General features: G+C 37.7%; 1 long non-coding RNA gene across 1 annotated transcript; it reads right to left on the bottom strand.

The window, feature by feature from the left end:
• Positions 1-39,789: 39,789 nt before the first annotated feature.
• LOC143269479 (uncharacterized) lies at positions 39,790-58,815 on the bottom strand. The gene is made up of 2 exons (XR_013045902.1): positions 58,715-58,815; positions 39,790-39,958 (listed from the first exon to the last, which is right to left on the bottom strand). It is a non-coding gene; the product is annotated as an uncharacterized LOC143269479 (long non-coding RNA).
• Positions 58,816-72,089: the final 13,274 nt, after the last annotated feature.

Below are 72,089 nucleotides of genomic sequence, written 5' to 3'. Positions count from 1 at the left end.
TATTTAAAGTGCAGCAAATAACATGTTAGTATGAGTTTGTATTACTTGTATGTATCATGTCTTTGGGTAACATATCTTGGCTTAAATCCACACCAAAAACATCTGTAACTTATTTGATAAAGCACCAGCCTATGTGCCGAAAGGTTCCTCCTTTGTATTAGAGGCCAAATAATTCAGGGAAGTCATGATTTGGCTTCTGCATGCCTCTTGACAAGATGATTTGTTGCTCATGGGTATAATGGAATGTCATCTACAGAGAAAGCAGACACTTTGAATGACAGATGAAGATTTTTCAAACTGAAGTTTTTGGTCTGTGATAAATTACCTTGGAGCTTGAGAAAAGTTTGTGTTCATTTATTTAATTCTAGACAAGTTGGCTCAATAGGAGAGCTCTGAGCCAGAAAGCACATCTCCACCTGGTCCAATATGTCAAGGGCCCTTGGAAAGTCCTTATCTGGAAGAGTAAGGCCATCTGTATTTGCCAAAACACTGTCCCTTCCACTTACCTATGGATGCTCTCAGTAAATGAGTACTTGGCGATCAAGATACTACAAGATTTGTGCCAGTCAACTTGTAACTTAATGCTTTGAGCAAGTTAAAATTTAGTGTGGAAGGAAAATAAACTCTGTGGCTTTGGACTTTAGCCTTGCACAATATTACTAATTCTTTTGGTACCATTTTTGTTAAAATGGGAAGGTAGTTTATTTCTGACTACCCCAAATTCAAAGAGAAATCTATTCAAAATATCATTATTGAAATTATATCATGTTTTTAAATGAATATAGAAGGACTCTTGGCATTCAGAAAATGCTAAGCAAGTCATAGATGTAGCTATTAAAAATGTATAAAACTCTTTTATCCAACACACCTAAATTTGATAGAATTCATTGCTCATATTGTTTAAAAATAAGGAGAGGGACCTCAAAACTTAAAACTGTGTTTAATTTTGACTACTGGCTTAATGTTAAAACAAACATGGTCTTAAAATAATTCATTTATAAAATTTCAACAGTTACAAATATACAGATTACCAAACTGTCACAAAATGAATCATTCATGCAACTATCATTCAGATTAAAATAATAAAACTACCACCAGTTTCTTTCTTTTTCTTATCTGTATTCTACAACCCTCTTTAATGGTAACTATAATTTTTACTCTAAATACTATAAGTTAATTCATTGTAAGTAGAGCCATTATCATTTGTATTCTTTTATGCATGGCTCCTTTATTCAGTATTTTAAAGGACTTAATAATGTTGCTCTACTTTCTAATAGGTCCATTTTAATTGTTTCAGATATAAATCTATTACATCCTATTTATCCATGTTACTGTTTATGAGCAGATAGTCTGTGCTATTATAAATAAGGTCCATGTCCTGAACTGTTATAAAATTTAGTGCCAGAATACTGAGCATAGATGCAGTTTTGAAACCATGTAGTAGTATTTTTGCCAGCATGGTTTCGTTGGAGAACAAGATCCTTCTTTTCACTTAGGGAGCACTTTGAGTCACCCACCAAAAGCCAAATAATGTCTTATAAAGGAGCTTCTGTGTTACCTTTTTGTTTTTGTCTGTTAGCAAAACAGCAAACATGACATCCGGTTTATGAGTAGTTTTACAAATCTGGCCTCATAAAGAGAGGAAAAAATGAACCTATGCTTTTATTCATCATTGTGCAGATGTAGCATTGATCCAAGTTCTGTATTCATTGAATAATGTATGTGTCTTTGTCTAATTTAACTGAGCTACTGTAATGAGGAGTCTGGTGATAACTGATTTTATTTCATGAGACAGGCATAGAATTGACTGTCTTGGAAAGACAACAGACCAAAATGCAGAGAGAGAAAGAGAGCTAGAGAGCAAGAGAGCTAGAGAAAAAGGAAAAACCTTTTTGAATTAGCCTGACATCTGCTGGGATGGGACAGGGTGGAACACCCTGGGTTAGGTATTTTATAAGGCTTCTAGGGCCTTTCATCTTTCATATACTCTCACCTAAGTGTTTATCTCCAATGGCCTTTTCTTCCCTGCTGCCTTCTCAGTAAGAAAGGAAGTATCTACCCGCTAAAGTCTAGCTCTGTTTTCTCTCCCTGCCTATAGTGTCTAACTTCCACGCATTACTACCTAGTACTAAAGTAAAAATCTCAGCAATAACTTGCAATTCCCTATCCCAAGGTGACTGAAACCTGCCCTGCCTATAAGCACATGCCCCCTTAAGTCACATGGTTCTTAGTTTTCTTTTCATTTAATTTACACGTTTGTTTGTTTTTAAAGATTGTTCTATAGTTTTGTAGAAATATATTGTGTATATTTATGTTTAAGAATTTATAATTTATTGACTATTATTGCCATATTCTGCTTGCTTGTTATGATAGAGTAAGCTGTGCTAGGCTTGTCTTTCTGCTCTCAACTTCTAAAACTGTTAAAAACTTAACATATCAGGCACTGGACAACAAACAGGATGATAGTAATTTCCATAAGAAACATGTCTCATCAGGGAAGTTACCCTTTGATCTCATGTTTCTTCCTAGGGACAGTTACTATATACTGCAGAGATGGTAGCACAGAGGCACAGCATGGTGAATTCACTGAGCAGTGATCATTATAGGGAGCAGAGTTATAGTGCCAATACAGCTGAACTAGACAGGAAGAGCCGCACAGAGCTACCCTTGGAAGTTTGGAAATACAAGAGTTCATGCTAATTATTGCAGACATGAAGTGACTGCTCTCACGTTACATGAAGAATGAACACAAAGGAGACAAAGATGTCCAAATAGAGCACATGGGTGTGAGGTTATTAAGGGGAGACATGGAGTTAAGAGGAAGATTGATTGGAGGTCCTGTGGGCAATTGGAGGCAGAAATGAGGGATGGATATAATCAAGATACATTGTATACACATACAAAGATTTCAAATATTAAATACAAATTAAAATAGAAAAAGAAATAACAGATGGAGAGAAATATTACTGGATCTAGGCCATCTCAAATGAGTAGGCATTGTTAACACTCCAGCCATCGCACTAACCTCTCAAAAAGTCTACACATTTAGACAAAAATTAATTGTAGTGTCTATCCTAGGCATATATTGTCACAGGCTAAAGTCAAGCCTCAATAAAAAAAAGCATGGTCATCAGAGCTTGGGTCTTGCCATGAGATGTTGTTGTTGGGAGTTTTTGTTCTATGACTCTTTGGGGGGGGGCACTACACAGCTCCCAAATACATTACACATGAAGGCTATTCTCAACTATGAATGCCCAGCCTTAACTTGGCTTAGTTTCTAGCCAGCTTCTCTTAACTTAACTTACCATGTCTACCTTTTGCCTCTGGACTTTTCCTTTTCTATTCCTGTATATTTTTCTTTGTTTCTTACTCTGTGGCTTGCTGTATAGCTGGGTGGCTGGCCCCTGGAGTCCTTCTTCTCTAGCTCCTAGCTTCTTTCTCCCCTCCTCCATTCCTTTTCTCTCTCTATTTATCCTCTCTGCCTGCCAACCCCACCTATTTTTCTCTCTCCTGCCTTGCTATTGGCTGTTCATTATTTATTAGACCATCAGGTGCTTTGCATAGGCACAGTAACACAGCTTCACAGGGTTAGACAAATGTAACATAGACAAAAGTAACACACCTTAAAATGAGGAGTAATAAGATATGTGTTGAACTGAGCATCTCCTACAGATAATCTGATTAATGGACAGATACTTTGAAAAGATGGTTGGTAATGGATACATTTTACTAATTTTGCATATCTACACATGTATTTCTAGTAGAAGTTGACTGAAATCCTGCTAAGTGAATTAAAAAATGGTTAACTGCAATTTTGCCAGGATTAACCAGTTAAATATCCTGCCAAGTCTTGGAAAAGCACTTAGCATCATGCTTAAGTGAAACTAGTTGGGCTCTTTTTCTTCTGAGACCTTGAAACCCAAGTTATATAAGCTGAGAATACAGTTGTGTAAATGGTGTCATCACTGATGCCCTAGTACATTAGCCCCTCAGTTCCTGTAGCTTGTGCATTCAAGAGAGACATGAACATATTCTTATGTTGTTCATCCTGACTCTGACCGAATAGCTGTAATTTTCACTTTGTTTTATGTTACACTATAAACATAAAGAAAATATATTAACTTGTGGTACTGACTTCCTACCTGTAGTTTATAACTAAAGTAACTCAGTTGACTAAACCACAGGTGTTATCAGAATTCAATGACAAGTAGTCCGCACCATCATTACTTCATTTTTTAAATTTTACTTTATGATGTTATAAAAGTTCATTTTGCAACAGATGTAGAACACTACAGAATCCACAACCAATCAAAATACAGAATTCAGAAGCCCACTCTAGGCAGATACATCTACAAAACAGCTCTTGTACACCAGGCTCAGATATAATTGCAGAAGAGGGTACAGAAAAAATATAAGAGATCAGAGAGTTTGCTGTGAGCATTATTTATTTCTGAATTTGGTGTATTATTGTGTATGCGTGTGTGAGATGTGTATGTGTGTGAGTGCAGTTGAGTATATGAAGTTTACCACTTTCAGGAATCAGTTCTTGTTCACCACCTTGCTGAGTGGGGGGTCTCTTATTTTTGCTGCTGTGTTGTGTACCCTAGGCTAGCTAGCCCCTAGGCTTCTCAGCAATTCTCTTGTTTCCACTTCCTGTCTTAGCACAAGAGCTCCAGGATGACAGATGAGTGCCCTCTCATCCCATTTCTTTAAAAAGCAAACATTGTTTTGTATGTGTTTGTTTTCTGTGTGTGCACATATACACGTGAGTATGGTGGCAATGAGAGGGACAGCCCATGGCACAAAGGTGGCCATCAGAAGACAACCTGTAATTGGTAAAAGGTGGTTCTCTCTGTCTACCATGTGAACCTCAGAGATAAAGTCAGGTTAGCAGGCTTGGCAGAAGATGCCTTTACCTGCGAAACATTCCCACCTTCCGAATCTGTCCCATTACATGGGATCAAGGGATCCAAACACAGGTTGTTATTCTGACATGACAACTGATTTTGCCTACTGAGCCATCTCCCTGGCACTCAGTTCTATTTCTTAAGAATTCAGGAAACTTTAAAATGAATAGAAAAATATTCTTGACTTTAGCTGAACAGGAAGGAGTGGTTATCTGAATTAGATAACCCAAAGGTCTCTTAGCAACTGATTATATGCTCTTTGTGCTTTCTTTGGTTCCAACTGCTTTAGGCTCCTCAGTTTGGCTCAGTCTCAGTATTAAAGTAATGTAACAAGCTTGGGTGGAGACATTGATTTCCCACATCTTCAAAGGTGGATTAACATAGGAACGTAGGCATTCCTCACTCAAAGACTGCAAGTAAGGACTAATTACAATAACCTCTGCATTCAAAGGGCTCAGATTGGAGGCTTTTTTTTTTTTTTTTTACATAAGCCAAATTAAATTTGAGTTGAACAACAAGATGGTAACAGAACCACTTTTAGTTGGCTACTTACTTACAGGTAGGAATTTTTAATGATATGAATAATTATGGATACCAGGTATACAAGTGGAGGTGATCACTAAAGGGTACTTATGTCCTTATGCTGCTATTATGAAATGGAAAGACTGTTCCAGGAAAAATTGAGGGCATATTCCTGCTCTTTGGCTTACTTTCTCAGGACTGAATCTGTCAGTTCTCAGTTTTATATGATAACTGCTTTCTTTCAGCAGTCTCTATTTTATACACGCACACACACACACACACACACACACACACACACACACACACACCTATAACATACATATAGACATATATAAGTAAATTCTCTAAAAGAAGAGGGAGCAAGGAAGCATGATTTTTTTTTTATCCAAGAAACAATCAACATTTCTGAATTACCTCCTGGTCAGAGAGCACTCTCTCTTTTGGGTTTGGTACAATATAAAAACCTACTCCTTTTAGCCTCAGAACAATGAACATAATCTTTTAGTGCTATCTTTTCCTGTAACATGGTAAAATTTCATAGAAGCCATGGGCTCTATTTTAGTGTTTAGCCTCTATATCTTCAAACACTGTAGTTGCCTATAGCAATCGAGTGCTCTAAATATTTTCTCATGGCTTCTTGGCCTTTGGCTAAGATCAAGTATAGAAAATTTTCTCTTGGGTTTTCTTATCTTATATAAGAAAAGAAGACACTATCTTTCTTAGTTAAGGTTTCTATTGCTGTGAAGAGACACCATGACCACAGCAACTCTTACAAAGAAAAATATTTAATTGAAGTAGTGGCTTACTGTTTCAGAGATTCATTCCATTATCATCATGGTGGGGAGGATGTTGGCATGCAGACAGACATGGTGCTGGAGGAGTAGCTAAGAATTCTGCATCTTGCAGGCAACACTAAGTTGACTGAGACACTGTGCAGTATCCTTAGCATAAGAAACCTCAAAGTCCACTCCCCACAGTGACATACTTAATACAAGGCCATACCCACTCCATCAAAGCCATAGTTCCTAATAGTATCATGCCTTATCAGATTATGGGGGCCAATTACATCCAAGCTACTATACTATCTTTTCAAGATTTTATTATTTTTTTTTCTTAGAGTACTAGAGCACAATCCAACTTAAACATTTGGTGTAGGGTGGTCTGATGGTACTTGTTACTGTCCAGTCAATATGGCTAGTGGAATACTGATGTGCTCCTACTGATCCCTTTAATTCAATTCATATAAATCAGGCCAACAAAGGTAAAGAGAAGGCATACTACTGAAGGGAACAGGCTTAGTAATTCACAGGCAGATCCTTTCGTTCATGAAATCCTGCTATGAGTTGGCATCAGCATTTATTAGACAGACTGACAATTGTCTAGTCCATCTGTGTACATCTCTCTATTGACTAAGCAATTATTTTCCATAACTCAACTAGAGTATTTTAGCTAAAAATCTCTCCTGGGTGTTCTTTATCAATTCTGCTCTCTTTGGATTTTTCTGAGAGAATACCCCTGCTTTTCTAAAGCATAAAACCATTACCCTAACAGATTCTCAAACACAAAGAAGTGACTCACTTGCAGCTTTCTCTTTACATTAATGTCACCCATTTGCTTGAGTGGTTTGGCTGAATGGGGATTCATGGATTCATGTTCCTGATCAAGTTGAATTGCTGCATACCCCATACCATATGTCTAATCAATGCTTTCCTGGGTCCTCTTTCAGAAAATTCTCTGCTTTTAATCATGAAAAAATTTTAGCTTCAATAGTAGGAATTTCTTTCCACAAGCTTAAGGTGACTTGCTGGAGGGACCTTGGGGATTTGCTTTCATTGTGATATTTTGTTATCATAGTGTCTTTCATTCAGTAAAAATTTAAAGAGGGGCAATTTCAGATAGACTGTCTAGAGGGCTATGTTGGTTGTTTCATTTCTGATTTTGTGCTTGAAAATAATCCAAAGGTTTTAACATATAATTGGAAAAAGTCATTGAATGGAAAAAGGATCATTGTCTTAATTTGACTCTATTTTTCTGAATAATGCTGATCTATCATAAGGCTAGTATGACTAATAAATTCAGTTGGGCTGATCCAGTCATAAATGAAGCCATCTGAGAGAAAGAGTAATAGGCAAAGCAAAGCAAAGCAATACTATGTGTCAGTGGAGATGGACATTTGCGAAAATAGTACCCAATGTTGTAGCATACATACCATTTGCCACATCATTCCAAGGGCTTTTAATTTAATGTAATCCTTTAAGGATCCTATAAAATAGATACTATGGGAAAAAGAAAGAAAGCATACTGAATGTTCCCAAGGTCCCATCACAAATAAACTGGTAGACTTTTCCAGACTATTCCTCAGAAGTCTGCATTCTTGTGTTCTCCGTGCTGTCCCCACCCTACCCCACTAAGTACCTGCCAACCACAGGACTGCATTCACTCAGCACTTGCCATGAAACTTCAAGGTGAATCTTTAACAGGGAATTAGTAGTACCCAGTCTCACTTTTAACATGATTTTACGTAGAGAAGGTAATCCTTTCAATGCTTTCTATTTAATGTAAATAGTCTAGAAAGCTAAATCCACATATGGTGGAGATATTCTCTCCCATGGGTGACATCTGAGGGTAGGATTAGGATTTGTTTTATCCACACATAGAAAATGTGTGGATTGACTATCTCCCCTTAGCACTCCCAGGGCACCAGCTGCTTTAAGATAACTGCTAACCAACGAGAGAAAACCAAAAAAGAGACCATGGATGTGAATAGAGCAAGGAGGGGTGTGTGGGATGGTCTGGAGGATGAAAAGGGAAGAGGAAAGGCTGCAACTGTATTATAATCTCAAAAAGAAAGGACACCTGATAACCCCCAAAGACTTCCTAGGGCTAAACTAGGGAATAATGATTTCTTTAGTGAATTGTCTCAGTCAGGAAAGGAGAGAATTGGAAAGGAAGAAACATTTTGGGAATTTAAGAGAAAAGAAAATAAACTGTCTCTGGGGTTTCATCACTCCTGAAACCTATCCTTAGTTAAAACTGCAAATTTTAAGAACGAATCAATGTGTGTTGTCTATGCTTGGATTTATATAGCTTCTTAGAAAGTCTCTGTATATTGTGAATTTAGTCTAGTGAAAATATCTTTTTTTTCCTAAATCTTTCCAGTGTTTCTTTCAGGAAGCATTGGATAGAAAGAATCTTACATGACAATGAATTGTACTTGTTGGGGCAACAGAGGTCCTCATACTCACAGAGAAGCTCTAAGAGACCAGTGGTGTTAAACACGTAGAGGTGTCTCCTAAATGGAGGAGATAAAATCAAATGCCTGCATTCCATCCAGAAAGCTGAGAGTGGAGGTTCTTAATAACCTAAAGGTCTTTTTGCTATTTGAAGGATAGCCCTCACCCTAATTCCCCAGGATGATTATCCCAGACTCTTCCCTCCCTAGACCATTAACCACCTTTAGGGGAGATGTCACATGTACTTTATGGCCTGCTAACCTCTATGTTATTGGTCAGAAACCACACTAGATTCTAGGCCTTTTAGCTATAGAACCTACCCTCATGGTCACTTGTACATTGTAAAAGCATCTCTATATAGTTACACTTAAGCTTTATTGTGCACCTGGAATTGGACTGATTGGACTGATTGTTGCCTGGAAACCTTCTCTCAAATTGTATTGTGCTTTAAATATGATGACAATGAACCACCTGGCATTAGACTCCACAAAGTCTGATCCAGGTTGATGAAGTCAATCTGCACTTGGGTTTTCATTCTTATCTATTCACAGGATTTGCTTTCCTATATGATACTTGCAGGGACCCCTTAGCACTCCAAGTGTAAAACTTCCTCTCTTTGTCTCCTTTCCCATCTCTTTGCAATCAATATTATCTCAGACATGAGACACAGCTCATGTCTATTATGTGCATGCCTTGAGTTGAATGTCTAGATTGAGGGAATGTGTATGTGGGGTTGGGTAGGAGAGAGAGAGAGAGAGAGAGAGAGAGAGAGAGAGAGAGAGAGAGAGAGAGAGAGAGAGAGAGAAGAGATGAGAGAACCTAAATACAATACTAACAAGCAAACCATATAGTCACTCATCCAAATGATTTAAAAGAGGCAAGAAATATTAATATCATTTTTGTTTGTTTTTTTTCTGTCTAACCCTAAGCTCCAGATAAGACAGTTCATCTTTTCCGTGCCCTTATTATATACTTCTGAAATACTTCCTCCACTACCAGCAATTATTCCTGACTTTCTCTTGAACAAAAATTTCAATAACAACAGTAAAGTTTTCTTATTTCACTGGAAGAAAAATCGCTAACATTTTAATGCTGTTTTAAAGAAAATTATCTAATGTGAATTGTTTCTTCTCCTTAGCTTTCTATATCTGCTGATCTTTCTGTATGCTTTTACTGTGTTCAATTAAGTTTAATTGAGGCATAAATCTCAGTGAACTTTAAAATGAAATTACACACATACATGAAATATATGTGATTCTGTAAAATGTGTCTCCTGGAACAATTCTTTTCAACCATAAGGGAATAAGTGAAATTTTCTTAAGCATACTTAGTGCATATTTATGAAGGTCTTTAATTAAGATCCAGCTAATTTTTTCTTATCTACTGAAAATATTAATAAATTTTATATACACATTCATTCTCCAATAAGTATTTATCATTATTAATATAAGCATCTGTATAAAATGGTATTAAATATTTTAACAAAGTTTATGAGCATAGTCATGCACCACAGAAAAAATGTTTTCAATTGTTTACTGTTACACTAAAATTGAGTCTTCCAAAATATAAATATAATGGAATTTTCTCTACAGTGATAAAATTTCACTAAGTTGAGAGTGACTTCTTAGTAAGTTTCTCTCGATTTTCCAAATTTCTCTATACATGGACTTAATTCCTTAATGTAATGGACACTCAGATAGCTTGTAGAGTAATCTATGCATTTTGTACAGCATAGATAGTGTTAATGGAACGTTCAATGAGGCGATGATGTTGCTAAGAGGCCCATAAGACACAGTATATGTGGCAATTAAGTGAGAATCATTTACATGCAGGCTTAACTCAGATTTGCCATCACTTGCTCTCCGTGTCTCCAGGCAAGTTGATCAACCTCTGTGATCTTCAGTCTCTTCATCCATAAAATATGAAGGAAAGCAGCACTCAGTTCATAGGGACTTAATGAGGGTCAACTGACACAGTGTTTATGCAATGCTTATCAAATCCTTAGCACACTCAATGTTAATTAATATTGTTTCTAATCATAGTGCTATTATTCTACTATCATTTCATTATCCACCACCATTAATCATCCATCAGATATATTATGGTACTGAATGGCTTAATAATTTCATGACATTGTTAACATTTAATCAGAATTCATACACTACAGTAGTGTTAAAATAATACAACAAATGCTGTTGAACACATTAACAATATTAAAATTGGTCACAAACCCAGATCACTACAATAGAATCTTTAGCTCATATATTTCTGGATATTTTCTATAGAAACACATTTGTACAGTGTCCAAATGTGTGAACACACAAAAAATTTTTAAGGAATGGAGATTATATTATGCATAGTGTTACAGCTTCTATTTTTTAGTCTCTTAATTTTCATATTTTACACCTTGATTATCTATAATAATATTTTTTCTTATTGATCACAAGTATCCTTTATGATGTCTTTAAATTAATATTTAATCTACAACAATAGCACACCTCTGGTTATACCCATAACTACTCTTTTAGGCAAATCTTTTTTTTCTTTTATTAAAAACAGATTTATTTTCATAAATATATTCTGGTTATAGTTTCCTCTTGCCCTATTCCTTCTAGTTCTTCCACATCTCCCTTCCCATTTGGATTCACACCCATTCTGTTTCTCCTTAGAAAACAAACAGGCATCTAAGGAATAACAGTAAAATAAAATGAAATAAGATAAACCAAAGCTGAAGAAATCACAAAATTACAAAGCAACCAAACAAGAAAAAAAAAGACAAAGTAAGAGCACAAAAAATGCACATATATGTAGAACACATGTATTCACATACCCGGGAATCCCACAAAACTCCCAAACTGGAAGCTATAATATATACACAAAGATAGGGAGGGGAAAATAGAGAGAAAAAAGAAACAAAACAAAATAAAACTGCCCTGACTTAACATTATGAGACAAAGACCCCCAAAGATGCCATTGAGTTCATTTTGTTGTTGTCTACTGCTGGTCATGGGGCTTATCCTTCAAAGTGGTTTGTTCCCACAGTGAGACTTCCTTTCCGAAAACTAATTTCTCATTTGCAAGTGGCTATCAGTAGAAGACAGTTTTTGGGTTAAGGATGAGGATGCGTGTCCTCTTCTCCTTTCAGCTCTAGGACTTCATCTGGTGCAAACCATATAAACCCTGTGCACTCTGCTATGTTCTTTATGAGTTCACATGTGCACCAGCCCTGCTGTGTCTAGAAAGTCTTGTTTCCGGAAGCCTTGGTGTCTTGCATCACCACTGGCTTTTACACTCTTCTGCCTCATCTTCTGTAGTTTCCTTAGCCCTGAGAGGAAAGATTTGGTGGAGACATCCTTTTTTTTAAACTTAGTGTTCCAAAGTCTTTCATTCTCTGTATATTTCATGGCTGTGGGTCTCCTATCTTCAGCAGGAGGGTATTTCTCCAATGATGACTGAGTAAGGCACAGATAGATGCATAAAGCAGAATGTCACTGGGAGTCATTTTATTGCTGTGTTTCTTTAGCAGAACAGGGCAGTAGTGTTTGGTTTTCCCCTAGGTCTCTGGCCTATCTAGTCTTAGGTTCTAGGCCACCAAAGGAGTGTCTGGTAAAGGTCCCATCTTATGGAGTGGACCTTAACTCAAATCAAATATTTGTTGGTTACTTTCAAAAGCTTTGTGATGTTATTGTACCAGTGTATCTTATGGGTAGGTCACTCTTGTAGCTTGAAGGGTTTGTAGCTGATGTTTACCTTTTTCCTTTCGTAACGTGAAGAGTGCCTTCCAGTATCGTGCATAGTAGTGTGTAGGGGTGAAGGCTCTTGGTAGGCACCAGCTGGACTTCTCTGCATTCAATGAGTTATATACATTATCAGCAAGAAGACTTTACTGTCCATTTGTGGAGAGCCACCAATAGCCTTAGCAGTAGCCATGGTTATCTGGGGGTTTCCATGGGAACTGATTAGATGTAACCCATTTCTGGTACTGGAAGCTTCACTTGGTGACAAGATATGTCCATTGGGTCTCTGTCTCCCTGACAATTTGGTGATTTCATTTAGATTGCCTTCATGTATGTATAGGAAGCATCTACCGTAATTGGTTTCCATATGAGCCCTCAAATAGCTTTTAGTTTTAGCTAGAGCTGTGGGATGTCTTTCTGTATGCTGTGAATATGTGTTGCTCCCGTTGGCTAATAAATAAAGCTGTTTTGTCCTATGGCAAGGCAGCTTATAGGCAGGCAGGAAATCCAAGCAGAAATACAGAGAAAAGAAAGGAGAGTAGGGAAAAATGCCTAGCCATTGCCCAAGGAGCAGCAAGATGCCAGTAGACAAGTAATGCTTCGGCCACATGGCAAAAGATAGATGAATAGAAATGGGTTAATTTAAGATGAAAGTGCTAGCTATCAAGAAGCCTGTCATAAGTCATACAGTTTGTAAATAATATTAAGACTCTGAGTGATTATTTTATAAGCAGCTGCAGGACCATGGGGTCGGGCAAGACCAGAGAAACATACCATTACAAGCTATCCTTTCCTATACACTCTGCCTTGCCCCCCTTTCCCCTCCCCCTCCATGTTTGATCCTCTCATTCAATTTCCCCACCCTGCCCTCATCAATGTATAACTACCATGTTTAATTCCCCTTCCTAGGGAGATCCATTCCACAATATTTCTTATCACAATAAATATTAGTTTGTTTTTTTTTTTTTTTAGACTTTGATTCTTTATGTAGCCCTGCTTGGATGTAGGGAATTTTATTGATGATAGGAGAAAGAGCAGGGATCCCTAAGTGCTTCTACTTCTTCTGAAGTTCTGGGATTGGAAATTCTGAGGGAGAATGCAAAATGTGTGTGTGTGTGTGTGTGTGTGTGTGTGTGTGTGTGTACATTTTGAATATATGTATATAATATATACACATATGAATGTAAAATGTGTTATCTGCTGAGGTGAGTGTGATCCTCCCCATCACCTCAGGACATTTCTTCCTCTTGCATTCTTTCTGGGTTGGGTGGTTCAGGGATTCTCACTCCTCAAAGATTGAGTGGACTATGAAGTCCACTATCGTGTTGCTATAGCCAAATTCTTTGATAAAGTGTTAATTGAAGCACCAACCATGGAAGAGTGGTTGTTGCTGTTAAAAATCACCTGAAACAACCTGGTCCTCAGTAGAGACCAGGATGCCTTTTAGAGGACTCTCTTTTGGATCATAGATTCCTTGGTGTTACTATATTTGGCAGCTTTCTTCAGGCATAGGACAGATTCCTGATAAACACTTTGGAGGTAAGAATGCAGAAGACTTTGCCAGAGAGCTTTCTGTTCAACTCTGGGATGATCTTGCCCAAAACCTTGAAAGCACCAGGAGATACAGGGATGATGCTCTTGGAACCTTCACTACTGTGATGCCAGTTTCCCAAGTGGTAGTGATGGCATGGACTCTGCTCTTGAGTCTTTCTACAATGCTGAAGTTGACATAAGTGACCTTTACATGCATGTGGCTGGAGCAAGTAGTTCATGGTATAGGAGTCATTACTAATTATCTTAAGTTTTCTTGAGGAAGCTGTCATACTTTCTTTGGTTCATACCCATCACAAACATGGCACCATCAATAGAAAGGGCTAAAATTGAAACTCCTTTGGCTCCACTCTTCAAATATGGCCTTCAATGTTATCCATGGTAGTAAAGTCATCAATAGAATACATAATATACTCAACATCAGAATTACCCTATTAGATATTGGAGGGACCTTACTCCTAGAAGATGGAGATTGTATCCCATTGATCAAAGTTTCCTGTTCAGCCTTATCTCTGACATGGAATTTGCTGTGTGAATTGTAGTAGAATATGTAGAGCATGTTATTAAGATAAATGAAAGAAAGGATCATTGATGGTAACAGTATCCACTTTGCGAATATCCAAGGCAGTCCTGGAAACAAGGTGCTCTATACAGAAAAATTCTTTCATTCTGATATTCACCATCATTTCCTAAGTTTTCAGTAAGCACTGTGTTAGAAAATGTGTTTGTTTCTGGAATGGGGAGGCACATAGACCATTTTCTTCCATTTATATAAAGCATGTGATAGGTAAAACCAATTTATGCTATCAGAAATCAGAACAATTATAATCACTCTTCTGTGGAAAAAAGTTTATAGTTACTGAGATATGATGAATGTTTATGATAATAGATATGCTAATTACCATGATTTGTCATCACACATGTGTTAATATATAAAAACATAATATTGTATCCTATAAACATGTACAATCACTGTATGTCAATCAAAATAAAAACTCAACAAAAAAAAAGACAAGGTACTTTATCCTTGTATGGAGCGGTGAAGGATTTTCAGGGAACACAGAATACTCTGTCACACTGGATCTATTCTGGCCATTGTTCTACATGGTGGCATTATGGGTGTATGAAAGGTTATTATGTTTTTTATGATCTGCTAATTGTTTATATATACATATTAATATTCATATAGATTCATAATGTAAATATACTCGCATATAATACATGGATGAAAAATGAAAAAATATTCATTTATTTTATAACTTCTGTATATCTGTGATTTTTTTCATATGCATAGGCAGCAATCTAATACAGTGGAAAGGAAGCACAATTGAACTCACAGATCAGTATTATTATTTGTGTAACCATGGCCAGATAACCATCCCTGAACTTCAGATTTTGTCCCTAAAATAGAGAAATTATGAAGCTATTATCAAGTTTAAATGAGATGCTTCTTGATAAAGTTCTTGACAACTAATACAATGTCATATAAATAAATTGTGCCATACAGTAAAAGGTTCCCAAGTATTTTAGGTGAATGTAATAGTATTTGACATAATTATAGGCCTAGAGAAAAGATACTGTTCTTTTATTGAATAATTGATCATAGCCACTAAATTGTATAGTACGGCAGAGTGTAGGTACTAACCTCACAGAGGTCATAGACATGAAATTTCAAGTTACTTTTTAATTCATCATTTAACAAACATTTGTTCTGATTCCTTGGCAGGACCTGAACGGGATCACTTGTCTGAGAACAGAAGACCATAAAGTCTGCTGCACTTCTGAATCATTCATTCTGTGGATGAGAAAGATGAGTTACATGTGAAAAATCTCAGCTCAAACTTTGGGCACCTTGATTTTGCTTTCTACATATAAATGCCCTTACCTGAAAAACAGAAATGTTGAGAGTGGAAGTTTCAGAAGCTGTTCTTAGTATCCTTAGAACTGAAGCCTGTGTCATACACCTTTCCATAATATGTAAGTCAGTAAGTGGAGGTTAAAAGTGACTATCAATGTCATGTTGGCCTGATATCTATAGACTCACATGGGGGGAATACTTTGATTGTCTCTGTAAAAATTGCAGGTCCTGTGTTCTTAAGCTGTTCTTAATAAAGCTTGATGTTTATCTTACTTTGGATAGACATAATTAAAATGATTTAATTACAATCCAGAAATTAATTGTATTAACTTTATAACCAACATGAATTTTTCAAAAGTTTTCAGCTCTGTCAATAATTTACTAATTTACTAAATGTGACAGCAAGAGCACATTATATGCATTGTCAATATTCCTTCCCAGCTGTTCTTCCTGCCTCTGTTTTGTTGTCTGCCAATTATTTTCCATACCTTCTTTCATTCAGATAAAACTCAAAAGAAAACTTAGAATGTCACTTTTGTCTCCCACTCTTCAAAATTCCCCCTTTCTGAAATTCAAGATTTCAACCCTTTAGGACAGCTTCTAACACCATTGTCAATCATGATCTAACTGCTACTTGTTTCTCACATTCTTCTTACAATCAATGTTTCAACCCCACACTTGCTGTTTCATCAAGGAAGGACTACCTACAGTCACACAGGCACTCCGTCTCACCCCTCCTAATGAGGTACATGCCAGACACACACACCTGCCCTTCTTCCTTCCCCTAACCCATGGGCTCAGAGATACTTGTATTTTGTCTTTAGAAAAAGAAATTTAATACCAGCCTAATTTGCTCAACGTTAGTCCTTCTACCTTTGCTTTTCCTCAATGTTGATACAAGAAAATCTCATGCAAACTCTAAGACATGATCTGAGTAAGGACAAAAAATGTGAGTTTGATTTGGGGCCTTTCCGTTATGACCCAGGGGCTTCAAAATTACTAGCCAGAATAAGCCATCATTCTATGGTCCCCACATTAGCTGTTTCTCTGCTATTTCAAGGAAATAGCCACAGACAATATGCAAACAATTAGATGTGACTGAGGTCCAATAAAATTTTATTTTTAAAGTTGATTGTAATTAGGACTCAGCTGCTGGTGTCATTTGTCGATCCCCAATCTAGAAAAAATTACAATGATGGTTTTATTGGAATTGAAGCAAGCAACTGAAATGTTCGAGAATCTTCCACTTGGTAGATGTTGTACTGAACATTGTGTAATGCAACACCTAAAACATTATAAGGTAATATCATACACTGCTGTTTTACAGACTGAAAAACCGAATTTCTAAAACTATTAAATATATCCCCTAATGCCTTATAGCTGGAATGTATTGGATTATAACATTTTTAAAATTTGGCTGTCCTTCTTGACTTGAGAACTTCCCATAGTCTTTTTAGTTCTGATACAATATCAATCTCTGACACTACTGAAAAAAAAAGTTTCGATAAATACTCTCTTCAGCCATACTTCAGCTGTTACTTACCCTAATCTCAGGGCTACATTTGACTTAGTGAACATATGGAATCCCATGTGGAGACTCTAGCTCAAATTCCAGAACCTTTGGAGTTTTTGATGCTTGTTTTAGCAGATGTTGAATTGAATTTTAAGTGAGCTTTAAAGTATGATGGAGAAGTTGATGTACTTAGCTGTGTGAAGGAACCATTTTATTCTTGAAAAGATTGAACTTGGTGCTTTTTGTTGTTGTTGTTGTTCAGGATTGTGATCCCTGTAACTCGTGGAGTTCTTTTGAAATCACTCTGGGACTAAAGTGTCAGATATGGGTACGATTCAAAGTCTCCCTGAGTTTTTCTCAATAAGACGAGTAATAAGAGGAGTGTGTAATGACTGTGACACTTCCTGACAAGAACTGATGAAGAGGCCGTTTCCTACTTGGATTTTTCTTCAGTTAACGTCAAGAGCGAATAAAGATAATGATTCCCATGTCTCAGGGCTCACTCAGAGTGATGGGTCCAGCAACTGCAGCTGCATCCAAGGACAGAGCTTCACCACAGCACAGTAACTCAAGGCTACATTGTTACTTTTCTCAGTTGATCTAGTGATGGGGTGGCTTTTGTGGAAAGCATGGAAAATAATCCAGGGGAAACAATGACAAAGAAAAGCAAGGAAAGGAATAATGCCTATGTGTTGTCACCAATAACTGATAGGATATGAGGTAAATTAAGTGTATTTCCAATCAGAAAATTCGGATTATCTAAAAATATAAGTTTTACAGATCTGTGAGAAGTGATGAAATTTACACAGAAGTAATAGGATGAATCCTACAGCATGAAATATTTTAATCTACTTCATAAGACAAAATTCCAAATGGAAGTATTAGAGCCAAAAGAAATCTTTGTTTTCCAAGTAAACACCTCCAACTGGAACTATGAGAGAAGGCATGACTCTTAATTGATTCTAGACTGATTTAGCATCACAATGATTTATTCTTTTCATTGTGATGCTGAAGCCAGTTTGTTTCTGTATCGGCAAGGATATGGAAACAGAAAAAAGCAGCCACATATAAGATGAGCATTTAGATAATAAATTTTGCAAATTATTAATCTTGGATCAGATAACATTGGTGATTACTTCCTGAGCATCAGTACAGCTTACAGGAAGTGTCAGATGTGTAGAATTTTTATACAAAAATATCTTCATAATAGTGGAATCTGAATCCTTAGTATCTGGGTATTCTAGCCTAACCAAATGTCAGTCTCTGTAATTCACATTCCTTGGGTGTGCAATTTAGATAATTCTAATCTGGTTCTCTGGAGGTTGTTATAAGGATGAAAGATTTGCTTGATGATGATGAAGAAGGAAACCTCTTCAATGGAAGGGAAAAGCTCAAGATGGCTTAAATTAAGTTTCATTTCAACTTCAGAATCAATATTTAAGAAAGCAGGCAATTTATTAAAGAAAAATATATGTCATATATGATATGCTTATATCATATTTAAGTTTATATGTTAATTAGCACTCATTATTGAATCACCAGAGAGTCTCTTCTAAAAGTAGAAGTATTTAAGCTTGGATATTTAAATGAGTAAGTATTTGGAATTTTGCTTTAACATTGAGAAAGATAGTATATACTGACTAGGAAACATAAATGTAAATATTTAAAAGGTGAAAAATATGAATTTTAATAATATGAACAAGTTTTACTATGGCAAGAGTGAGGTGCATAAATCCCAGGAAAAGATAAGAGTGATACAATGGAAATATTCTCTCCACAGTTCAGCTATTACTCAATGCTGTGTAAATATATACAGATATATGGATAGATATATGAAGATATGATAGGTAGATAGCAAAGGGAGCTAAGAATATACAATACATATTTAGATAAATTTGTAACTAATTAAGAAGGATATATAGTTAGCTTTTTTCAGGTCCAGGAATATTGACAAGGGACAGTTATTTAGTGACTTGTCTCATATGTGTGGGTCTTATTTCTCCAGGGTCTTTCCACTGTTGAAGATCGTGCCTTGTCATTGTCATGGATTCTACAGAATGCTTAGTGGTAGTATCAATCCATAAAGGCTGGCAGGCGATTTGATTTTAGAAGCACAGGATTTTCACAGTACTAAAGTCAGCATGAACTTAGGTGAATATGCTACTGACTTTCTATACAAAATGAAAGCATTCAAGACTTAGAAAGGGAGAAGAAAAGCTGAGGGGTTTTCTATTATTGGTTTATTGATTTGGCATAAATTCAGACTATAGGGATCCAAGAGAGAGGAAAGGAAAGTCTTTCCCAGAGTGTTTTACCAATTAGTGCACATCGGAAAGACTGCCAAGTGGCAGATTTTTAGGTTGCCATTCTATACATCAAAACCTCCTCAAATAAACAGGGATAACATATATTAGATGGACCAATAGTGATGATAGGCTTAGAAAATTGTTCAATAATTACTAGCTATGGGAGACAAGAGCAATGTGTCTTATTGGCACCTCATTTTTGAGCAACAAAAATCATATTTTGCAGATGTTTCTGAAGCCTTTCTCAATACTCAGAGGTCAAATAAAAAAAACTGGGGAATTGACTCAGAAACTTTATATAGGTTCTGGCTACTTAAGCTGTTATGACAGGAGGAAAGCGAAATACTCAATTGAAAAATGTTTTGAGTGTTAACTAATTTAAAGCATGACAGTGTTCATTATTTTAATAATGTAAAGTCTAATTCTACCTTTATTATAACAGTTTTTGAGCCAAGATATTCATTCAGATTATATAATTAATTAAGTTTTTGTTAAAACAATCATTCTGCCAACTTGGAATTATCTCAAATCATAAATATCCATAGGCATTGTGAGATCATGCAAAGGCACAAACTAGCTCTTCCAAGAGAAACTATAGAATTTTCACAAAGCATGTATTATGGCCCAGTTACTGATAGTATTTACACCACAATCAGAGCTTATCTGACCATCATGGGTGAGATGAATCCTATTTAGGAAGAACCCCCCCCCCATGAAAGAATATTGAGTAGTTCTTTATACATTGATGTATTAATAGTAGATCCCCAGTGACTGTGGTTGCTTATAAAGAAGCACCACAGTCAGATAGAAAATGCCTAAAACACTTATGTAAATGTTCTTTCCAATGATAAACCTGCCAGCACAATCCAATGTTTCTGTTAAAAATAAAGTGAAAGTTTGATATATACAATCTGGTGATAAATTTCATGCAACTATCTGGTGAAATTCAAATATGAGAGAAGTTGCTTTAGACTGTCAGCTAAATACCTTTCAAAAATGTAGTATATGACTGGAGAGATGGCTCAGTGGTTAAAAGCACTAGGTGCTCTTCCAGAAGTCCCAGATCTAATTCTCAGCATCCACGTGGCAGCTCATAACCCTCTGTAATTCCAGTTCCAAAGGATATGACAACCTCTTTAGGCTCCACATGTACCAGGCATCCACATGATGCACAGACATACATACAGGCAAAATAACCCATACATAAAATAAATAAATCTTTAAAACTGTGATACTATATATATGTGAAACTGTGGTATTATATTTGCTTCTTTGAAAATTATATTCCATTTAAATAATATTAATTATTAATGGATGATTTTGAATGAATCCAATTTTCTTTGATTTATATAAGTATTATCAAATGAATAAATAAATAAATGAGCAAATGAATGTGTTCAGAGAAATGTATACATGAGCAATACTCACAGAAAGTAGGTTTGTCTTAATACATATTCTTATGATGACATCACCTTTTACATTTTGTGTGATTAGCAGGATAGAATGTGTGTGTCTATCTCTCGAACAAAGAGAATGAGAGTCACAAAGACAAAAGCTGTTCCTAAATTCACATAGTTAACATGTGGTGAGACTAGGTCTAAAAATGTATCCACTATCAGCCTAATTGCTGCAGGGGGAGAGTCTGCAGAAATAATGCATTTACTCAGGAATAAAGGAAGATTTGCAAACAGAGATACTGATACCCTTATCTTATGGATGTATTCAGGGAGACAAAGAGAAACAGGACTTTAAAAATAAAATGAATACAGATTTTGAGATGGAAACACTGATTGTAGGAACATATTCTAGAAGAATATGTTAGCTCACTAATGGAAGAGATTTTTCTGCATGCAACCAGCAGTCCTTATATCTCATGTAGGTCATTGAAGAAAGTTCTTGATACAAGCACATATGCATGCAAGGCCATCCAAGACTTCAAATAGTTCTTATCCTAGGTATATAAGCATGAAGACTTGTATTCCTTCTCAGTTCTCCAGCTCTATTTTATTTGGGTGGATATTGGTGAAATTATTATGGCCACTCCATGTAGTTAAAAGGAAGATTTATTTAGTGGGTAACTTATAAAAAAGGGAAAGGTAGGTCGCGGGGTCTGGGGGAGGTATATCACAGTCCAGCAGTGTTCTCTGGAGCTCTGCTAGGTCCACCTCCACCATTCAGTGTCCAGGCACAGCGAGAACGCTCACCCATCCAGGTCTTGGGTCTCCAGGCGCCTCCCCTGGCCCCGCCTCGTAGCCGTGACAGTTGCCAGAGTCTCAATGGGGGTTGCAACTTCCAGATCCAAGCTGGAATGGCTTCCCACTACATCTCCCCCTTTTTGTCTAAATAAGAAGGTTCTAAACTAGTACAAGACTATATACAAAGGAATGGTTATTAAATATTGTCCAAGGATAATGAGGGATAATGACCTAGATAAGATGGAACTACAACCAATGCAAACAATATCAATCAAGAAACACATACTAAAATCCAGAGAAGTATAGAGCATAGGTAAATGGCATGTTATAAAGATCATTCCAAAAGGTGTCCTATCCTAAAGAAACTGAATCTAATACTTAATATGTTCTATCTAAGATATTATATATACTAAGTTGTAACTATAACTGCTAGTTTTCATTCCCATCAAAGACCGGAGAAGGAACATTTTTCTTTGCATCCCCATAAGATACAGTGCCCCCCTCCAGCAGGAAGTAGTAAGAGATGCTACGCCCAAATTCCCAAATATACCAAGCTGGCTTTAGAGGTAGAATTGGCTCACTCCCCATCTAAACCCAGACATATTGTTTAAAAAAAAATGGTTAAGAGATTCTTGTGTCCCAAATCAGAAGAGCCCTCTGGTGTGGGACAGAAAAAAACTAATCTTTTTATTTAAAACAGGTTGATTATAAATACGGTCTCTTTCTAAAAAAGAAAAGGGGATATGATGTAGACATATAGGATATAGAGATGATAAGAAAAAGGGTAGATTAATGAGCCTACTTTTAAAGAACAACAACTTGTTTGAAATGTTTTACATTGGTATAGATTTTAGTTTATGTTTAAAATGTTTGACATTGGTATAAATTTTAGTTTATTGATACAAACTTAAAGTTAATTTTGTTATCCTGTATATATATTTCTATTCTTGTTTGAGGCATTATGTTTATGTAACTCATTTAAAATTGTAATGGATAATTAAAAATAGATTAATAATTAGTAATCTATGATAATCATATTTATAGCCATGTTAGATAAGTCTTCTAGGTATACATAGATATATTTCAGATAGATAGGTAGTCTTCAAACACTTCAAAGACCTACAGAATATGGTATTTAAAATGTTTTAAAAATTTAGACATTCTGGACAGTGAGACATGTCTGCTCCTGGCAGCACTGGATTTACTTCGGAGAGGAGGATGGGCATCGAAGACACTCCATATAGAGTTTATCTTCACCTTGTCAAAGATAGCCATTTGGGCAAGAAACTGTTCTTGCCTGGACTGCTTGATCGACTGGACATACAAGACCCATGGAAGGATGACCACTAAACTTTGCTTGACAAGATGGTCCTTCAGGTTCCTGCTTCACAGAAAAAAAACTGCCAGACATTCTACAGGACACTGAAAAAAATGACGGAGAGACTCTAGGCCTGTGAGCTAAAGACAGATACCCCAACTTTACAAAGGAACATTAGATGACTGTCCAGGCTGTCAGCTGTCTTTGTCTACCCTGTAAGACTCCCGAAAGTTGCTTACATCCTTCTCCCATTTCTCAGGTAATATTATATCCTTCTGAGGTCTTTGATGTGATTGAAGACTAGATAGTTGTAATTTCCTCAGTTATGATAAAAGATAAGTTAGATATAAAACCTTAAACTCACAAATATAAGATAGATAGGACATCTTCTTTAATATTGTAACTTCAATTCTTGCTTGATAATTGTTTTGTTATATGTAATTTTACCATGTTAAAACCGTCCTTTTTAAAAAAAGAAGAAAAGAGGAAGTGCTGTGGATATCGCTCTATATAAATAAAACACTGATGGCCAGTGACCAGACAGGAAGTATAGGCGGGACAAGGAGAGAGGAGAATTGGGGAAACAGGATGAAGGAGGGAAAGACACTGCAGCCACTGCCAGGACAAGCAACATGTAAAGACGCCGGAAAGCCACAAGCAATGTGGTAAGGTATAGATTTATAGAAATGGGTTAATTTAAGCCGGGCGTTGGTGGCACACATCTTTAATCCCAGCACTTGGGAGGCAGAGCCAGGTGGATCTCTGCGAGTTCGAGGCCAGCCTGGGCTACCAAGTGAGTTCCAGGAAAGGCGCAAAGCTACACAGAGAAACCCTGTCTCGAAAAAAAAAAGAAAGAAAGAAAGAAATGGGTTAATTTAAGATATAAGAACAGTTAGCAAGAAGCCTGCCATGGCCATACAGTTTATAAGTAATATAAGCATCCGAGTGATTATTTTATATGTGGATTGTGGGACTGCGGGGCTTGGTGGAACCTGGAGAGAAGCCCTCCAGCAACAGGTGGACACAAGTAGTTGCATATTTGATACAAAAACTTTAAAACACCTATATTTTAAGGCACACACACACACACATACACACACACATACACACATATTCATTTATTATTTACAAATGTACTTTTGCAGGGATGTTTCTAATTATTCTCTCATATATTACATCTAGGTCTCAGTTTCCCCCCTCTTCCACTCCTCCCAGTTCCTCCCTCCCCATCTCCTCTCTCCCCTAGTTCCAGTTCCACTCTTCCTCTGTTTTGCTTCACAGAAGAGCAGGTCTTCCAAAGATATCAATCAGCCATACACAGCATAACAAGTTACAATAGACTAGGCTCATATCCTCTTATCAAGACTGAATGAAGAAACTCAGCAGGAAGAAAAGGGTCCCAAGAGTGGGCAAAAGAGTCAGAGACAACCCTACTCTCATTGTTGGGAATTTGACAAGAACACCAAGCTACACAACCATAACATATGCAGAGGACCTAGCTGAGAATCATATAGGCCCCCTAATTCAGACTCTGTGAGCTCCTATGAGCCCCAGTTAGTTGATTCTGTGGGTGGAGTTCTTGTGGTATCCTGGACCCCTCTGGCTTCTACAGTCCTTCCTGACCCCATTCTGTGGAGTTTCCCTGGCTCTGCCTGGTGTTCGGCTGTGGGTCTCTGCATCTGTTCCCATTGGCTGCTGAATGAAGCCTCTCTGATGGTAATTGGGCTAGACTCTGGTCTGTGAATGTAGCAGAATATCATTAGAATTTCATTTTTTTAAAACCAGTCATGTTTGGTTTTATCCTAGGTCTCTGGGCTATCCAGCCTCTGGTTCCTAGCCATCCAGGCAATGCCAGGTGTGGACTCCCTTTCATTGCAATATCCTCAAGTTTGACCACTCATTGGTTGGATACTCTCACAAGTTCTTTGCCACCTTTACCCCAGCACATCTTGCAAGCAAAACAAATTGTAGGTTGAAGGTTTTATGGCTGGGTTGATATCCCAGTCCCACCATTGGAAGCCTTGCCTGGTTACAGAAGATGGCTGATTCAGGCTCCATATCCCCATTACTAGGAGTCTTCACTAAGGTCACCCTCAGAGATTCCAGGGAGCTTCCATTGTACTGGTTTCCATATCACAGCCAAAATGTCCCTCAATTTCCGACACCTCTCCCAGTACTCTCTCCTTTCATCCTCCTCCCACCCCAACTGATACATTTTGTTCCCTTCCCCACCCACCCTCTCAGTCTACCCATGAACTCTATTCTATTTCTCCTCCCCAGGGAGATCCCTGTGTGCCCCTACATGAGTCCTCCTTTTTACTTATTCTGGGTCTGTGGATAGTAGCATGATTATCCTTTATTTAATAGCTAATATCTATTTGTAAGAGCTTACATACCCTGTTTGTTTTTTTGAGGTTTGGATTATCTCACTCAGGATGACTTTTTTATGGTTCCATCCATTTGCCTGCAAATTTCACAATGTCATTGTTTTTAACAGCTGAATAATACTCCATTGTGTAAATGTACATTGTCTTTATCCTTTTTCTTTTATTGAAAATAACCTCTACTAAATGTACCTCCCCATGGGAGGCCTTACCTTCTTGTAGGAAGGAAAGTGGGTGGGTTGGGAGGGGAAGGCTGGAAGTAGGAGGAGGGAATGTAAATCTTTGGTATGTAAAATGAATAAAATTTTTTTCTTAATATAAAAATAAAATAAAAAGAAAACAGACTTTTTCCTGCAATATAATCTGATCATGTTTTCCCCTCCCCAAACCCCTCCCAGATTCACCCTACATTTAAATTTAAATGTTCACTTGCATGGTATTAAGATCTCTATTTGAATTTCATGACAATGCAGTAAAGTATGAAGACAAATGAGAATAATGAACAAAAGTCTAAAAACAGAGCCAAGTCGAAGGAATGGCATCCTGGGTATTCACAGATAGTAGGTATCAGTGAGACTCTTGAGGAACAGTGGCATCAGAGGGTATTGACAGAATAGTGCTATACTGTGATCACATGGAATCTATGCAGGGGGCTTACATAATGTGTTCCTATAGGAATATACATTACTTTCTGAGGCTAGTTTTTTTTTTTTAATAATTATGATTTAGTGCTAGCAGCCTGTTCCAATCTTAGTATTTTTGTAGCATTTGATGGATCTATAGAAGTTTAGAAAAGCAAAGGCTATCTACAAGTGTTTGGGAAGAGGAGATAGAAATTGACACTCAGGGCAGATAATCACTGAATATCCCTAGTGTTCTGAGAAGATTTCCAAGCTAAAGAAGGAATGACTTGGCAATATTTAAAATGAAGCTGAATGCTGAATTCAAGCTAAAACTAATTGTAATAATGAAGGAAGTGATAAAGGGTATTTCAGTAGTATGCTTTCAGATATTTACTGTTTTCCAATTAGTCACCCTAAGAAGGATAAAGTAGAAGCATTTTGTCTTCTAATTGACCAATGACATCAACAGAGGCTAACCACCTGCCAGTGTCTCATAATTCAAACTAACTTTTATAGTCTCTATCACTCTTCAAACTCCCATGTGAATTCTTAGTTGGAAAGATGCTCAGCCTTTGTCTCAGCAGTCTCCTGTGATTATGAGTGGTTCTCTGGTCCAGCATATAAATGATACCAAGTGCTGTTGTCTTCATGACTTCTCGGAAGAGGCAATTTTCCAGATCACTAATCCAGGGACAGCTTTTGTCTCTGGATATTGAAGCCTCCCTTGTTCCACGCATATTTTGCATGAAAGTCTCAGCTCTTTTGGCAATGCAGATTTACTATTTGACTTGTTTAATATCAATTAATGATTATAATATAATGTTTGGTATTTGTATTTATTTGTTTCCAATTCTCTCATTTCTGACTTCCCTAGACATGATGTTTGGAATTCTGGTCCCTGATGAGTAAGAGATGCTACAGATCTTTGAATGGATGTGCAGTGCTTTCCTAGTCCTCTACCTCGGCTGCTCACATTTAAGCATGACTTTCAGCACAGATCCATTTCCCAGTGGAAACAGACAGTGACGAGCTGCATGCCAATGTCCTGTCAGAAACATGCTTTCCTGGCTTTCTTCACAGAGTAGTCTAGTGCCATACAGAAAAGTGAATTTCTTGCTAGCTGGAAAGAACACACTACGTACTCAACTGTATCTCCCCAAGAAATACTTAAAACTAGACCCACAACTAGTCTGGATTAGTGGAGATCAGCACAGAGGATTTAGTTGGCATTGACATTTTCTGCTTGAAAGAGTGCCTTTTTAAAACTATCTTTTGGATTTCTGTCCTATGGAAAATATGATCAGGGTTTTTGTCAGTGACTCAGTTTTATTACTAATATGAAATAGCAATGTAAGCATGAGAAAAAGAGACAAGGGTTAAAAAGCAATCTTTTAAACTAACTAAACCACTGTTTACAGACTGGAGAGTGTGATTAAATCCTATCCAATGTCAAAACTCAGTAAGACCCAACTTAATCACATATACAAATGTGTACATCTAATTGTTACAAAATCACGAAACAAGCACAAGGTATGTGAGACAACACCTGGAGAAGAGTAGATTAACTACACCCCTAGAGCTTAAAAATATATATTAAATATAATCAGAGGTGAAATAACGCTTTACACAAGTATAACCTTTCCCTGAATATAACAGGTATAACAAGCAACAAAACTGCTATTTTGAACAGCAGACATAATAAGATTTGAGTCACTCAAAGGGTTAAATAAAATCTGCTTTGACAACAAGAGATGTTGGAGAAAACATCAAGTAGTTTATGGTTGGAGGCTTTTGCTGGGCAGCAGATCTGATGGATAATATGGTGATAATATTTGTATAGTAAATTCATATTCAATTATGACACATACCATAGTAATATAAATTTGCATATTGTAAATACATATCGTATCTTTGTAGTAAGGGCAAAGGATTACCAGAGCCTTTTCTTTTGTTTTTCAGGCTCAGATTCAATTTATGATTGGCCTTCAAACTAGCTTCAGTCTATCACTCTGTCTTTGTCTCTCTCTTTTTCTCTTTCATGTATTTCAACCATCCTTCCAAAAATTACTATGCTGTTAATGATGTTCAAATAACCATTAAAAAAATTACTTTGTACAACTTATAAATCTTTACTATTTAAGGTGCATTCTCAACCCTGTATTTCTGGAGATAAAAATAAGGGTAAGTGATTCTCTCAACACAATATGAGCTTGTAGAAATTTTATGGTTGCCATAAAGTATTAACAGGAAGGCATCAACTTAAGTATACACAAGTTATTCAGCATTTCTAATATGTATAATTGTTCTGGATGCCAGTACAAATAAAATGCATGTACATAAGAGGTAGAATGAAGACATTATTTTTCTTGAAACATTTTCTGAACATAAAAGTTAGACAGTCTTCAGAGAAGCAAGTCTATTTCATGAGTGCAAACACAATCCTATTTATTTCCATGACAGGCAGCATTAACTCATTACTACATGCTTTACTTCTGAGGCCAAGTGGTCTCTTGTGCAATCCGTCAATATGGTGTTCCCAGAAGCCAGTGCCAACTAGGATCAGCACACAAACTAAAATCCCTTTGTCATCCTTTCATTGAGAATGGAAGTATCAAACATATGAAGTTTAATTCCTTCAGTCATCCTCTAAGTAAGAGCTAAATACATATTTCTTTTTTGTTGTTTTTTTTTTCTCCTTAATGGTAGTTTTGTTTAGCTCCTTATGTCAACCATGATCTTTAAAATGGGCTTTTAGGTTGCTTCTCTTATTTATGATACAAATTTCTTTTTCTTAAATTTTTGAGAATTCCATGCATGGGTATTGCGTTTAAAACATTCCCATACTGCCCTCTATCTGCTCTAATTTCCCTCATGCTCCCCTTTCAAATTCATGACCTCTTATTATTTAAGTATCACTGTTATATACATTTGTATATAGATGTGTGTATTTGTATATGTAAGTATAACTTGCTGAATCCATTCAGTGTTACTCGTGTGTCTATGTGTTTAGGGCTGGGAATCTTGTTAAGGAGGTGTGTCCCCAGAGAAGACCGATTTCACGTCTCTCAGAAGATGTTGATTATCTGTACCTCTCCATCTGTGGTGGGGCTCTGTGAGGTTTCTCTTATATGTGTTGGCATGCCAACCGGTGTTTTCATAATGCAGGTCTTATTTGAGTGACTGTATTGTTGGGGCTTAATAGGTACATGCCTTCCTTGTTCTATATAGAAGACGATATCTTCCAGCAGAAATCCTGATTCTCTGGCTCTTCCAATCAATCTTTCCATCTGTCTTCCACAAAGTTCCCCGAGTCTTAGGTGTTGGAATTATGTTGTAGATCTGTTATTTAAGGTTAGAAACCCCCACAGTCTATTTTTATATTCATTTTGACCAGTTGTGGATTTCTGTGATGGTTTCCATCTGTCACAAAGGAAGCTTCTTTGATGAGACATGAGAGCTACATTTAGCTGTTGGAATAGGGATGAGCATTCAGAATACAGATAGACATTACACTGGTTTAAGAAATTGGCACTAGTAGGTACTCCTCTGGAGTCCATGACTTCACCAGGCATGGGTGGTTGGCTAGGATTACAGTATCAGATGTGAATTATCTGCTATTGAGCAGGCCTTAAATCCAATTAAACAGTTGTTGGTTACTTGCAAGATGAAGGTGCCAGGGCTATACTGTTGGGAGTATTTTGCCAAGCTGGTTATTGTTGTGGCTCATAGGCATTACAGTGTGTAGGACTTTTGATTACTTTTTTTCCATGGCAGTTTTCATAGCATCTCCAGATAATGGGAGTTAGTCCTCAGGGAGGATGCTGCAAGGTCAGTTTCAATTCTACTCCTGAGAGTCTTGCATCTGAAGTATGTGGAGTCCTCAGTCAACAAATCTTAACTTTATGCTCTGGTAGGCAAGCAAGGGCAAAGGCGGTAGTCTATATTACTTTGAGGGTCTTTTAGACTCTCCTGACTAACAATTTGAAGGAGGGTTTCCCATACCTGACACTGTGAGTTTTGCTGGATCATCTGCAGCTCTTTGGGAGAGTAATAATGCCCATGTGGTTTAACTCCATTTAAATTATACATATATAATATATGTATATAATTTATATATGTATATATACTGTATATATATGGGTGTATGTGTGTATTTACTTAAGCATATTATAAGCAAACATAAAATAATATGTGTCCATATGCTTCTTTAGTAAACAGATGGATTCATTGGTGTTACTCCTCCAAATGTTTATATAATAGTTTCTCCTAAATTCCATGGTAACTATATAATTTCAGTCAATTTAAAACTCCTTTCACCTTCTTTATCCCCTAAATTCATCATCATTGCCATGGGAGTTATTCCTTACCTTTCTCATGCTTTCCTTTAACTTTTATTTCTGAACTCTAGAGGAAGATGAAGCTTAGGCAGCTTGGAGAACCACGTGCCTTCAAAGTGCCTTCTAAATAAAAATCCATTAACCACTTACACTGAAAGCCCTATGGGAGAGTTTTAAAAACTGTAACCTGCTATAGATTTAGCTGACCAAACTCTTAGAAGAGGACTGTTGGCGTGTGTGTGTGTGTGTGTGTGTGTGTGTGTGTGTGTGTGTGTGTGTGTGTACATGCCCACACTAATGCACATGTATGCATTATGTCTATGTACAGGAAAGCAACAAGTATCTCATTTTTAAAAAATCTCCTGCATGATTCCAACATACAATTCACATAACATTCCATGTTCTGCCACTGAGGGTTTTATTGCTTTTTTTTCCTCATCCCTCCTAGAAGCAGCTGAATCTCAGAGAACTTATCTCTATGATGTAAGTCTTTCCTCTGTATATTTCTATTTCTGACCTCCCCTTTCTTGCTTACCACCAAACCCAGACACTTAGTTGTATCCTACCACTAAGAGCATTTCCTCTCATTATTCATATCTTTATAAACACGTACTTTCTATCTAACATGGCACTCTGTGATTAGGCATCAGGTGCTCTCAGGGCAAAATAATGACACTCTCTGGATCCGGGTTTTTAGTAAACCTATCTCCATTATTAAAGAGAACACCGGGGATTTAAAGAACATGGTCTGGAGGGCGAACATGGACATTCTTTTTCTTTATCTCTAAGCAATTAATTCCATTTCTAAAATAGTCTTCCTTGGATTGTTTCTGGCTTCCTCTTGGTCATATAAAATAGTATTGTTAGTGATTAATTCTGGGTAAATATATATAATATATTTGTATCTATATTATATATATATAATATATATATATTACTTAAATAGATTTTTTTAATTGCATACTTTTAGATGAAGCCAGTGTCAGTATGCTCCATTTACAACTCAAAACATATTCCTGTACTCTACATGATATGTGAACTTGTATATCTGTCCCCTGTGGACATTTGGTTTTGTGGCCATGAGTTTAAATAATAGGCCACTTACTTTTTTGATAACAGCCTTGGGTTCTTTCTTAACAGAGTCTAAGAAATGGCAGTGCCTGTAGTGCATACATGAGCAGCTGACTACATTTTAAAAATCACCAATTGAAGGTTTCTTGAATAAATTTTCTTCTTTGTACTTCTATCTTCTTCTGAGATCATAGAGCAAAAATAATTAGGAAACATGCTCCAGAATTTTGGGTTCAGGAGGGTTCAGTGATTTGGGTGACTATGGACCCACAGCTCATATATGAAATATATTGACTATATATTGAAATATATTTCAGTGTTTGGTTCTCAGTTGGTAGTGGTGTTTGGGGAATGATTAGGGTGTGTGGCTTTGTTAGAGGAGGTGTGTCACTGTGGGGTGGGCTTTAAGATTTCAAAAGTCAATGCGAGACCTACTCTTGCTCTGTCTCTGCCTGAAACTTTCAAATCAGATGTGAGCTCTGAGCTCAAGCTCCATGTCTGCCTGCCTGCCTGCCTGCTGGTCACCATGCTTCCTGCCATATTGATAATAGACTCATTCTCTGAAACTGTAAGCAAGCACCCAATTAAATGCTTTCCTTTATAAGCTGCCTTGGTCATGGTGTCTTTTAACAGCAATAAAACAGTAATCAGGACAGAGGGGGAAAGACCAATATGGAGTATAGACAATTTAATTGGAACAGTCACTGAAGTTAGACAAATATGTCATCTAAGAGATACTCATATATTCATGATCATAATATATTGAAAAGTTTATTAGAAAATATTAGCAAATGACCAGTAAACATTTATTTGATATGTACTATGTATTCCATGTATGATTTTATGTGGTTGAAAAAGACCCATTGGGTAGTTTAAACTTCATTTTTAAATTTAATTTTTTAATTTTAATGTATGAGTGTTTTGCTTGCATGTGTCAAGTACACCATGTGTGTGTAGTGCTGGAGGAGGCCAGAAGATGGTTTTGGATTTCCTGGAACTGACATTATAGATGGTTGTGGGTTGCCATATGGGTGCTGAGGATTGAACCTGGATTCTCTGGAAGAGAAGTCAGTGCTCTTAATCACTGTGACATGTGTAGCTAGAGTTTTCCTGCCTTGCCTACAGTCAGGACAAATCTTTGTCACCTGCCAGTCCCACAGCCACTCAGACCCAACCAAGTAAACACAGAGACTTATATTGCTTACAAACTGTATGGCCGTGGCAGGCTTCTTGCTAACTGTTCTTATAGCTTAAATTAATCCATTTCCACAAATCTATACCCTGCCACGTGGCTCATGGCTTACCAGCATCTTTTCATTCTGCTTGTCAGGGTGGCGGCTGGCAGTGACTCCTTCTGCCTTCCTGTTCTTTTATTTCTCCTGTTAGTCCCGCCTATACTTCCTGCCTAGGCACAGGCTAATCAGTATTTTATTTATTGACCAATCAGAGCAACTTGACATACAGACCTTCCCCCAGCACAGCCAAGTGCAGACCATCTCAGACACCTGCACTCAGGCCCGTGGTCCTAATCATCCTCTATGTAGACCTGCTGGGTAAAGCCATGAGGAACCCGAGAATGGGCTCCCACAGGACATACAGAACATCCCACAGCAGACATGACTCCAGCCCCTAGTCTAAACTTTTTATTCCCATGAGTTTACTTTATAGACTCAAAGATAGGAAAATGAAACATGTTTTTTTGTTTTGTTAAAATTTTTTGTTTGTTTGTTTTTCAAAGAACCTCAGAGTCTGAGCCACAGTTTCATTGTGGACTCCTCTGTTATAAGGATCTGATATCTAATAGCAAGTATTTGCAGGAAGTTAAAACTTTAACTTGTCTGTCATTTATATCTCCATATTACTTCCCCTTATTATCATGTAATGTAAATATATATGCATAATGAAAAAGTGAAGAAGGAACAGGAAGTTATTTGCCTTGTAAACATCTTAAGCACTGAGGTTGTGTTGCATAATCACTGTACTAAGAGCCTATGTTAATTTTGGAACTACTGATTTCTAGCATAATAAGATCTGTCAAGTCCAAGTCATCTCACTGTCCCCACAATGCAAATAGACACTCACATTATCTTGAATACAGAGGATAGATATTGCCATTATGGAGAAAAGAGAAAAGGTGACAGGGATGTCCCATTTCTTGTTTCGTTCTGGTCACATTTCATTTTAATGTGATTAAGGGCCACTTGACACTTTAATCAGGGTGATATCTCACATGCCTGGATCGCTTAGGCTGTGACAGGAGACTGAGCATTGGCATTTGTTTATTCCCCTTGTTCAGTGGATCACTGCTGTGCTAAGCTAGAGGGGAAGATTGGTTTAACAGGTGAATGGAGAAAATTAAAGATAAATCATTTTAGTGAGTTCATCCTGGTCAGAGGCCAAATGACAAATACGGTAACATTTTTTTTCTTTATAAATGCACTTCTTCATGATTAAGCTAATTCCTCTTTGAATTGTGCTGATATTAGCTCAGAGCTACCTCCCTACACTGAAGCAAGTCTTTCTGAAATCCAGGTGACATATGCTACTCACTTGTTAATCCATTTATAATTGTACTGCTACTTTGGCCAATGTTAATTGATGATGCAGTCACCAAACTAATATTCTTGTCTATAATAAAAATTTAATCATTATTAGATACCTAGAGACAAATATTCCACTCACATTTCACAAATGAGGATATTGACATCCAATGCTATTGAATTGCTTACCTAAATCAATGTAAACTAGACATTTCATCATGCATCCTACCTCACTGAGAAAATTAAAGCAGCAGCAGCGATAAGAAATCTCCCACAGATGTCCGTTTTTTACAGTTTGCCACTGTACACCAGTATCCAAAATCTGCCTCCAGTGGTTTGGTAACTATCTACCAAACAAAATACCCATGCTCCTTAACAAACTATTTTGTTGGTATACATACTAAGTTCCACTTCCCATCTACTTACAAACAGCTCTACAGAAATTGCCCTCTTTACATGATCATTTTTACACTCACTGTTGCATTATTCGCATTGATATGCAAATACGATAGCATTGTTTGAATTTACTTACTTTCTTTTATCAGCCTCAACCCACCCCTTTTCCATCTTCTAGAATCTCTGGTAGAAGTGTGTGTATGCTCTTTGTCTCTAATTATTCTCTTCTCATTTTCTCTTAAAACTGCTCCAAACAGGATTTGCTGAAACTTCTTCTGTCAAGCTGATATATGACTTCCATGTCACTCAACTTTATAGTGTGTTTTTAGTCTTCATTTGACTTGATTTAATGGCAGTGTTTTGTTCCTTTGGTTCTTCTACCAACTTGCCCTATTTTCATCCAGCAAATTCCAGGATAGTACACTTCCTTGATTTCTTTTTAGTGCTACTTGGCTCCTCCATAGATTCACATGCTCAATCAATGACACTCTACTCCTTCAGGCTCATCTCTACAGGAATCTCTTCTTACCTAATACTTCACTTTTTCTCTCTATACTGATGAGTACTAAATTCCGAGTTCTGCATTCTTCTCTCACAGATTCTAGACCCAAATTCACACCTTGATACTCATAAATTTGCATCAGTTTGAATTTCTAATAATATCATAACTGAATATGATCAAAACCTTACTTTGGACCATCATCACTCATAATATTTATTTCCTTCAATAATTGTTGCAAAAACTTACATATAATTCTAGTGTTCAACAAATATTCATTGTCTAAAAGAAGGAACAAATGAATGAATGAATGCTTATCAACTATCATAGTCACCTGGACATAATTTGGAATCCATTAAATGTTTTTTGAATATAAGACTATACAACAATGAAAAATTTCGTGGCCTGATTTGAGTCCTGGCTCATTCTTTTTCCTTTATATCTAATTAAAATAAAAATTATTAAAAATAATTATGCAGATTTCTCCTTTTAGAGAGACATTACTGGCAACTGTTTCTAAGTTAGTCTGCCCTTCCTAACGCCAAGCCACTCTATATTGTAACTATTGAATTCCCTTGTCAAGATTTTACTCTGGAAAATCATTTCATTTTGTTCCTTATACATCCATACATTCCTTCTTTAAACAAACCTCTTAACCCTCTCTTTAAAATACATGCATAATCTGAGCCCTTCTCATCATCCATCCACCTTGCCACCTCCAGATGTTGGAACTGTTGTGACAGTTCCTAGCCATCTGTAGTTACAGAGCACTTGGAAGATAGAATTAGATATGCCACATGTGAAACACACAGTGGGAAATACTTCATAGGAAAACAAGAGGTGTATCATGGGGTAAGTAGAATGCATTACTAGTGCTAAGTTCACTTAGTTGTTTTTTTATTTTTTTTATAATTTTTTATTTTAAATTTTTTCCTTCCTTTTACATACCAACCCAGGTTCCCCCTCCCTCCTTTACTCCCGCTCCCCAACCCCCGCCTACCCCCATCCCACTCCCATTCCCTCCTCATAGAGGGTAAGGCCTCCCTTGGGTAGTCAAAACAACTGGTCCCAACTTGGTATGCCAGTTGTTTTGATTTTTATGTGAATATTGTAATAACTTAAAACTACATCTGAGGCTGGCTCACCTGTGGTTTGGGTTTTCTTTGGGGCAGTACTCCATCGCCTTTGCATTTTTCCAGTCTGTTTTCTAGTCAGTTATCTCTTCCCTATCTAGTCTGTGGACTCATGGCTTACACATGAGCTTCCATCTACCTTATAACAAAAGCCAAATACTTTACTGTACCTGTGGAACTCTACTGGATCCATAGTTCATACTAGTCTCCCCTTGGATTCCAACATCCAGCATAATATGCCTTCCCATTCATCCCTCAGTTTCTTTCTATAGTTCTCTTGAAAATGCTCTTTCATTGAAGAAGAATTATATATTTTATTTCTTGACTTTAGTTTCATCCTAATTTTCTTTCAAAACTTCCTTTGCTTTTTACTGGTTCACATATTCCTGCTTCTTTCTTTTCTCTTTACAGCTTACCACTAATAAATATTATATAGTCGCACATGCATAGTTTATTGCTTCTGCTCCAAATCCTCCAAAGTCTAGACAATGCTGGTCATTTATAACTGTCCAGCTAGTTCACACACTTTGTGCCTCTTATGTAGTCTGTGTTCAGTTGTCAACAATTTCTTCCAACTTCATATTGTAGCCTCAGAGTCCTCTGTGACCCCATCCTAACTTCCCCAGCACTGTGGCTTTATTTATCCTCCCTCTTGTTTATGCCATTGTGTGAGTCTCTCATTGCTCACATAGGTGAAGCTAGCCTCATCTTCTAAATCTTGATTTTTTTCTGTTGCAACTCTGAAATATTTTACCCCCAGATCTGGCTCATAATTTTTATATTTCTAAAAAGAGCTTCTTCGGTGTTCTATCTACAGAGAATATCTAACCTCCAGCCTGACTCCATTTCTTTTTCAACTTTTTGTCACCGAATGAAACTATGTTGTAAATCCATGGCTCTCTCTTTATTTGCCATCTGTCTTTTCCCTTGAATGTGATCTTCGTGCTGGGAGAAATCTGTCTTTCTTGCCATTGCACTTCCAAAGCCTGGCATACAGTTGTGCCTACTAACTTTCTGTTGAATAAATAGAAGTTATGCTCACAGATATTAGATGGTGATGACTCAAAGTGGAAGAGTAAACAATTTATGTCAGTTCAAAGGCAGAGGTTGAGGTGAACACAAGGGCCTCCCTCTCATGCTTTGTAAACAGTGAAATTAAAGCAGTGTTGGAAAACTCTAGAGCATGGGATTTGTGATCTTTATCTCACATAACTACCACCTTCTATCCAATTGTTTCCTCAAAAAAATATAGCTCACCCCAAACCACACACCCTTCCTCTAGGGATTTCATGGAGAGAAACATTTCAAGCTGTTTCACGGAGAGATACTCACTATGCCTTCCAGGAGCTGCCAACTCTTTCTTCCAGTGAATTAATTAGCAGCTCTGAATCTGTGCTAAGGTACAGTTAACCTAGAACTTCATGGTTCTTTTTGCTCAGGCACTAGGTTTGAGAGTATCAATCAAGGAAACCATTGTGGTATCCAATCCCAGGAGAGGCCCCATGCAAAGACAATATAGACAGTGCCACAGAGCCAAAGATAACATCCTTACCCTGGGCCAGAAATCTCATGCCAAATTCATATCCTCTCCTTGATAAATCAAGGGCAAGGAAAAGACTAGGAACTGGGTGAATCAATCAATAAAAAGACTTGACAGAAGAGCATGGTTATAGAGAACAACAGATAGACAGAAACCTACCTATGGCAGTGGCCATGCTATTTTTAGCCTCACGAAATAGGTACAATGATGCCAGACTCACAGGAGTGCTTCAGCTGTGGTACATTGTAAGCTGCCTGCTATGGTAAAGGGTGCTGGACAAGTACCAAGGGAGTGGAAACAACCATGATTCCCAGGCTCCACTACATGAGTGACATCCTATACATTGGTGTACATCGCATCTGTGTCTCAGTTGTACTATTTGTGCTACAGATGTTCCTGTAATAATTTATTAAGCAAATTGAGCCTATTGGCTCTTCTTATACGCTTTATAATGTATTGTCATTGAACTGTGGCCATAACTCAGGATGCCTAAAATCTTGACTCTAAACTAAATCTGTTTTAAGCTTACGGAGTTTGTTCTAAGACAACCTCCTTTTCCTCCTGGGTGTCTGGAGGAGAAGACTGGCTCCAACTACTAAGGCCTGGCATCTTTTGCCTGCTGTGATGAGTGTGGGGGAGTCTAGCAGTAAAAATCATCATTCTTTCTTATTAGTCTTCAGGGAGGAAATTCATTTCCTCTAAAACACACTGACACAGGCCTAAATGAGACATTAAAGGTCTCTTAGTCCAGCTCCATCATTCAGAGATGAGGAACAAGTCCCTTGGGTGGGAAGGCTCTTTTGGATGAAAGAACATATTTTCCCAGAGGTCTTAGTAGGGCCTTTGCCAGTCTGTAGAATGAAAAGGAGGTTGTCTTAGAACAAACTCTGTCAGCTTAAAACATATTTAGTTTAGAGTCAAGATTTTAGGCATCCTTAGTTATGGCAAATGATAATACATTATAAACTTTATAAGAAGAGTCTATAGGCTCAATTTACTTAATAAAGTATTACAGGAACATCTGTAGCACAAACAGTATAACTGAGACACAAATGCTATGTAAGGCCACACAGATACACAGACACATTTAACAGGCCCACCCAATCTCTTTGCAGAGGTAGATAGATGCCCAATAACAGAAATAAGTAAGAAGGGTAGATGGAAAGTCTCAAAAATCATGGGAAGATGTTTTTCTAAGTATTATGCTCTTTGGTATGTATTTTAAATATGCTAATTTCATGCAATGTCACTTTGATCTAATAATAGCTGCTGTTTTGTGGTGTGCTACTGTTCTATCTTGATGGAATCGTGTGAGAACCAGATGGGTTGTCAAAGGACTTGATATAAAAAATCAAGATACATGCAATTTGGAATACAGTATCATGAGGGATCTCTTTAAAGGCCTATGAACTAGAAGTATTTCAACTCTGGTTGCTACTGTTACCAACTTCGTCCTGAATTGCAGAAGTATATGGACATATTCACCCCAGTAAGGGCACTTATGGATTTCTAGCTATATGAATCTCAATCCAGCACCACTCTGCTTTGGGAGAATGCCACCAATATCACAGTCTTAAATTTCTATTGTTCTGGAATGAAAATACACCAGTTACTGGTGAGGGAAAATAATTGCTGAAGTCATTCTCACTTTATATGAAACAAAGCCTGGTCAGGTTTCTTGCCCAAATTTGGTGTCTTTAGACTTTAGTGTAGGAATCAGTCAAATGATTTTTTATAAAACTAACCCTCTGAGCACAGCTCACTGGGCCTCAAGAATTCCAATGACTGACTTTCAGTGGGCATCTCAATTCACCCTCACACCACCAGAAACAAATGATCTATTGTTACTTCACCAAGCAGAAATTTTAACCTAAAATTTTTAGTCAACAGACAAACATGATGAATAAAATAAATACAAATTTTAGAAGGCTATCATTTATGTAAGTACAAATCTCCTGCTGTCTTATCCAGCATTTCTGGCTTTGTTGTACACTGAACATAGTAACCATGTGGTCCTGCGAGGTGTCATTCATCTCTTTAATTAGCCCTAAAGAAAGCACTTGTTTCAAATTAGGAGCAACAACATTTCTGAGAAGGACATAATAGCACTAACAGTGGCAACTTGCTTAAGTAATAGGGCCTTTAAAGCTGTTTTTTAATGAGAAAGACTGCCCTGCTTTTACTCAGTCGGCTTTTCACATTTCACCAGCATCCAGATCTTCATCACCTCCAGCCACAGCCGTCCTCAGCATCATCTTCTCAGAGGAGACAGGGCAGGAATTGGTTGGTTGGCTGCTGTTACAACAAAACCATGACAATGTATTCATGACAACCTGGATCCTAATACAGGACTGTTTGTACTTCATGTTTTCTTGGGGTTTATACATCTTGACACTAGTTTTTGTAGGCAGCACTCTGAGTACTGCGTACAACCAAGCCAGACTCACATATGTTTGATGAACATGACAGAGATGGTGAGAGGGAGGGCTGGAGAAAGAGGGTGAGTTTACTCCACGGACAGAACGTGATGTACTTTGCTGTTTGCATGATTCGGTCTAAGTTGGTCATCTGTACCCGTGATTAGGTTCATAGTCTCAGCAGTCGGTTCACAGGTGAAAGGAAAAAGCTTTGCCCCATCCCCTCAGCTTTCATGGTGTTACTTTAGTTTTCTAAAAAGACCTTCTGTGGTCCTCACAGTTGAGCTGTGATCTATGTTAATTTCTTTACCTGCATTTACTTACTGCCTCATTACCTGTCTGTCACCTGGTGCATCAAACACTTTGGGAAAACATGGAAACTACTCATAAATAACTGTCTATGTATAATAACTACACCCTGTTTGGTCAACTAACTTCCATTTTTGCACCAAATTCTAATCCCACACTTTCTGTAGTTCTGCCAATCTCACCCGTATGATCAATCACTAGAATTAAAAAAAGAAGAAGAAGAAAATAAAAAGCATGTGCCACTTGGCAGGGAATCAGTAAACCCCAAATTCCTGATGAAGAGTTTTCAGTCTTGGATTATGAGCTATAATATTATGGGCTTCTGATGGTTCTTTCCTGTGTCATGGAAGGATATTGCCAGAGAATGAAGCTACGTAAAGCATTAACCACAGAAAGTAGCAATGCCGATTGTAGAAGGCGATGAAAGGGCCCTCTTCAATTCCCAGAGTCAGCAGGCACTAAGGACAGCTATCCTCTGGGGCCTCTGAATAAAGTCTCTGTCTCTGTCTCTGTCTCTGTCTGTCTGTGTGTCTGTCTGTCTGTCTCTCTCTCTCTTCCTCCTCACTCTGTCTCCCTCTCCCTCCCTCTCTCTGTTGGCTTTGCTTAAACCAGTAAGAGTTGGGCTTTTGTCATTCTAAATAAACTTACAACCACTCTTCTCTGTCTTTTAATGTGTCATAGTAAGTCACCTTTAACTGGTACTTAATAACATTTACAAAATTAAAATTAATATGAGTTACAAATTAGAACTGATACACCAGGTGGAATGACACAAAAGCCACTTGTGAATACAAAGAAATTGGTGATAATGGTGAAGGTGTCTGGATAGGACATGGAAGTTTTGGAGAAAGTTCATAAACAATGCTCTGGACATTTTCCTTCACAACACACAACTCTCCTCCAGATTTTTTTTTCCTGCAATCGTCCTGAGTTGTTAATGTAATTGCCAAAATAAATGAGTAAAATAGCTGTCTCTGTATATGTAAAGCACCATTAACCTTAGAGAGATATTTTCTTTTAATATACTTGTTTAGAAGCACCAGTAGTGTGCCTTCATACTCAATTGTTTGTTATATGGCTTAATTATTGATAATCAATCTTTTCTGATCATGAGAGACAGCTCCCTCTCTTAACTCATGCCGCAACAGAATAGCATGGTCATTGCTTCCTTATTTTTGCATTAATTAAGAAATTCAAATAAACAATACTGAATACAAATATCTTCCTCATCATAGTTAATATAGAACTACATTTAATTATAGTCAACATCAAATTTTATTCCTTAGTTTATAGCCAACACTATTTTAGTAGTTTGGACTAGGTAAAAATAAATAAATAAATAAAAATAAAATAAAAACACCAGTAGTGTGAAAATCCTAGAGGGGATAAAATTATGCTGTGGTTGAAAACACCAACCTACAGAAGGCATGCACCATTTAAATTCCTCTTACACTCACTGATAATAAAATGACGTTGATCAGATAACAGAGCCTGGCGAAGCTGTATCCCAAATGTGTAGTGTGGGTGATAACAGGACTACAAGGGAAAGGTTGCTATAACAATTTTTTTTTTCAAAAAATGCTAGGAAGGCCTCTTGCCAGGAATATTGTTCTTCTCAAGGGCCTGAATACATAAGCATATATATGATAACATATGAAAAGGATAATGAAATCCATACTCTCAGTTCTAAAGGGAAAACTGAGACTCAGAGTGAAAAGACTGGCCTGGGGGGGACAAACAAACAAAAACAAACAAACAAACAATCTGATGAGAAAGCTAAGCCAGGTTTGAAGACTCCAAACTCCCAGGACAGTGAATGCTGCTTTAGCAGCCAGCCCTCCCCAAGCCCTTTGTTCTGTGTTCTATGTATGGAACCTTCAGTTCCTCCTTCCTTGTCTTTCAACTTGAAAGTGTATTTGTGTATGTGTGTCATTATTAGCAGAATGTGTTTCGAGTTCACAAATCTTGAGCACCCTGAGTCCCACAAGGATGCAATTAGGTCTTGCTGCTCTTGCCTTACAAGTGTGTTTAGCTGGGATCATGCAGGCTTTCCTAAAATACTCTTCAGTGCAGCTCCCCTACCCTGCCTACAGTTCCCACAAAGAAAGACGACTGGATTTCTTCCCATGTAGAGAAGGCCATGTGTGACTCAGAGAATGTAGGCCACAGGCACCTGCTTTCATGATTAGAGCACCATTGTCCGACTTGGAGGAGGTAGGGGAAGAGCTTCCATAGAGACTTAATCACTCCATAGATGTGATCTTTATGCAAATAAATTGTTTTTCAGTGGTAAATTCTTTTTTTCCCAAAATGGAATACTTTATCTCAGCCTGGAAAAAGCATTTTTTTTTCCAGTGCCATCAAGATGTTTTTTTTTTTTTTAATGATGATGCAACTTTTTTTTCTCTATCCAAAGCAATTGGCTTTCATACACTTAGTTTTTCTTATTGTCCTTTAAAAGCCCATGCTCCTGAATCAATAACATGAAGCTGCATTATCTGTCCTAAACAATTATTTACAGGGAACAAGTCCACCTGCAATTTAACATGCCACTTAGGAAGTACACTTAGGAGTTCGGTTATTTCCTTTTTACTCAATAGGATGAGAATAAAAGAAGCAATTTATAGATGGGGAGGGGAGTCCATGCACAAGGCAACAATACTGTAAACATGCTTTTAAAACCAGAAGCCTTATGGGTTTGGAAGTATCAGAGAGGAATCAAAATATTGCAAGGTCAGGTGTATCAATTGATCATATGCCAGGCCACATGGATATTGGGCTGTGTTAAAATAATCAGATCTTAATTGCAGGGTCATTCTCTATCATCCTAAATCTATGGTACAAATCAATAAATATAGGTATGCTCATCATGAAGGGACTGACCTCTGTATTTACAGTCACAGCTCTAATCTACAGTGAACAACAACATCTCATTGTCTAACATCACTATGGCAAGTGGCCCATGGAGATGAATTTAAAATATAATGGAATTAAAATATAAAAGACGGATGAAAATAAGATCTTTGATCCAGAATGTCAGGGCATGCTTGACAATAATTCTGTCTTCAGTGTGAAAGACAGTCACAGACCTGAAAAACAGGCTTCACCTCACAAGCTGACACAGGGAGGTAGTTGAGAGGAACTCAGATTCTCTACGAGCTTGCTATGCTCTATACATGGCCTCTGCCACAGCTGAGTCAAAGGAAGGAAAAATACTGGAGCCTGAGTCACATTTTCCACTCTTTTCTGAATGCTTTGTGTGAATCCTTCGCTATTACCTAATACTAACTACGATAACACTAACAAATGAGCACCCGATGCATGTCTGTTTAATGGCTATATAAATGAACTAAGAAATCTATCTTGTTGTTTTGCATCTGTAATGCTGCACTTGGAATATTTGAATCCTTTACTTATCCCAAGGTATGGAGTGGACAGATCTGATACTCAGATGCAACAAGTCTCCTATTCTTTGATCACCTGGAAGATTCTTTAAATGGGGGGATAGTTCAAACAGCATCTTTTATCAGCCTAACCAAACTCCACATTTCAAACTGTACTTGGTCTCTTAATCTGCTCCTTCATAAGAACCTCTTTATTAAGTCTATTGCCAGTCCCCCCACTGGAATGTATCTTCCGCTAGAGTTAGAATTTTGCTTTCATCAGGAGTGACCCAGTAGATGCATAGTGATCATTTTTTTAACTAAATATCTTTCCTTAGGTAGCCCTTTCTACCCGATGCTGTCTTAATATCATGAAGATGAAAGGTGCCTTCTATTTCTGCTGCATTTTCCTGGGATTTACCTCACAGTACAGGAACCTGCTGCTTAGTAAATATTACTGATTGCAAGACAACATAATGTAACTGCTATAAAATGGTATTTAACTTAGTTTTTATAAACAACTCAGCAAGCCACACACTACTGCCACAAAATGTTTTTTGTGATTTGATGTGTAGTAGATACCTTGACAAATGATTTTTGTATATTATCTAATTTGATCTTTGCAAGCAACCCATATGATAGCTAGAGTCATTGTCCTTATCCTACCAATACTAAGTAGGAGACTTAAAGAGTTTCATAGATGGTGAGTCCTAGAGGCCGGGATAAAATGAGAGCCCCAGTGTTTAATCAGTGTACAAGGTGAAGGGGGAAGTTCAAAGAAAGTGTGAAACTACCTTCTGTTTTAGCAAAGCCCCTAATTTTGGTTCTACTGAGGACTGTAATTAACCTAATCTCTCCTATCCTATTTTTTCCTACCTGATATTGACAGTTCAGTTCAGCTAAGAAAACTGACCAACAAATGACCCTTGCTTGAAAAATCCCTAAAGGGAACAAAAACTCTTATTGAGCATTCAGATGAACTTGCAGAAAAATGCCATTTCTGGCTACCTGTTGTTTCAGAATCAGCCTCCGACTGGACCTCTTAACTTTTAAGCCAGAAAGCACAATCCATAAGAGTACTTTTGCTGTTAGTTCAGCTAAATAATTATCATTCAGTGTTACAGGGATTTAAATGCTTAAGATGACCAATTTGTCCATCATTTAATAGTTGCTAAGGGTATAGGAATTTGCAAGGTGTCTGTAGGAAGTTAGGGAGCCCAAGGCAAACCAGGATAACTGATGAACACGCTGGAGAGACTGGTGGATAAGACAACCACGCTTTCAATGAACCAATGGCTGAGAAGACAGACACTAGAAAGAAATTGTAATCAATATGAATAGTAATAAGAGGTCTACAGGATATATTTGAAAACATACTAAAAAGTCTTACTTATTGGGCAAAGAAACCAGGAAAGTTCTCCCTTAGGAAGTGATATATAAGTGATGAATTTCATTTCTAGTTGCCAGTATTGCTTAAATATCTAATCTATGCCTGAAGCTGAGGGGTGATACTGAACAAGACTGATAATACCATATCCTCTTTTCTGAACAATCTCACACTTTAACTCATGATAAATTTAATAGGTGGCCAAATGATTTGAGATAGTGATGTGTTCTGAGTTCAGTGAAGAGGTGCATTGATGTTAGAATGCAGTTTTGGATTTGAACTCAGACCATAATAGTGCAGAGAAATCAGCCAAGTAACAATTTATTCCATTAATCTCTGTGTAACTTTTCTGGTGATATTGAAGCCAGTATGCACAGGCCATACTCAAAGGACATTCTCTTCTTGCTCTGCATCCCAGCACAACTCCTTCCAGTGCAACTCCAGTTGACCTCTCCAAGGACAGGCTGCCTTCTTTCCCCAGATCCCACTTGCCCACCGCACATCTGTAAGGGTCATTTCTTCACCTCAGCCATTCATACTATTGAAAGGTCACTTCCTCGAATGGCATTTTCAGATTCAATCCATGAAAACTCCAATTCATATTCAAGGAACTGCCACCCTGACTCTGTATTGACAAGTGAAATATCTACTAGTCACTGATAGCTATTAATCTTAAACCAATTAAGATTAAATTAAAAACCCTGATCTTGGTGAAGATCTTTTCCCATTCTGTAGGCTGTCGCTTTGCCTTGTTGACCGTATCCTTTGCTCTACAAAAGCTTCTCAGTTTCAAGAGGTCCCATTGATTGATTGTTTGTCTCAGTGTCTGCGCTACTGGTGTTATATTTAGGAAGTGATCTCCTATGCCAAGGCGTTCAAGACTATTTCCTACTTTTTCTTCTAGCAGGTTCAGAGTAGCTGGATTTATGTTGAGGTCTTTGATCCACTTGGACTTAAGTTTTGTGCACGGTGACAGATATGGATCTATTTGCAGCCTTCTACACGCTGATATCCAGTTATGCCAGCACCATTTGTTGAAGATGCTTTCTTTTTTCCATTGTACACTTTTGGCTTCTTTGTCAAAAATTATATGTCCATAGGTGTGTGGGTTAATGTCAGGGTCTTCAATTCGATTCCATTGGTCCAAATGTCGGTTTTTATGCCAATACCAGGCTGTTTTTATTACTGTAGCTCTATAGTAGAGCTTGAAGTCGGGGATTGTGATGCCTCCAGAAGTTGTTTTATTGTACAGGTTTCTTTTAGCTATCCTGGGTTTTTTGTTTTTCCATATGAAGTTGAGTATTGTTCTTTCCAGATCTGTGAAGAATTGTGTTGGTATTTTGATGGGGATTGCATTGAATCTGTAAATTGCTTTTGGTAAGATTGCCATTTTTACTATGTTAACCCTGCCTATCCATGAGCATGGAAGATCTTTCCATTTTCTGAGATCTTCTTCAATTTCTTTTTTCAGGGACTTAAAGTTCTTGTCATATAGGTCCTTCACTTGCTTGGTTAGTGTTACCCCAAGGTATTTTATGTCATTTTTGGCTATTGTGAAGGGTGATGTATCTCTAATTGCCTTCTCAGCTTCTTTGTCCATTGTATATAGGAGGGCTACTGATTTTTTTGAGTTGATTTTGTATCCTGCTATGTTGCTGAAGGTGTTTATAAGCTTTATCAATTCCTGGGAGGAATCTTTGGGGTCACTCAAGTATACTATCATGTCGTCTGCAAATAGGGAAAGCTTGACTTCTTCCTTTCCAATTTGAATCCCCTTAATCTCCTTATGTTGTCTTATTGCTCTGGCTAGAACTTCAAGTACTATATTGAATAAGTATGGGGAGAGTGGACAGCCTTGTCTCGTTCCTGATTTTAGTGGAATTGCTTTGAGTTTCTCTCCATTTAATTTGATGTTGGCTGTTGGTTTGCTATATATTGCCTTTATTATGTTTAGGTATGTTCCCTGTATTCCTGATCGCTCCAAGACTTTTATCATGAAGGGGTGTTGGATTTTGTCAAATGCCTTTTCTGCATCTAGTGAGATGATCATGTGGTTTTTTTCTTTGAGTTTGTTTATATGGTGTATTATCCAGAATATATAAGGAACTCAAGAAATTAGACATCAAAAGGACCAACAGTCCAATTGAGAAATGGGCTTTAGAACTAAACAGAGAATTCTCAACAGAGGAATCCCAAATGGCTGAAAGACATTTAAGGAATTGCTCAACTTCCCTAATCATCAGGGAAATGCAAATCAAGACAACTCTGAGATACCACCTTACGCCTGTCAGAGTGGCTAAGATCAAAAACACTGAAGACACTTTATGCTGGAGAGGATGTGGAACTAGGGGAACTCTCCTCCACTGCTGGTGGGAATGCAAGCTTGTACAACCACTTTGGAAATCAATATGGCGCTTTCTTAGAAAATTGGGAATCAATCTCCCCCAAGATCCAGCTATACCACTCCTGGGCATATACCCAAGAAATGCTCAATCATACCACAAGAGCACTTGCTCAGCTATGTTCATATCAGCATTGTTTGTAATAGCCAAAACCTGGAAACAACCTAGATGCCCTTCAACTGAAGAATGGATAAATAAATTGTGGCACATATACACAATGGAATACTACTCAGCAGAGAAAAACAACGACATCACACGGTTTGCAGGCAAATGGATGGATCTAGAAAAAATCATCCTGAGTGAGGTAACCCAGACTCAGAAAGACAAATATGGTATGTACTCACTCATAGGAAGATGCTAGATGTGGAACAAGGATGACTAGACTGCTACTCACATCACCAGTGAGGCTACCTGGAAAACGGGACCCCAAAAAAGACACGGAGAAATGGACAAGATCTACATGAATAGCCTGGTCATGAGTGGGAACAATGAAGGGCGACAGTCGAGGGAAAGAGTGGGAGATCCTAGCTGGATCAAGAAAAGAGAGGGAGAACAAGGAATAGGAGACCATGGTAAATGAAGACCACATGAGAAGGTGAGAAGGGGAGGAAGCAGAGAGCTAGGGAGGCCCACGGAGATCCACAAAGATACCCCCTCAAAAGACTGCTGGCAATGGTCGCGAGACGGCAGGAACTGACCTACTCTGGTGATGGAATGGCCAGACACCCAAATAGTGATGCCATAAACCCCATCCAAGGACTGAGGAATCTGAAGGCAGACATCCACGGCTGGGCCCCTGGTGGAGCACTGGGAGTCTAATTAGTGAGTATGAAGAGGATTTATATGAGCGAGAATTGTTGAAGCCAAGGTTGGATAAAGCACCGGGATAAATAACCAAATGAATGGAAGCACAGGATCTATGAACCAAAGGCTGAGGGGCCCCCAACTGGATCAGGCCACCTGAACGGGTGAGACAGTCAGTTGGCTTGATCTGTTTGGGAGGCAGCTGTGCATTGGTGCCAGGTCCCGGGCTCGTTGCATGAGTTGGCTGTTTGAATCCTGGGACTTATGCAGGGACACTTGGCTCGGTCTGGGAGGGGGGAATGGACGTGCCTGGACTGAGTCTACCAGGTCAACCCCGGTCCTCGGGGGAGACCTTGATCTGGAGGAGGTGGGAATGGGGGGTGGGCTGGGGGGAGGGGTGGGCGAGAGGGGGAGAACAGGGGATTCTGTGGCTATTATGTTGAACTGAATGGTGTTGTAAAATAATAATAATAATAATAAAAAAAAAAAAACCCTGATCTTTAATAATACCAATGTAAACTCAAAATGCTAGATAACCACATGTGACTACCATCTTGAGAAGCACAAAGAATTCTAGAATCAAGGCAGAAAGCTTTGAGGACAGCACACCTTTGACCTTCCTTTGACCTCTAGGCCCTCGCTTACATTGATACATTTGTTACATTCTGCATAAAAAATCTATGAAGATGGGTGTAGCACGAATCTTAACAGGTCTTATTAAAAAAACAAACCTGAAGCTAGGTATTGGGGTGAATACTGGAAGATCAGAGAAGCAGAACAAGCCATAGCCACCTCACCTTGCCAATTCCTCAACTGATCCTGTTTCCTCCGACTGGAAGCCTCTGAGTCCTCATCCAAATGGATCTCAACTGAACTGTGCTCCTCAAAGCCTAAAAGTTTAATCAACTCTAGTTCCTGGTTTTCACGCCTTATATACCTCTCTGCTTCCTGCCATCACTTCCTGGGATTAATTTAAAGGTGAGTGTCACCATGCCTAGCTGTTTCCGGTGCGGCTTTGAACTCACAGAGATCTGGATGGATCTCTGCCTTCAGAATATTGGGATTAAAGGTGTGTGTGCCACCATTTTCTGGCTTCTATATCTAGTGGCTGTTCTGTTCTCTGAACCCAGATAAATTTATTATGGTGCACAATATTTTGGGAAACACAATATCATCACAGATGGGCTGGCAAGATGGTTCCGAGTGGGTATGAGTGCTTCCTACTAAGTCTAGTGACTCAAGTTTTATCCCCAGAACCCAAAAGATAGAAGGAGGAGGAGGAGGAGGAGGAGGAGGAGGAGGAGGAGGAGGAGGAGGAGAACAAGAACAACAACAACAACAACAACAACAACAACAACAAGAAAACAGACTCCTATTGGTTACTGCACACACACACACACACACACACACACACATACACAAGGGAAGGCCATTTTAGTATTACCCTTATTGATTTATTCATCTTAAGTACTTAGAATACCACAAGATGCTAATTAATCTCTAACATTTGTGTGAATTTGTGGGGGGGGGGGTTGTGTGATTGATGGCAATGAGCTAGTGAGTTGCCTATTCCTGTTATCTAGGAACTTTCCTACCAATGTTTTTATTTTTCAATTCTTTTAGACTAAACTATGATAAATTTTTTATAAACATAACTAGTTCATTGAATTGGGTGTACATACAAAACTTTAAAATGTTGCTAATCACTTTGTAACCTCTGCCCCACTCCTTCTAATGTGCCGTGATATGCCTAGAACAGTGTCATGTTAGCTAAGGCACTTTTTGAGACAAGGACAAAAATGCAAGCTGAGAAAAAGCATAGAGACTTGTAGGGAAATGCAGAGTCTACCCTCTACACATAAAGGACCATGTATTTTATTCTTAATGCAATGAGAAGGGATTGAATAGATTTTTATTATTAATATTATCTTTAGGGAGATTGTTTTATTTTGAAGTTCAGCTGTAGTAAGGTCAGACCAAAAAAAGAAGAGTTAGGAAGAAGAGATTTCTAAAAGTGTGGCCACAAGGGGTGTAGCCCCAGAGAGTGGTGGAGCAAAGTAACAGAAAACAGCAAAAGTGGTAAAACATAATCGAGCTTAGTCAGCACCCAGAGGAGGTCATGGTGGCATGGACGGACAGAGAGAACATCTGGGGTTCTTACAGATTGGTAAATTTGAGAAGGGACTTAATCTGAGTGTTTGTATAAAAACATGTGCCTTTCAGAAGGGTTACTTGGAAGAGAGTTAAAAGAAGAAAATGTAGATATGTCATCACAGAGGGCAGTGAGGAAAGTGAGGTGGATTTAGCCCAGGTAGAAGCCCTTGATCCTAGGCAATGAGTAGGAAGATGGCATATTATGGAGACAGCTTGGAATTGTGACTTACAGGTCTGAGTGGGCTTTGATCACCATACATTTTTACGTGAATGAATGGATTTGGGCATAATTGACTCATCTCACAGACACTCAGAAGGAATGCATTTGGTAGGGAAGATGAAGAATTCAGTGGGAGTCAGCCTTCCCCTTGGGCCCCAATACACTTCTACATAGGAATGCCCTTTACAAAAGGCTGAATAACAGGAATGAAATAGAGGTAAAATCTGAAGTTACAGGCATGTGATGGTTAAACAAAATGTAGGTAATATATGAAATCACCTTCTTTCTGACATTATCTCAAAATAACAGAAGTCTTCTATTTCTTAATGATGTGAACTACTTATACCAGAGGAAGTAATTTTTCAACGACTTCATAGGCAGCAAAAAATCAGATGAAAAGAAGAGTAAAGAGAGAGAAGAGAGGAGTCAGGAGAAATTAAAGAAGCAAGGGAAAGAGGGAGGGGAAGAGAGATCTTCTGTACAGATGAAATGCAGTCCTGTCTTAATATGTCACCATTTTTAATAATGCTATAGCAGTGATAAAACAACAACAATAAGAAACAGCTTACTTTAGTTGTGTAGTAAGCTCCCCTGGTTTCTAAAAGATCACATGATATTTATGGGCCACTATGGGAACAATGTTGATTATGATTAATCATTGTCTATAAATTTGTTGTCATTGTTATGATATTAATTAGCTTAATGAAGCATTAATAGGGATTGAAAATGTGATACTAGCCATACTCTAATTCTAAGAATCAATATCTCATTAGCAAGTCATTGCTGCATCTATGAGCATCATTAAATTAATCTCACAGTATAAAAAAGCAACATTCCAAATACTGACAAAGGTTATATTTACAAGATGCACAAATTTCCTTATTTTTGAGAGGAATGAGCTTGATACACCTAGGAATTGTGGAACTGGTCTGATTCTGTCTTTGCTTAGACCCCAACAAACTAAACATGACTCATTTAATTCCTAATCTTTGTGATCATAGAGATATTTGAATTGTTTAATCACTATAATTTAATATCATACAGAATAAATGAAATGATAAAATAAGGTTCTGACATGGCTAAAGAACTACGGGTTGCTCCAAGAACATCAAATCTCAGAACAAAACAAGGAAAAAATCAAAGCAAAACTGACAGGCTAGATTTGTATTCTTTTCCAGTTTCAATGTGAGGACAGCCCTGGCAGGAGCCTTCCACTAGGTCATATTATCGATTACTGGGCTGGGCTGCTGGAAAGGTCCATGGCCAGAGGCTTACTGACAGATTGTCCATCACTATAATTTCAAAAATGCCTAATGGAGGAGTGTCAGCCTTTGCAACCCAAGGATCAAAGGATTAATAAAACTCTCAAACTCATATCTCACATGTATTTTTCACCCTAAAATAAAATGAATCCAAAGCCTGCATTCATCAAATTGATTTTTCTGTGTATTAATGTCAGAATTTACAGATTTTCTTTCAAGGTCTTCAAAAGTCCCTTAATGTCATGATAAATAATATACTCACAGGTTAATTTACAGAAAAGAAGTTCAGAGTTTCTTTTTGAGCTCTTATTTGAACAACAGCTTCATAGGTTATTTTCAGGGCTAGAAAAAGTTTCAGAAGCATTTCCTTCTCCAAAACTAAAGTGGGAAGATGGGAATCCATTGAGTCTGGGGTTATTTATAATTGAAGTTGAACAGGAACAATTAGGATTATTCAAATATTTATACTGACATTGATTTCATAATCTATAATATATAAAACAAGTACTAGAAACACATTAATATCAAAACAATTTTCACGCATTGGCTCCCTCTTTCCTAGAGCCTGACTGTTTCCGACTACAGCTTTAAAATAACTGCATCCACTCCATCCTTACAGAAAGCTGGGTCTAGCGCAGCTCTTGCAAATCTATTTTTCTGTTTAATTAGATGTATTTGGGTGCTGTGTGTTGGTTGCTGTCTCCCTAGGTGACCTTGTGAGGAATGGGTAGGTTTATAGTGTTTCTACTTCTCCATGTATTAAGAACAAGGTTGAAACAAGAGGGTCAACGGAACGTCTCTTCCCCAGATGGCCTTAACCTTAGATCTGAGGGCTGCCTCTTCTCATTAAAGGTCTTTGATGCTATTCAAAACCTCATGGAAACACTGAAATAATTTTTGCATTATTATGTTTTTAGTGGGTGAAAGGGCAATTGTTTTATTTGACGAACTTCTCAAGCTTTACTGTGTAGCTCAAGAGAGGGAGGCTGCATATTGTAGGAGGCAAGAGAACATTTCCCTAGCCAGGATCTTAGATGTCAGTCTAACTCTTCAAAATATAGATTTTTCTGACCTTGTACAAGTTATATAATTTATTAATGGGTCAGTTCCCTCACAGTGTTTTATTATTTGTGATATCTATTAAAATGTAAATGTTCTGTAAATGCAATGTTGAGGAAATAATGATTAGAAAAAGCCTGCGTGTGATCAGTCCAGATGTCACCCCCCACACATCTCTCTCCTCAACATCATTTCCATGCTCCCCGTTTCCTTTTTGTGCTTTTCTGTCCCTAGTAATCCCTTTCCTTTTTTGTGTTTGCTGGTCACTCCCCATGCCCCCACAAAACGTCTTTTTTCCTAACTTTTGTACCCTTTCCCTTTCTAGTTTTCTGGTTTCTACCTCCACTTACTCTCACCAAAACACACACATTTAACAAAATTATCAGATTCTTATGATGCTGTCCTTTTAATCTTTCTAACACTTGATGTATTTATTGTGCGTGTGTGTATGTGTGTACACACAGGTGTGACCTAAGAGGCCAGTTTGCATGAGTCTGCTCTTTGTTTCTATCACATAGGTTTCCAGGAGAGAACTCAGATCCTCCAGCTTGGTAGCAGCCAGCTTTACCCACTGAGTCATCCCACCAACCCATTTTTCTTTATCTTTAAAGACTTATTTTAAATTGTGTGTGCATGTGTGGGTATGTGCACCTCAGTGTAGGTGCCTTGGGAAGGCTGGAAGTGTTGGAGGTCTTCAAGCTAGGTGGTTGGTAGTTACCTGATATGGGTGCTGGGTCCTCTCAAGGGCAGTGTGTGTTCTTAACCACTGAACCACTTCTCCAGGCATGTTATTAGATAGTTTTAAAGTCTCAAATGCATACATGGACAAAAAAATGGCCTTAGATATCACAATACCATGTATAATGAGAGTACATAATGAAAAAGAATTTAAATTCTTGGTAGAATTTAAATAGAATGACTATTTTATGCTACTTTTATTGATATTTTAAACTTTTCATGGAGTCAAATCATTCATTTACTTTGCTAATATGTAAGTAAAAATAATAGTTTCTAAATGACTGTAGAATGGATGGGTCAAGTAAGGTTTTTGAGGTGGAAGGTCAGTAAATAGCTAACTTGATGAAACCCAGACATGAGTCAACTTGTCCCTAGTCATCCTTCATGGTGAGGGACAGGTAGGGAGAGCTCCTGATGGAGACTCTGTCACTATCTTATGTCAATTTTTCTATGTAAGCAAAAAAAAAAACTACAAACATTATCTTTGCTTGATTTGTTTGCTCTCAAAAGTATATTTTCCACAAATCCTTAACATAGATGCACAGTGTAGATAGTGATTTTAAGTGGCAAAAACTAATCTCCCAACAGGTGCTTAATCAACAGGTGCTTAATTTTAAGCTTTTTTGATTCTCAATTTCTTCATTCAGAACATCCATTCTAGGTGTTAACACAGACCCATTATCATGCATGGAAAAATGAGAATAGAAAAATTTGCAGTAGTTGTAGTTGTTCTTATGGAGTAATTTCAGTACTGTGGTTACTGTTTTAATTATTAGTAGTAAGTATTTAGCAGACATCTGTTAACACTGGATTTGGAGGCAGCCTTGTTCTCTCGCAGCTGGAGATTTGAAATAATGATCTCTGAATACTAAATTTACCTTTGAAGTACATTTTGTACTCAAACATTCAGAGGCATTTCTCACACTTCCTAATTATTCCAGACTTGAGACATGGGTTGCTACATTAGAAAGTGCTGCACTCAAGGTCATGTTATTTCTCAGATCTGTTACTCTTCTAATTAGCAGTAAGATTTCTGAACAACTCTTAAATTCCCAGGGTGGAGCATTTTTTTGAACATAAAATAAAAGGAGGCAGGAACTAGATAGATATGCATCCCTGACATAACAATACTGTGGCTTCATCACTGAAAAAGAAATCAGTACCGTGGGTATGTAAAACTATCAACCTCATTTGTTGTATCAGTCTGGAGATTTCAACATTTCTTTTGTTTTGTTTCTTTCATGCACGAACTTTGACGAAATAGCAGATCAATGCAAGTGTCTCTCTGAAGTTATTCAAACTGAACCCCTTGTTGCTAAGTAAGCAATGGATCCTAGAACTATGTATTACTATCCATTTTATAGCTAGTTTTACTCCTGTTCTTATCCATCCATCAAATACTTGATATGGATTGACTATGTGATGACTATAAGACACAGAAGTAAATTATATGCAGACCTAGCCTTTATTACCCATACAACTGGGAATTTAGGAGGTGCATCAGGGTGATGTCAGCATGAAACATCTACACCCTAATTTCACCCACAAGATGTAAAATTAAAAACAACAGCATAAGGACTGATTCCCTTTGTGAGAAATCTAAAAAACAGTTAAGAGACTCCTGTATCCAGATGAATGTGGAAAGCTGCACATCTGATCAAGGAGAATTGTTTACCCATATGGTTACCACAATCAATCTCTCTGTCTCAGAACAGCACTGAGTTTTCATTGAGAAGTGAAGGCTGAAGTATACTTTTTTTTAAAATGTTTTCCTTTTATTGAAAATAGATTATTTTCTCATACAGTATATCCTGATTACAATTTCCATTTCCTCTATTTCCAGTTCCTTCTGCCCTCCCCTCCCATCCAGATCCACTTCCATTCCGTCTCTCATTACAAAAGCATAGACTTCTAAGAAGTAACAACCAAACATGACAAAATAAAATTTAATAAGAGAAAACAAAAGCCATCATATCAAAATTGAACAAAGCAAACCAACAGAAGGTAAAGAGCCCCAAGAGTAGGCACAAGAGTTAGAGACCCACTTGTTCACACACTCAGGAGACGCATAAAAATACTAAACTGAAAGCCATAATATATACATAGGGGACCTGGTATAGACCTGGGTCAGCCCTGTGCTTGTTACTTCAGTCTCTGTGAGTTCATATGAGTCTTGCTCAGTTGTTTTAGAGGGCACTGTTCTCCATTCCCTGTGATTCTTACATTCTTTTTGCCTCCTCTTCTGTGGGGTTTCCTGAGCTCTGAAGGGAAGGATTTGATGGAGACATCCCATTTAGAGTTGTGTGTTCCAATGTCTCTCTGTTTGCATAATGTCTGGCTGTGAATCTCTGTATTTCTCCCCATGTCCTGCAGGAAGAAACTTTTCTCATGATGACTGAATAAGGCGCTGATCTAAAATATAGCAGAAAATCATTAGGTGCCATTTCATCATTTCTTCTTTTTTCTAGTAGTAATTCATTTTATCTAAGGTCTCTGGGCTATCTAGTGTCTAGTTCTGGGTCACTCAATTAGTGTCAAGTATGGGTTCAATCTTGTGGATGGGTCTTAAGTCAAGTGAGACATTGGTTGGTTACTTCTATAAGCTTTGTGCTACCATTGCCATAGCATGCTTTGCAGACAAGACAGCATTTTAGATCAAAGATTTTGAGTCAGGCTTAGTGTTCAAGTTTCTCTTTTGGTAGCCTGTAGAGTACCTTCTCTTACCAAAGACAATAAAAGATGAGGCTTAAGATTCTGTATAGGTACAAGCTCAACTTCTCCATGTTCAATGGCTTGTGTAGGTATTGTCTTCAACAATGGGAATTTGCTGTCAGTTCATGAAGATCAACCTATTGGCTTGGCAATAGCCTGGGTTGTTTGATAATTTCCATGGGATGCCTTTGGCCAACAATTCAATTGCATATAACTTAGACCCAGTACTGGGAGCTTTGCTTGGTGATAAGCAATAGATAACCAGTTGGGACTCCATCTGCCTCATTATTTTGGAGACTTCATTAAGGTCACCTTCACACATTTTAGGAAGTTTCCACTGCACTAAGTTCTCACCCTAACCCTCAAATGCCCCTCAATTTCTAGTTGTCTCTCCCAACATTCCCTCCCATAACCCCATCTCCCCATCCTTTCCCAACCTGAACATCTTGTTCCCATCCCCTCCCCCCAGTCTACACATAAAATCTATTGTATTTTCCCCTCCTGGGGAGAAACATGTGAGACAAGTTAATGTGTGGAATTTCTACTCATCAGTATCAGAAAATAATTGGTCCTCAAATACACATGGATACTCTGGGGCAGAACTCATCCAATCACAAAACAAACCTTAACAATTATAAGATTGAAATAATACTAAGTATCTTTTTCAATCATAATGGGATAATATCAACAGCACAAGGATATGAAAATTCAGATACACATGACATTAAACAGCCCACTCCTAAATGACTGAAGAGACGATGAATGAGGGAATCAAACAAGTAATACAAAAATACTTTGAGGCAAATGAAAGTGATAACATAAGGCATTGATACTTAGCAGCTATAGCACAAGCAGAGAGACTAGAAACTAGAAAACAAAGACAAAATTAAACCTGAAGATGCTACATAGAGAAGTAAAATAAAAGCTAAAATAGAAAGCAACAAAAAGGAGATCAGGAAAGCAATAGCTAAGAGCTATATTATATAACACATACATAATTAAGGAAGATATGTTATATACAATTATAATTAATTACATACACACATACATAATACATATATATAATTAAGAAAAATTAATCATAAATTTGAGAGAGAACAAGAGAGCAGTGTACATGGAAAAGGTTGGACAGAGGAAATGGAAGGTAATTATAACAAAAAAAACCCACATTAAAAAAATAATGTATATGGCATGATAAAAATGGGTTCTATTTGAGCCAGAAGGGTGTAAGCAGAGCAGTGGCAGGGGGCTGGGACAGAGGAGCACAAGGGAGAAACAATCTCCCCAAACAGCATGAACATGAATCTGTTGCTTTGTATGTTAACTGTAAAAAGAAACATATCAAAACAAGAATTCATCTTGTTAAAGTAAACTATTTTGTCCAGAGACTTTCCCAAAATTAATCGCTTACTGAAAGATAAAGTGATTCATTTTTAAGCAATTAAAGAGTTTCAGAATTTCATAGCTAGAAGGCAACTTAGGATTTTTTTTTTTCATTTTAAAGATGAAGAATGGCCAATTTGAAGTTCACTGACCTTCTCATAGCCACAGTGACAGAACTCTATCTAAAACTCAAGGTGATAATCTAAGTGGAAGGTCTGTGTTTAATTAGGTTCTCCTTCCCGAGGGGAGAGATTGTTTTATTGAGTTACTGCAACAGGAGAATGATAACATGCATCTAGTGTTAATCTGCCAACACAGATAAAATAATCACACACAGTCATCAAAGTGTGAGCTCACTAATTTCCAAAGGAAAGGAGCGAACGTTGGAAAGAACCCCTTGGCCTAGCAGTAGGTCAAGTTCAGATTATTGGTATGGTACACATGTTTTGATGAGACAAATTATTCATTAGATTTGAATCAGAGTTTGTTATCTACAGACTGCAAAAACAAACAAACAAACAAACGAGCAAAAAACATTGAAACTGGATGTAGGTTCTCTGATGACAGTTAGGGTAGTTACCAATCTGAGTACAGGGGAAAGCTGGTTCAGGCACCCTCTCCACCATTGCTAGGAGTCTTAACTGATGACATCCTTGTGGGTTCCTGGGGGTTTTCCTTGCACCAGGTCTCTCCCTAACCCCATACTGGCTCACTCTGACAAGGTATTTCTTTCATTGCTCTCCCTCTCCCTCCATCCCCAAACTCAATCGCTCATGTTCTCACCCCCCATCTCCTCTCCTGTACTCCCCCTCCCAATTTACCTGGGAGATCTTAACCCTTTCCCCTTCCGGTGTCATCATAGAACCTCCATTCAGGGAATGAAGGAAGCAGATGCAGAGACCCACAGCCAAGCACTTGGCCGAGCTCCTAGAGTTCAGTTGAAGAGAGGGAGAAGGACTATAGGAACAAAGGGGGTCGAGATCATAATGGGACAAACCACGGAGACAGCTGATCTGAGCTAGTGGGAGCTCAGGAACTCTGGACTGACAAATGAGGAGCCTGCATGGGACGGACCTAGGCCCTCTGAATGTGGGTAACGGTTGTGTGGCTTATCTGTTTTTGGGGCCCCTGGCAGTGGAACCAGTACTTAATCCCAAGTGCATGAATTGGCTTTTTGGAGCCCATTCCCTATGGAGGGATACTTTGTTCAGCCTTGATGCAGGGGCAAGGGGCTAGGCCCTGCCTCAACTTGGTACACCAGACTTTGTTGACTCCCCAAGGGAGGCCTTACCTCCTCTGAGGAGTTCATGGGGTGAGGGGGTGGGAGTAGGGGAGGGAAGGGAAACTGAGTTAGGTATGTAAAATGAAGAAAATTAACTAAGTTAAAAAGAAAAAACATTGAAACTGAACAAATTGGTGAGGAAACAATTACAAATTGGTATCCTCAAAGGGATTTAATATGGTGTACAGTATACGTAGCCAGAAATTTGAAGAGCAATAAAAACGAGAATACAACACCAGAATCCTACTCTGGGGTACCACTAAAATTATAAAGGAAGGGACATCATCTCACAATGCACCTAGAGAACTTTCAGAGTGATTCTCTTTCTTGGCTCCAGTCCCCTTCCCTGTCACCACACAAAAATATAGGCTCTTGTCTTGAATGTGTATGTACCTTAGAGCTAATGCACAGATGTAGTTTGCAGGCCAGAGTCAGCTGGGAAAGCACAATCTGTCTCATGCTGTGATGCACTGTAAAGCCGGGGAAAGGGCGGGTGGAGACAGGCAAACTGAGTGGCAGGCAATACAGGTTACCAATATGTTTAGAGATAGGCTACAAATGGAGGATTTGACCATGAGTAAAAACCTCTAATAAAATAGCTACCACCCATAAAAGGGGGTCATCATAACACATTAAGGTTAATTCAATTCAAAGGATAAAGTGTCCAGAAACCTGGAATTTGTCTGAACAATTACCTCAGTTATCCCCTGGCTAGCCACATCCCCGGGAAAATTACATAAGAATATTCATGTATATTTTTATATAATGGTGTCACTCAAAAGTAATTTGTCTGAAAAAATTCAAGCACAATCTAAAAGCCATGCTAGAGATGAAAGACAAGATTAATTGAGAAGTCAGGAAATAATCCCACGTACACCTGCTGAGTTCTACATGAGATCAAAGATAATTTGCAACCTGGAACAGGGAGGCTAGTAAAATGAGAAGCTTGCCAGGAGGTGATCAGCTGTCTCAAACACATGCAGTTATGAGGCAAGAAAGATTCTCAACTTAAAAGAAAGATTCTTGAATTTCAATCATACCACAAAACATGAATTAAGAGACAAAAGTGAGAGGTATACTCTTCCCAAGGGAAGAGTATATGAATTGGCTATCCAATACCAAATGGCCAACCTAATAACCATAAGTAGAAGAAATATTATGTATGCTCTGCAGAATGTACTTATGTATTTAGGGCTATGTGTGTGTGTGTGTGTGTGTGTGTGTGTGTGTGTGTGTGTGTGTGTGTGTGTGTGTGTGTAAAACAACAATTAATGAAAAAAGAGACAATGAATTTGAATGAGAGCAAAGAGGAGTATATGAGACTCTTTGGAGAGGGGAAAGGGAAGGGTAAATAGTATAATTATACTATAATCTCAAAAAATAAAAGAAGGAATTTTTAATGCAGGTTAAAAATGAGATGGCTCCTTTCTATGCTTCCTTGCTGGTTCTAGGAGATGAGTGATAAGGAAGTTTGCATCAAATAAGCATGAGAGTCCTGAGGAGCCATCTTTGAAGAGGAAGAAGTCAAATCAGGTGTGATGGCTCCTTCTGCAAGAGAAAATTTCTATCCTTTTGCTGGCTTGTAAAGATGTCTTCAGGTTTCATGGTGACCAAAATGTGATACATTTTCCTAAACCCTACTTATAATTTTGAGTTATATGAGTTATGTATTTTCCTTTGATCAATCTTTTCATTCTTATGTTCCTCAAATTTTACACCCAATTAACACAAGGCATTCATTTGTTCCTCAAAGAAAGGGATTCTCTTTATGTTAAAGAATTGAGAAAGTACCATACCAAAAGGCATGACGAGAAGATATGAAAAGGTAAATTTGCACAGCATCATGAAAAGTCCACCATCCATGAAAAGCATAGAAGAGTGATGATGACCTAGAATTTCTGATATACCATCATTGCTTCATTCAATTAAATAAATGTGTACTGAGATGCTTTTCCTATGTTCTGAATTAGGTTCAACACTATGAGGATGTGTGTGTGTGTGTGTGTGTGTGTGTGTGTGTGTGTGTGTGTGTGTGTGTGTGTATTAGGCTTTTGAGGTTGATATATTTGTAGAGTGTCTATGTCTTCAAGGAAAAAATAGAAGGACTTACTTGGATATATATGTACACATGCAAATAATCAAGAGTAAAATTCTCAAAAGTGGTAGACACTGAAAAGTGTTCATCACAAACATGAGCTGCTATCCTTCATAACCCTAATAAACCAGTTTCTCTAGGCATGTACTCAAGAATTCACATAAAATCACAACATTCTCCCTTGAAAATCCCTCTAAAGATAATGAATAAATCCTAAACCTTCTTCAAGGACCCAAGATGATTCATGTTTTCCAGCACCTTCCTTTTTAAATGCAAAGACTTAGCCATCACTAGTCTTCTACTTTTTAATTAGCCTTCAGTGAACATTCTTTGAGGTGCTCACGTGACAAATGTTGTCAACATTGACTATGGGCTTTGTCACCAAGTGTCTCCTTTGGACACTTCCTTGGATGTTCCAATTCCTGTATTATTCTATTCATAACATTATTAACTTGATATTGCTATCATAAAAATTTCTACAAAGCTGCAGATTATAATCACACAATAGAGTGTCTTGCAATTCTGTGGGCCAAAGTTCAGATACCTTACTGAGCTAGGAGCAGTAAAATTAATGGGCAAGCTTGGTGTATTTCCTTCCAAGAATTTAGAGGAGACTCCAGGATTTTCTATTTCTCGTGATCATCTGTAGTCTTTGTATCTTGACTCCTTTCCTACATATTAAAAGTCAGCAATATTGAATTAATCTTATTCTTCTTCTGTAGACATAACTGCCTCATGGTACTCATTAAATTTCTACGGTTTTAAATACCCATGTTTGCCAGGTAGTTGTCGTGCATGCCTTTAATTTTAACACTAGGGAGGCAGAGCCAGGCAGATCTCTGTGAGTTCGAGGCCAGCCTGTTCTACAGAGTGAGATCCAGGACAGGAACCAAAACTACAGAGAAACCCTGTCTCAAAAACAAACAATCAAACAAATAATAATAATAATAATAATAATAAATACCAATATTTAGACTCAAGGTCAGTGCATGGCTATATCTCTGTTTCAAAGTTTTTAACTTTACTGGCAGCTGTAGTCTTCTATTATATAAAGTAACAAAGTCACAGATTATAGCTACTGAGACATGGATATCTCTGGCAGCATTGTTATACCTACAATAACTTCTTGAGATTATCTGAAGCTACCACTTAAAGGTTTCTCTATTCATTTACCATTCTACTAAAATTAAAGTTCACCACTGATTTTACATGTCTAGAAAGGAGTAGATGCACAGTAAGTATTGAGTGAGTGAGTAAATGATTGAAAAATTGAAAAGATGCTATTATATATGTTTTTATGATTTAAACCATTATATCAGCAGTTATTGAAATTGTCTCCAAGAGCATGCAGTTAGTTTAATTTTTAAACAGCCAAAGTCCCTCATTACAACTATGTTGCATAGCAGGTCACTTAATATGTTTGTAATATTTTATAGAAGTGTGTTGTCTATACTGAAAAATTCCTATTACAGGAAGATGATTTGGTTCTAATAAAAATCATTTTATTTCCATCAAGTGTGCTTTCTTGCACTGTAACATGAAGACAGAAAACACAATGTTCTTTTATGCGAGATAACAGTTGAAAAATAAATGATTACTGAGGGCACATAGGATATAGGAAAGACTCAACCTGGAAACCATGGAGTGGGGAAGGCTGCATGTGCATTACAGAAAGCATGCTTAACTGAAAGGGAAATGCTTAAAACTCTGAACGTTATGTATAATAAGGATTGAGACATTCATGCCAATGGCTAAAATAACATGCAAGTAACAATTGTTTTTCTCTAAGCTATAAGAGAGTAGTATCCATCACTGACAACCCAAATTCCCAGTCCCTAAGTACACACACACACACACACACACACACACACACACACACACGGACAGAGGGAGACAAAGACAGAGAGAGAGTCTTTTTGAAGATAGTTTTAAAAAATCACAACAGCTGAGATTCAAGAGGACATTTCAGAACAGTGACACTTACTGATATGTACAGAATACCTACTTTCTGAACGGGAAATTTGCCAATTTTGGGCAAAAGAGCAGTTGAGGAGAAAAAGCGAAAGGCTGATGTAGAAAAGTCAGTAGAGTGTTATAGCAATTTCATAGGACTATGGATATAAAATAAGATTTTGACACTGCCAAAGATGTTCTTGTGTGAAGTGCCAAGATCCCTAAGAGAAGGGAGCACAGAGATTTAAGTCTACACCTCAGTAGGTTTTCTGTTAAAGCATCTGTCAGTTTCCGTGAAATTCCATTGTCAGAGAAGTCTTCTTACATTGACTCTGCAAAAGAGAAGACACAACTTTTCTCCTTGATTTCAGAAGATAGAGGTCAAAGGATACTCACAGGGATCATGCAGAAATCAAAACTGAAGAAAAGTCACTGGGTCTACAGTAGGATAGAAAGTTAATGCTGGATCAGAATAAAATAAAATAAAGAGCAGTCACAGAGTATAACTACTTTTTGCCTTTTAAGAATAAACACAAGTTTACATATCAAGGTGGATAAGTAAAGACACATTAGGCTCCACCCTTTAATTGAGGGCTATAGGCATTTAAAGACTATTGAAAGATATAAAATTAGTCTCCTCCAGAGATGTGCCCCCAAATCATTATCGAATCATAAGAGGTCAGTTTTAAAACCATATACATACAAGGAACACCAAACAAACTTAGCAGATTGCATTCATATATTTTTTTATTCACAGAGAGAGAGCGATACAGAGACAGAAAGAGAGAGAGAGAGAGAGAGAGAGAGAGAGAGAGAGAGAGAGAGAGAGAGAGAGAGAGTAATTTAAAAGTAAGAGGCCATTAACTTGAGAGGATATGGGGCAGGGACATGAGTTTGGAGGGAGGGGAGGGGAAAATGATGTAATTATACTTTAATTAAATGAAAGTTAAAAGAATAAAATAATGGGGTTGTAGAGATAGGTTGGTGCTTCAGAACAGCTGCTACTCTTCCAGAGGACCTGGGTTTGATTCCCAGCATTTACATGGTGACTCACAACGATCCATAACTCTAGTTCCAGGTACCTGACACCCTCCTCTGACCTCAACAGACACCAGGCACACATATATACATGCTGGAAAAACATTTATAAATAAAATAAATAAATCTAATAAGTAAATAAACCCAGTATTTATTTGAGTCCATGTTCAAGAAAGTGACTGAGCATGTGTGTACACAAGGAAGCGTGAGTGTACATCATTCCTAGGCAAAGTTTTGAGATAAAAATATAAATCTGGTTTTGGAGAAAATGCTTTCAAACAGAAAATACCTGAAGGCATGTAAGTCCTTATGCCCTGAGTCTGTTAAGACTATTTCTGGCCCTGATGTGAGCAAGAAATCAAACTTGGTTCCTAACAGTTTCACAGGCTCTGACTGTAGTCAGGGGCAATCTTCTTGACTTTATAGGTTTAGTTAGCACCTGACTGTATTAAGTCAGGAGAGTGAATTGTCTCTGGAGAGGGGTACTTGATGGATTTAAACTAATCCTTCATTAAAGTGACAAACAGGACTATGGAAAAACATTGTCTGGTCAGTTACCCAGGGAAGGGCAACTCCCTCCAGCATCCCTAACCCAGAAGCCTCCACAGTAAGAATGAACCTGAGAAGAGAATTGTCCATTAACTACCAACAAGCAAGCAGGCTCACATTTCAGCACTTAGAGAATTCCTAGCTAAGCTAAGCTTTGAATTGTTCTCAGATCTCAATTATATAACATGTCCTCCTATTTGACAAGGCCAGAGCAGGTATCATCATAGCCAAGAGGCCCAAAGTTATCTAAGTCAGACAATGGATACCTCTCCTCTGTGATTTGTCAACACTCATATTAATAGTGGCAAAAGGATTAAGATGCCGTGGTTTGGAAGCTATACAAACTTTTAGAACAAATTAGAAATGATCAAAATTCTTGTCTCAGGAGACTTTTCTCTATTTCATACAATAAGAGTACTGCTCAGATTTATAATCAAAAATAAAAATTAAGACTTTTATAAAATTTTGGAGCAAATTACAAAAAATATGTATTTTTTGTAATTAATTGTACAAAAATATGCATATCCCACATATACAACTGTTTTGGTTACTGAGTCTAGATCACTTCAAAGGAAAACAGTTAAAAACATGGTTCCTCCATAAAATGTCAAGATTTAGTTTTTCCAAATAAAAATTATGACTCTTCCTCTAGTATCCATTTAATAAAATTTTCTGGATTGGAACAAGAGGTGAGTGACTCTTCTCCCACCCAGAGAGTCCTGCCTCTAGAACCTAGGCCTGGGGGTGTAGCTAAAATTTTCCTGTGTCCCATCTGGTCCTCAGCTGCTCAGGCCCAAGTAAACACACACAAGTTTATATTAATTAAAACTGCCCAGCCATTAGCTCAAGCTAAATACTGACTAACTCTTACTCTTAAACTCAGCCCATTTCTGTTAATCTATATATTGCCACATGTTCTGTGGCTTTACCTGTGTGCCATTACATGCTGCTCCCTGGATGGCAGGCTGGCGTCTCTTTATTCAGCCTTACTCTTTCCAGAATTCTCTTTGTTTGCTTATCCCGCCTATACTTCCTGGCTGGCTACTGTCCAATCAGCATTTTACTAAACCAGTGTACAAAAGCATTATCCCACAGCATGGGGGCACCACTTGTGCCCAGGAATATCCACCCATTGCTGCCCCAGTTACTAGCCAGCAAGGAAGACTCCTACAGGCAGGATTCCTCACCAATACTTCCCCATCAATCTATAAGACCCACTCCCTACCCCAAATCCACCCATCCCCCTGCAACCTCAGCAGCTTTCTTAGACACAGAATCTGCCAGCTCTGTTTGTCTAAGAGCAGCTACCTGAGACACAAAATCTGCCAGCTCCAATTAGACCAAGAGCTAGGATTGGACCAAGAGTGGCCTGCTGAGACACAGACACAGCAAGCACAGATTGGACCAAGAGCAACTCATTCAGACACAGGCACCTCTTGCACCTATTGAAGGAAGTGCAAAAATACATACAACAGCAGAAAGAGCAATATGGAACCACCAGAACCTAGCAGTTGTACAACAGGAAGACTGTGTACAACATCACAACATAGAAGAAGCAGAAGAAAGTGATCTTAAAAGTAACTTTATGAAGATAACAGAGGCCTTTAGAGAGGAAATGAAAAATTCCCTTAAAAAAATTGAGGAAAAGACAAACAAAAAAAATAGAAGAAATCAATAAATCCCATAAAGAAAATCAAGAAAAGGCAATTAAACAGATGAATGAAATTGTTCAAGACCTGGAAATTGAAATAGAAGCGATGGAGAAGACACAAACTGAGGGAATGCTGGAAATAAAAAAAAAAAATCTGAGTAAATGATCAGGAACTACAGATGAAAACATAACCAACAGAATACGAGAGATGAAAGAAGGATCTCTGGCATGGAGGATACAATAGAGGTAATAGATTCATTAATTAAAGAAAACACTAAAGCCAAAAAAGTCATAACACAAAATGTCCAGGAAAACTGGGACACCACAAAAAGGCCAAAGCTAAGAATAATAGGTATAGAAGAAGGAAAAGAATACCAACTCAAAGGCACAGAAAATATATTCAACAAAATCATAGAAGAAAACTATCCCAACTTAAGGAAATACCTATGAAGATACAAGAAGCTTATAGAATATCAAATAGACTAGACTCCCCCCAAGTTCCCTCACCACATAATAATTAAACCACTAACCATACAGAATAAAGAAAGAATATTAAAAGCATCAAAGAAAAAAGGCCAACTGACTTATAAAGGCAGAGCCATCAGAATAACATCCAACTTCTCAATGGATATTCCTGTACAGACATAATGCAGACACTAAGAAACCACAGATGCCAGCCCAGACTACTATACCCAGCAAAACTTGCAATCACCATAGACGGAGTGAACAAGACATTCCAAGACAAAACCAGATTTAAACAATACCTATCCACAAATCCAGCCCTACAGAAAGCACTAGAAGGAAAACTCCAACCTAAGAAAGTCAGATGCACTCATGAAAACACAGGCAGCAAATCCCAAAGAAGGGAAATACACACACACACATTACCAACAAAAGATAACAGGAATAAACAAACACTGGTCATTAATATCCCTTAATATCAGTGGACACAATTCATCTATATAAAGATACAGGCTAACAGAATGGCTATGAAAACAGGATCCATCCTTCTGCTGCATACAAGAAGCATACCTCAACTTCAAAGACAGACACTGCCTCAGAGTAAAAGGCTAGGAAAAGACTTTCCAATCAAATGGACTTAAGAAGCAAGCTGGTGTAGCTATCCTAATATCTAATAAAATAGACTTTAAACTAAAATCAATCAAAAGAGATCAGGAAAGACATTAAATATTCATCATGGGAAAAATCCACCAAGATGAAGTCACAGTTCTGAACATTTATGCCCCAAATAGAAGGTAACCCACATATGTAAAAGAAACGTTACTAAAGCTTAAATCACACATCATACCCCACATACTAATACTGGGAGACATCAACATCCCACTCTCACCAATGAACAGATCGGCCAGACAGAAACTTAACAAAAAAATAAGGGATCTAACAAATGTTATGACTTAAATGGAATATATATATATATATATATATATATATATATATATATATATATATATCATTTTACCCTAACACAAAAGAATATACCTTCTTCTCAGCACCCCATGGAACATTCTCCAAAACTGACTACATATGTGCTAACAAAACAAATCTCAACAGATACAAAAAAAAATGGAATTTTTATTTTATTGGACCACCATGACATAAAATTAGATTTCAATGACAAAAATTACAGAAAATCTACCATTGCATGGGAACTGAATAATGCTCAACTGAATCACCAATGGGGCAAAGAAGAAATAAAGAAAGAAATAAAAGACTTCCAAGAATTCAATGAAAATGAATGTACAACATACCCAAACTTATGGCACACTATGAAAACAGTGCTGACAGGAAAATTCATAGCACTAAATGTTCATATAAAGAAGTTGGAACAATCTCACACTAAGGGCTTAACAACACACCTGACAGATCTAGAACAAAAAGAAGCAAACTCACCCAGTAGGAATAGATGCCAGGAAATAGTCAAACTCTGGACTGAAATTAATTAAGTAAAAACAAAGAGAGCAACACAAAGAATCAATGAACCAAAGAGTTGGTTCTTTGAGAAAATCAAGATAGAAAAACTCTTTTCCAAAGTAACAAAAAGGCAGAGAGAGAATATTGGGGAAAATTATAAAGGCCACTCCACGTAATTAAAAGGAAGATTTATTTAGTGGATGACTACAAATGAAGGAATAGATAGGTTGCGGGGGTCTGGGGAAGGTGTATCGCAATCCAGCGGTGTTCTCTGGAGCTCTGCACAGTCAACCTCCACTGTCCAGGGTCCAGGCACAGAGAGCGCACACAGAGAGAGCGCTCGCCCATCCAGCTCTCGGGTTTCCAGCTCCTCCCCTCGCCCCGCCTCGTAGGCGTGACAGTTGCCAGAGTCTCAATGGGGGTTGGAACTTCCAGATCCAAGCTGGAATGGCTACCCACTACAAGAGAACATCCAAATCAACAAAATCAGAAATGAAAAGGGAAACATAATAACAGACAAGGAGGAAATACAGAGAATCATCAGGTCATATCTTAAAAACTCCTGTACTCCACAAAATTGGAAAGTCTAAAAGAAATGGACAATTTTTTGAATAGGTACCACGTACAAAAATTAAATCAAGACCAGATAAATGGTTTAAATGTACCTATAACCCTAAGGAAATAGAAATAGTCATTAAAAGTCTCCCAAACATAAAACAAACAAACAAAGAGCCCAGGACCAGATGGTTTCAGTGAAGAATTCTACCTGAATTTCAAACACGAGCTAATACCAATACTCTTCATATTGTTCTACACAATAGAAACAGAAGGAACATTACCAAACTCTTTTTATGAGGCTACAGTTACCCTGATACCCAAAGCATACAAAGATGAAACAAAGAAAGAGACCACTCTCCCACATGAACATTGATGCAAAAATACTTAATAAAATACTGGCAGACTGAATCAAAGGACACATATCCACCATGACCAAAGAGGCTTCATCCCAGAAATGCAAGGATGGTTGAACATATGAAAATATGACAATGTAATACACCATATAAACAAACTTTAAGAAAAGAACCCCATGATCATCTCATTAGATGCTGAAAAATACTTTGACAAAAATCTAACACCCCTTCATGATAAACATCTTGGACAGATCAGGAATACAAGGAACATACCTAAGCATAATAAAGGTAATTTACAGAAAGCCGACAGCCAACATCAAATTCAATGGAGAGAAACTCAAAGCAATTCCATTAAAATGAGGAACAAGATGAGGCTGTCCACTCTCCCCATATCTACTCAATATAGAACTCAAAGTCCTAACTAGAACAATAGGACAACAAAAGGAGATCAAAGGGATACAAATTGGAAAGAAGAAGTCAAACTTTCACTATTTGCAGATGTTATGGTAGTATATATAAGTGACCCCAAAAATCCTACAAGAGAACTCCTACAGCTGATTTAAAAAAAAAAAAAAAACTTCAGTAATGTGGCAGGATACAAGATTAACTCAAAAATAATTAGTAGCTCTCCTATATACAAATGATAAAAGGCTTGAGAAAGAAATCAGAGAAACATCACCCTTTATAATAGACACAAATAGTACAAAATACCTTGGGGTAACTCTAATTAAGCAAATGAAAGACCTTTTTGACAAGATCTTTAAGTCTCTGAAGAAAGAAATTGAAGAAGCTATCAGAAAATGGAAAGATCTCCCATGCTCATGGATAGATAGGATTAACATAGTAAAAATGCCAATCTTAACAAAAGAAATCTACAGACTCACTGCAATCCCCATTAAAATCTTAACACAATTGTTCACAGACCTGGAAAGAACAATACTGAACTTCACTGGGAAAAACAAACAAACAAACAAAAACCCTCATAATTATTGGTGGAAGTATTAAGGCAACTCCACACAGTTAAAAGGGAGGTTTATTTTGTGGGGTAACTTACAAGTAAAGGGAGAGGTTACAGGGTCCAGGAAAGGTGTCTTGCAGTCCAGTTCACTGGAGAACTCTGCTTGACCTACCTCCAGTGTCCAGGATCCAGGAACCAAGAGAGCCCGCACATCCAGATCTCGGGTCTTAAGGGCTCCTCTCTCGGCCTCGCCTCATAGGCGTAACAGTTACCAGAAGCCTCAATGGGGTTAGTACTTCCAGGGCAAAGCTGGAACCCACTACACAGAATAGCTAAAACAATTCTGTACAATAAAGCAACTTCTGGAGGCATCTCCATCAAGCTCTACTATAGAACTATAGTAATACAAACAGCTTGGTATTGGCATAAAAACTGGCATGTGGACCAATGGAATTGAGTTGAAGATCCTGACATTAATCTACACACCTATGAACACCTGATTTTTGACAAAGAAATCAAAACTGTACAATGGGGGAAAAAAACCAACTTCAACAAATTGTGCTGGCATAACTGGATATGAACATGTAGAAGATTGCAAATAGATCCATATTGATCACCAAGCACAAAACTCAAGTCCAAGTGGATCAAAGACCTCAACATAAATCCAGTTACACTGAACCTGATAGAAAAGAAAGTAGGAAATAGTCTTGAATGCATTGGCACATGAGACTACTTTCTAAATATAACACCAGTAGCACAGACACTGAGAGCAACAACTAATAAATGGATTAAGCCTCTTGAAACTAAGAAGCTTCTGTAAGACAAAGGACACACAAAATAAGAGAAAACAACAGCCTACAGAATAGGAAAAGATCTTCACTAACCTCATATCTGACAGAGGGCTGACCTCCAAAACATATAAAGAATTCAAGAAACCTAGACATCAAAACACTGAACAATCCAATTTTTAAAAATGGGCTACAGAGTGAAACAGAATTTTCAACAGAAGAATCTCAAATGTATGAAAGACATTTAAGGAAAATGCTCAACATCCTTAGTCATCAGAAAAATGAAAATCAAAATGACTATGAGATATCATTTTACACCTATTTGAATGGCCAAGATCAAAACCACTGATAAGAGCTTATTTTGGAGAGAATTCAGGGCAACAGGAACACTCCTCCACTGTTGGTGGGAGTACAAACTTGTACAGCCTCTTTGGAAATCTGTATGGCAGTTTCTCAGAAAATTGGGAATCAATCTACCTCAAGACCCAGCTATACCACTCTTGGGCATATACCGAAGGAATGCTCAATCATACCACAAGGACACATGCTCAACTACATTAATAGCATCATTATTCGGAATAGCAAAAACTTGGAAACAACCTAGATGCCCCTCAACCAAAGAACAAATAAAGAAAATGCACATGCACAATGGAGTACTACTCAGCAGTATAAAACAATGACATCGGCCGGGCGGTGGTGGTGCACGCCTTTAATCCCAGCACTCGGGAGGCAGAGCCAGGCGGATCTCTGTGAGTTCGAGGCCAGCCTGGGCTACCAAGTGAGCTCCAGGAAAGGCACAAAGCTACGCAGAGAAACCCTGTCTGGAAAAAAAAAACAAAAAAAAAAAAAATGACATCATGAAATTTGCAGGCAAATGGATGGAACTAGAAAATATATCATCCTGGGTGATGTAACCCAGGCTCAGAAGTACAAACATGGTATGTACTCATTCATTAGTGGATACTAGATGTAAGGCAAAGGATAACCAGACTACAACCCACAGCTCCAGAGAAGCTAGCTAACAAGGAGGACCCAAAGA

This window comes from Peromyscus maniculatus, chromosome 19, assembly GCF_049852395.1.
Source record: "Peromyscus maniculatus bairdii isolate BWxNUB_F1_BW_parent chromosome 19, HU_Pman_BW_mat_3.1, whole genome shotgun sequence".
NCBI lineage: Eukaryota > Metazoa > Chordata > Mammalia > Rodentia > Cricetidae > Peromyscus > Peromyscus maniculatus.
The sequence above is the reverse complement of the archived record's forward strand: the minus strand, read 5'-3'. Positions and strand labels throughout refer to the sequence as shown.